At 34.2% G+C, this 71,416-nt stretch overlaps 6 protein-coding genes and 1 long non-coding RNA gene across 8 annotated transcripts; 4 read left to right on the top strand and 3 right to left on the bottom strand.

Moving 5' to 3' along the window:
* The first annotated feature begins 7,736 nt into the window (after nt 1–7,736).
* LOC142613772 (protein SPIRAL1-like 5) lies at nt 7,737–8,597 on the top strand. Its single transcript, XM_075786263.1, has 2 exons — nt 7,737–8,091; nt 8,217–8,597. The coding sequence occupies exons 1-2, from the start codon at nt 7,852–7,854 to the stop codon at nt 8,289–8,291; spliced, it is 315 nt and encodes a 104-aa protein (XP_075642378.1). The 5' UTR covers nt 7,737–7,851; the 3' UTR covers nt 8,292–8,597.
* A 16,214-nt stretch (nt 8,598–24,811) lies between these two features.
* Nucleotides 24,812–29,616, top strand: LOC142613799 (putative polygalacturonase). The gene is made up of 6 exons (XM_075786305.1): nt 24,812–24,916; nt 25,162–25,494; nt 27,112–27,232; nt 27,684–27,858; nt 28,036–28,106; nt 28,628–29,616. The coding sequence occupies exons 1-6, from the start codon at nt 24,827–24,829 to the stop codon at nt 29,335–29,337; spliced, it is 1,500 nt and encodes a 499-aa protein (XP_075642420.1). The 5' UTR covers nt 24,812–24,826; the 3' UTR covers nt 29,338–29,616.
* Nucleotides 29,617–29,860: 244 nt separating this feature from the next.
* On the bottom strand, nt 29,861–33,930 carry LOC142613800 (mitogen-activated protein kinase homolog MMK2-like). The gene is made up of 6 exons (XM_075786306.1): nt 33,552–33,930; nt 32,626–32,755; nt 32,108–32,245; nt 31,654–31,986; nt 30,568–30,751; nt 29,861–30,461 (listed from the first exon to the last, which is right to left on the bottom strand). Exons 1-6 carry the CDS (start codon nt 33,731–33,733, stop codon nt 30,289–30,291), a joined length of 1,140 nt encoding a protein of 379 aa, XP_075642421.1. The 5' UTR covers nt 33,734–33,930; the 3' UTR covers nt 29,861–30,288.
* Nucleotides 33,931–46,830: 12,900 nt separating this feature from the next.
* LOC142611607 (CAAX prenyl protease 1 homolog) lies at nt 46,831–52,587 on the bottom strand. The gene is made up of 14 exons (XM_075783694.1): nt 52,557–52,587; nt 52,096–52,243; nt 51,893–51,977; nt 51,716–51,811; nt 49,946–50,011; nt 49,729–49,827; nt 49,527–49,640; nt 49,259–49,369; nt 48,670–48,729; nt 48,109–48,201; nt 47,866–47,979; nt 47,567–47,638; nt 47,358–47,423; nt 46,831–47,179 (listed from the first exon to the last, which is right to left on the bottom strand). The coding sequence occupies exons 1-14, from the start codon at nt 52,585–52,587 to the stop codon at nt 47,063–47,065; spliced, it is 1,272 nt and encodes a 423-aa protein (XP_075639809.1). The 3' UTR covers nt 46,831–47,062.
* Nucleotides 52,588–55,360: 2,773 nt separating this feature from the next.
* LOC142613081 (heat shock protein 83-like) lies at nt 55,361–58,872 on the top strand. The gene is made up of 4 exons (XM_075785272.1): nt 55,361–55,760; nt 56,025–56,166; nt 56,284–56,564; nt 57,083–58,872. The coding sequence occupies exons 1-4, from the start codon at nt 55,617–55,619 to the stop codon at nt 58,631–58,633; spliced, it is 2,118 nt and encodes a 705-aa protein (XP_075641387.1). The 5' UTR covers nt 55,361–55,616; the 3' UTR covers nt 58,634–58,872.
* A 758-nt stretch (nt 58,873–59,630) lies between these two features.
* On the bottom strand, nt 59,631–62,034 carry LOC142613083 (small ribosomal subunit protein eS10z). The gene is made up of 5 exons (XM_075785274.1): nt 61,899–62,034; nt 61,566–61,614; nt 61,206–61,482; nt 60,701–60,830; nt 59,631–59,950 (listed from the first exon to the last, which is right to left on the bottom strand). Exons 1-5 carry the CDS (start codon nt 61,899–61,901, stop codon nt 59,873–59,875), a joined length of 537 nt encoding a protein of 178 aa, XP_075641389.1. The 5' UTR covers nt 61,902–62,034; the 3' UTR covers nt 59,631–59,872.
* A 565-nt stretch (nt 62,035–62,599) lies between these two features.
* LOC142613084 (uncharacterized) lies at nt 62,600–66,235 on the top strand. 2 transcript variants are annotated; one of them, XR_012840231.1, is made up of 2 exons: nt 62,600–62,999; nt 65,308–66,235. It is a non-coding gene; the product is annotated as an uncharacterized LOC142613084 (long non-coding RNA). The 2 variants fall into 2 exon arrangements; XR_012840232.1 differs by lacking the exon at nt 62,600–62,999 and adding an exon at nt 63,006–63,220.
* The last annotated feature ends 5,181 nt before the right edge of the window (nt 66,236–71,416 follow it).

The following is a 71,416-nucleotide window of genomic DNA, read 5'->3' as shown; positions in this document are numbered from 1 at the left end:
AAACCATAAGTAGACAATTTAAATTTCGGTCAAATTTTAGGTAAATAAAGTGTCAAACTTTAAACCACGGGTAGACAACTTAAATTTCAGCTAAATCATAAGTGGATAAATTGTAATTTGCCCAATAAAAAAATTAAAACATAAAGGACAAATATGAAAACAAATAAAAAATCAAGAACCAAAATGAAAATTTTTAAAACATAAATAGCTAACAGTGTTTAGGTTGTAGGACCAAATTTTAAGGACAAAAAGTATTCTTCAGTCTGAGAATAATTTTGCTTCATTGAAAATGAGTTGAGTTGGGTTCGAATAGAATTCTATTCGGAGCCTAAAATATGTGTGATTTCGGCTTATACATGCCCTCGTTCGATATGGGCCGCTACCTTGTATTTCTAGCCCGTGAAAATCCAAAAACAAGCTAGAAGTCAAATCAAATGAGGCGCTAGAAGAAGCACAAACTTTTCTGATGTTTATATTCGTTAACTCAATTGCTTATAGAAGTTAGAACAAGAACTTGGCTTCATCCCCAACTCCAAGCTAAATCCTATGTTTTGGGCTTTTTCTTATGCATTGCAGTGAAAATATGGCTCAGAATTCTAGATAGTGTGGTTAAAAAATCCCAAATCATGGCCTTAATGATTGTGAAATTATTCAATTAGTGACCTGTAATCTTCATGGTTATTACTAACTCTTTCTATCGTTTTGGCCTATCCGATATATGTAGTTTTGCACACCTTATTAAACCCATTTACCTTGATGGCTGCTCATAGAAAAACAAAAGTAGAAAAAAACAGAAGTGGGTTTCATCTTTCTTATAGCAATTTAGAAACGCCCAGACGATGCTCATGATTGAATGATTTTACTTTTTACCCTCCATCTATGACCATTGCCTGTAAAGTAACTGTATAGAGAGATAAGATGAGGAAAAATTATTTACCACATGTAGTCATGTTAAAAACTCCATCTAGTATTGGTCTGGGCCCAATAGTCTACTTTTATGGGTCATGTTCGCTAAAGGGGGCGCATATAAATGTCACACAAAGCTGTTTCTTGCCTAGTACGATTCTTGTCATCATGTCTAATTTTTAGTTCTATCTTGCCTAGGTCAATGAGTATTTCAATCAAATTTCATTTCGCTATTTTTATCAATGAGGTGCCAATATTTTGTCTTTGGGTTATTATAGGAGCTTTAGGGCAACATTATATTCAATACAAACTCCATGGCTTCGAATTAAAATTGCACTCAGAACTTAAGTCAGTACCCTTTCTTTCTTTCCTTCTCTTTATTTATTTATTTATTTATTTTGTTAAGAAAAAGGTAAGTCCCCTTTGTAATTTGATGGGACTTTTTTTCTAATAAATTTTATGGGACTTAGATATTTGGAAATGTGGTACTTCATATGCCAAGCTAGGTGTCACAAGCAGAGACGGAACCACGTACAGGTTGAGGGGAGCTCCCCCCCAAAAAAATTTAAAATATTAAATAGTAGGTATATATTAAGATTTTAAAAAATAAGTTCAAGAAAAATTATATCTGCCACCCTCAAGAAAATTATATTTGCCCCTATTGACTTTGAATCCTAGTTCCTTCCCTACTCACAAGTTGCTTCATGCATATGGTCTAAAATTTATATATATATATCTCTTGTGGGGGGTAAAAGTACTTGAATATGCGTTTAGGTTTTGGGTCTGATTAGTTGGTACAAATCTGTTCAATCAGAGTCTCTAGGCCCACAGGTCAATCCGCACTATAGTGATCCAAGGAGTTGTCCGAGGAGGAGTATCTCCTCGGACGGGCCTAGCAAAGGCCCTAGGACTTGCTAAACGGTTTAAAGGCAAAATTCTGGAAGATCTATTGGGTAAATGTGTGATCCAAGCACCCTTTAAAAGCAGAAACATGTGAGAAATATCTGAGGAAAAAGCTGCTATCACCGCATTAAGGCCTTGCATCTACCTCCCTGACCGCATTAATGGAGAAATGACCTCTGAACAGTAAAATTCAGCATTCCAACGATTATTTGAAGACTTTAAGAAAGTGGTGGATGGGACAAGTATCTGAGAGGAAGATTTGTGTTACACATGGATGAAACAAGAAAGAAGAAGAAGTATATAAGAAGACGAGAGAGGAAAGAAGAGGAGGATCTTCTTCTTGGTTGAAGAACTAAAAATTGTAATCTTTTGCTTAGAAAAAGAAATACTATACAAATTGTCCCCGGCTTACGTCCGAGATGGGTTTTTTGTTACGTCCATCTATTACTTGCATAGACAACGACATTCTAGCTTGTTGATCAACTTTCCAACATCCCAAACCTAGGTTTCAAACCCATACTCTACAAATTTCATTGTATAAGGGTCTTTGGGCCTGATCCCATCACTTGTTTTTGGATTCGGGTACAAATTGTGCACTTACATATCTAAAAGCTGAAGCATGGAGTTTAATGTTGCCGCATTCCTGTTGAGCCACATCATCAACCTATTTTCAATATTCTCTCTTTTTAAATTATTTCTCTCTTTATTAATTTGCCACTTTACAATTACACATTCTCCAACATTACTTACTTTTACCTTTTTATCTTTTCACTACTCTATACCTTAACCTAATTACAATTTCTCTATTCTCTCATCTTTCTTTTATTTTGACTCTTCTTCTCCCCAATTTTTTTATTATAAAAATTTGTTATTTTTTATTCCATTCAATCCATATTTTGCTCACACAAAAATGTGAATACTCTCTCTCTCTCTCTCTCTCTATACACACACACACACACACACACACACACACACACATATATATATATATTCTTCTTTTTCTTTTTTTGAGAGAGTTTCAACCTATGACGTCTACTCTCGATAATAGCTCTTTATTATCAGACCAAGACACCAATCAGTTTTTGGTGTAGGCGGAGATTGAATCTCAGATCTCTTATACAACCATCAGAAACTTTACCAGCTGAGCTAACTGGAAGCCACATATATATTCTTTCTTTTGGTGGATGTTTAATTCTTTAGATTGATGAATTTTTATGTTTAACTCTACTTTAGGTTGATATGATTTGGTTATTTTATTATATAGCATGACTTGGATAATTTGGTGTTTGCAACTATACATTTTCTTTTGAATATTCTTCTACTAATCTTCTTTGTTATTTGTCTCACATTCAATTCCAAAAAATGTGATTGTTCTCTCTCTCTCTCTCTCTCTCTCTCTCTCTCTCTCTCTATTATTAATTCTTTCTTGCAACTCTATTTTAGATTGATGATTTTTTTTTTTTGGTCTCTACTTTTGGATGATACACTTTGGTGGTGTGTTTTTTGAGTTATTTATCACATGTACTCTCTATCCCTCTTATAGTTTTGGTTTGAGTTAATTTTTAGATATTTAGAAGTGGCATGATTATGTATTTGAATATCTCTATAAGTTATTTGAGTAATATCAATTGTAAATTTGTGATGAGGTTTGGTTATCATGAAAATCTTCTTAAGAGAATGAGAAATGCAAATAATTAATTTTGGAACTCAAAAAATTTTAGTTGTAGAAAAAAAAAAACCATAACACACTATACATAAGTTTGAATAATATAGATCACTTGAAAAAAAAAATACTATTTCTATCTTTTATTTCAAAAAAATAATGGAATAATATCAATCAAATGCACCAAAGGTTTTTTTTTTTTTTTTAACTCAAAATAATAGAATGATATATTTGTAGAGATGAAAATAATATCACCAGTACGTTTTATAGAATAAATCGTACATTATACCACATTACAAAATAGTTGTATATTTTCACGCATTGCGTGGGTCTTGCGACTAGTTATTAGTAAAAAGTTTACCTCAAAACCATGTGTCACCAAGTTGCTTTTATGCATATGGCCTAAAATTATTAGGAAAAAGTTTACCTCTAAACCGATTTGAAGGAAAATTCTTTCAACCCATTATATGACGATTAATAAAATCATTTATGTTTATTTTTAGTCATATAACTTATTTAATGAATTATATGACTTATTTAAACTAACATGTCAAAGATGTTATCCTAATGAGTTCGAAAAAACCTTATGGAGTAAAACATAGTTTGCTGATGAAAAATGAAACGAAAGGAAGAGGAAGAAGCATTTTAATATGGTAGTTAAGCGGCTAGGACTACATGTTGCAGAGAATATTTGCCATTATTTGAATGGTCACACACCTACATCATGCTTTAATTAGTTGTGGAATATCATTTTCAACTAACAACATATGATAGTGCTGGACCCAAAGTAAGGCCAGGACTCGTGGTACTGAATCTTCAAGTTATCTTGTTGTCCAGTAAAGCTAATGTCATGCCGCACTTGCTAAATCAAGTATGTGATCTGATCCTCTATGATCTTTTTCTGGGCATTGGTTTCTTGCGTCTTTATATATACGTTCAGTCTCTTTCTAGCTCATCAATGCTACTCAAAATAACGTTTGGATATGGAAGCTCAGGCTTTCCTCTAATAATTGTAAGGCGTGCATTTGAGGTTATAATCAATGGGTTGTGTTTACGGCACCGTAAGGTGCCTTTAACAACATATTTTGGATAATTTTTTATGTAATTTTTTTAACTTTTGACATTTTTTCAATTTTTGGCAAAATTTTTTTATTTCTTATGACAATTTTTTTAACAACTTTTTTTCTTCTTTTTAAATAAAACACAAAAAAAAAAATATTAACTAGCACCACACGGTGCTTGCTAACATTTCCCATAATCAATAAGAGAGAATTGTTTGCTTTTCTTGTTTCCCTGATAAAGTTATGACTCGAAAGCAAGTGTCAGGGGGGTTTTGTTTGGTCAGAAATGTAAATACCAATTTAAAGAGCATGACATATGACAAAATCTCTAGCTGGCACTTCTAAGGGGATTATTGGGTTCTGAAAAAGGCTGGGAGAGCTTTGATTCCTTATTTCTGATCACATCCAACTTGAGTTGAGAGTACTGATCATGAATTCCCCTTAGGACAGACTTGCCCCACTGATGATCTTTTCAGTATCCTCAGTAAACATTGGTTGGCACTTCTATGTCATTTGAGCTATTGCCATCATGCTTGCTTCATCACCTACTGCAAAAAGATTCAGACTCTGTGCACTAAATTCCTCATTAGCCCTCGACATTTTCATGACTAGTTCAATCTCTGCCAACTTTTTGGGACCATGAGTTAAAAATCTTCTGCATATTTAACTCATTAATATATGTATCTTTTCTCTCTTACTGTGCGATCTCGTAACTATGTAATGCACACATGTGGTGAGAAGATGATGCATATAAAAGAGTCTGGTTAATGTGTGACCTAAAGGTCACACATTAAACCATCTAGTTTTGAAAATATTTTATGAAAAATTAAAAAAGTTGTAAAATTTTTTCAATTCTCGATAAATTTTTCTTTTAAAAATAATATACTATTGTATGACCTTGGAGCACATGTTAGTAAAATCCTACCTAAAATACCTTTTAATTATAACATAATTTGTTAGAACATAACTGCTTTTTAAAGCATGTCTACCAACCACCAGTACTGTACTAAGAACATGTTTTGAGGGCTTGCAACTATTTCTTATCTATAAGTGGACAGATGCTATAGGAGCAAAGTAGTTTGAAGGATTACTTTGTCCTACAGACCGACCTATATATATGTCTATCTGTATATTAACCTAGTTGTTTACTACTTTTTCTGAGGAATAGTCATGAATGGGGGTCCATTTGCAACACACTAGTCCAACCAAGCTATAATTTTTCGCTTTTTGGTATTTCCTGTTAAAGTCACCCATTAACTTGATATAACCCTCCATTTCAACATTGCTTTAGGTCTCAAAATAATGTCGTTGAGGGCCAAAGCCACCAGTCCCTGTCGTGAATTGTGATTGATTACAGTTATATATAAACTTAATATAGTTTACAGTAAAAATCCCAGGGGAATATGTTTCTAGTACTTTTTACGGTGATGTATCATCACATTTGTACGATCACTTCTAAATGGATCGTACGTTGCATGATTGCCAAGTTACACGCACTTGCCATCCCAAGGGGCCCTACATGTAAGCGCTCGTCTCGGAGAACTTATTTTTGTTCATTTCTTGGGTTTAAACCATAAGTAAGTTGGGCAAAAGTACAGTTGTATTTAAATCGGGCAAAAGTAAAGTTGTATTTTAAAGAAGTACAGACGAGTTTTAAACATATTGAATAATTTAAAAACAAAATAAATTACAACAAAAAGTGAGTAAAGTAGCTGAGTTTTGTAAAGTATTGAATTTTTGAGGTCAAACCAAATTTACAAATAATGTTAGAGCTTGAATTTTTTAGAAAGTCAAAAAAATTGAACTTGACACGGATCGTTTGATTTGATTCATTAGTAAAACTGAATGCAAGCTCAATATTAAAGCTCATAATTGAACTCAAAATCAAGTTTTTATGCTTGAGATTCAACACAAGTCTATTATCAAGCTCATATCCAACTTATTATCAAGCATATTTGTTTTGGACTAGTGTTCTCAACTTCATGTTAATTAAAATCTTAATAAGATATAAGTTTATATGTCAAGTTTCATATCAAGCTTATTACCGAGCTCATACATGAGCCTTGACTTAGCTATTGTTTTGTATCAAGTCCTAATGAACAATCTTTTTTGCTTAAACTCACTCATTTATAAAACAAGTAGGCTTAAATTTGACTTGTTTATAAACAAACAAATATAAACGAGATTTTTATACAACCAAGCCCGGTTTATACAGATTGGTTCATTTAAAACCCTAGTACTGCTAACAATTGGGCATTAGGTAGTAATCTTTTATACCAATATGTTATTTTAAGAAAAAAAAAAGAAAGAAAGAAAAAAGAGAAAGCATAATGATCAGTCGGCTAGGAAAACTTCCTTAAACAAGATTAATAGCGCTGACTGTGCTTATCAACATTATGAAATCAAACACCACTACTAATCCAAAATTATGGTTAATTGCTGAGTTAGCCCACCTGATTTTGACATTCAACCAACTTATTACTCTGTCTACTACGCAAAGCTAACTATTGTTGCAGAGTCATTCACAAATAAATACATCTGATATGCCACAACTATGTTAGGTAGTACCATAGTAGGTTGATAATTAAGTATAGTGTATAGACATTAAAAACAACTATTTACTTGATTCTTTCTTTCAAATATTCCATGGTATGCATTGTAGAGATTCATGAAGTACTACTAGATATATAATAAATCCTAAATAGTTTGATAAAGTGAAGTGAATTAGTCTGACTTTTTGTTCTGAGGAACTACAGCCAAAGCTTCCATAGATCAGTCACAGCTTAATTCGGAGGGTGAGTTCCAAAAGGTAACTTAATTGAAGAGTGAAACTTTTATAAAGTAATAATTATATCAAAGGAGGTGATAAACTAATGTAATTTCATGGTTTGTTACACAACTATTTGTGATTAATGACTTTGATTTTCGTCCGCATGATGAAAGCATATTCACGAGATATTAACCATCGGTACGTATCATGACTATAACATCATTGTCTGCAATGATAAATTAGTCCAAGACAATGGCATACATACACTTAAGCATGCATCAAGTTAATTAATCCATTGGATTACCAATGTAGCACTGGAACTACAGTGCAACATCATGCTCAAAGTTGGTCTCACTGTTTAAATATGAACATAATTAGGACCACTTGGGAAAAGTGCCTATCATCATCAGCAACACATCAACATTAAAGCATATATACATACATACATACACAAAACGAAAGGAGAACACAATATATATTAGGGTTCTCCTGGCCTTGTTCCCCTTGTTAATTTGTAATTACTTGATTAACAGATCTTAGAGTCAAGCATGAGTAGAGGCGGAAGCTATGGCGGTGGGCAGAGTTCCTTGGGCTACCTCTTTGGCTCCGATGAGCAACCAAGTACCACTTCTCCTCCACCACGGCCAGTTAACCCTCCTCCATATGGTATTGATAGTACTACTACTACCACAGAGAAGCCTCCTGATAGTCGTTCTCCTACAGAGAAACAAAAAGTTTCAAACAACTATCACCGTGCTCAAGGCCAAAATTCAGGAAACTTCATAACTGTAAGTTGTTTTTTGTTTTGTTTTTTTTGTTTTTTTTTTAATTTATGAATGATCTATCCATAAGCATTTGCACCTTATCTTAAATACTTTTTTTTTTTAATTTTATTTTCTGCATAACACTTCAGGATCGTCCATCAACAAAAGTGAAATCAGTTCCTGGAGGAGATTCATCTCTCGGTTACTTGTTTGGAGATAAGTAATATATATCTTTTTCTCCAAAAACTCTAGCTCTAATATGGGATGATTTGGTGCAGCTGTTTTGTGGGTTTTGATTGCTATGTAAAATAAGGGACTCAGTTCCCATCAGTGTTGGAGTTGAGAATTAATATGGTGTTTGAATTTCTAATAATATGTGTGTGGATTGTCTAATGATGCAGATAGGTCAGTCTGTATATGCAAGTAGTGAGTTCATGTCCTACTGTCCATAGTAAGGAAAAAAGTTCTTGTCAGTGTGTGAATTTTCAGATACTTTAATTATAGTAATACTATGATGAACTTTGGTGATCGCTTTTATGGCCATATTTGGAAACAACAAGTGATCGAAAACTTTCCATTTTAGCTTCCTGTTGATACCTCTTTACAGATGTGGACATATTATTTATTTAAAGAGTTTTTTTTTTTTTTAATCCTTTCTGTATTGTTTAGTCAATAAAGATTTGAGGGTTTAAATAATCTCCAAGAGATTTGTCTATGGATTTGTCTAATCATATATGATGCCAATCAGTTAAAGCATGGGCTAGCTAGCTGTTTGTGTGTGAATTAAACACATACATTCAATGAATCGTTTGTTTATGTTACATGGCCATAGAACCATTTAATTGTTTTTTAAATGGAATAGAACCAATTAATTAACACTTCAATTTGAGTCTCACCACTTTTACTCTTTGACTTATAGTAAGAACCTTTCTTTTTTGGGAAAAGAAAATAGTAAGAACTTATTTTAGAACTGAGCTTGGAGGTTTTATATATTTTCTCTTCCTTTACCATTTCTTTATTGTTATTAAAGAAACTGAAGACTTGTGACATGAAATAGTTGCATATGATTCAAAAAAAGAGAGGAAAGAAGTTGATGTTGATGCATTTAGTTGCATACTAGGCTTGCCAATTAGAAATTTAATAGGTGAAGTGAAGTTCATGCATTTACTTGCATATATAGGTTTGCCAATCAGAAATTTAATAGGTGAAGTGAAGTTGATGCATTCACTAAAATAGTTGAGCTGCTTCTTTTGAATTAGTTTGTACTATATATTTTCTACTGCCATTGTTTTAGAGTTCAATTTCGGTCTACACTAAAAGTAATTAGTGTCTTAATCTATTGATAACAAGTAATTATCAAATCGGACGTCGTAAGTTAAAACTGTTTCTAAAAAAAAAAAGTTATCATCAAAATCAATATGATATTTAACTTAACATAATTATGTTATAAATTTCCTATAATATTCCACATAAGTGTAGTACTTCATCGTGGCCAATGAGATATGTCAATAAAATGACATTTGATGCATTCTATATTTGATCATAAACATTAGGAACTAATTTAATTAGTCCATTATCATACGGATGAATAAAATCATCAAAACCCATATATAAAATATGCAAATAATCAGATGAACATGACCAATCAGGAAAAAGTGCTAAAATTTTTCAATAAATTCATAAATAAAAAATGTTTATATTCTATATGTTTGTTAGGATAATAGTTTTAAATTATTAAATTCATCGTTTTTTATCAGTTTAAGCCTTATGGACTAATAGTAATTTATCAGAACTCACAATCAACTTATGATTAAGAATTGAATGTATATGTTATTATTCAACTGGCTGCAATAAGGATTGTGGTCAAGAAAAAGAAAATTTTGATGTTCTGGTCTAATAACCTTCATAGAACTATCAAATTGGATTTGTTTGCACACAAAATCACTGCTTTTTTTTTTTGGAGTTCAGAAGTAAAATAGATGTTAACAAATTCTTTTGAAAAGAAAAGAAGAAAACGATACACTGCAGCCAACAAGAGCTATCCCAATTCCCATGCATTAGATGAGCTATATATCCCAATTCCCAACTGTTATGGTTAACACCATGGAGGTTTGAAATCATGATATGAGGTCTCATTATGTGCTTGCTACCACTATGCCAACAGTCATTTGCTGTTAGCTTTTGTTTCCCACACAATCAACCGATTGTTCCACAAGTTAGTTGTATTACTGATAAGTTAAAAAGTTTACAATAATGAAGTAAGAGCTGTCAAGAATAAAGCCTCATATCCGAGCATATTAGCTTAAGTTCATCTATATACATAAGCTTGCAGACTTCTTTAATGCTGATACCTGATCAAAGATTCAATAGGGACAAGTACTACAATAAATACACTGATGTAGCTGCGTAACCAGGGCTTTAGCAGTAATTATTTTCGTCTATAACGGCAATAGAGCTGTTTGATATGAAAACGACCTGATGCCTCTTAAAATATGGACCTATTCTACTATGGTTAGAGCTTTAATGTTTTAAATGTGTATAGTTCCAAGAAGACATACTCATTTTAGCAATTTTAAAGGAAATTTTATAGAAAACTATAAGACTAGTTATAGGTATGATATAAGATTGTTAAGAAGTGGAACGTAGCTGAAATTAGAATATTACTAATAGTGATTAGTGAGAAGACAAAAAAATAAGATTAAAGATTGAAATCATCTACTTGTAGTTCGGTTTGGGGTAACTTCTATTGAGGAAAAGATATCATAGAAATGCGTAAAATAGTTTGATAATAAAGACTGATTGGTACTAGAAATTATCTCAAATTCCTTAGTGCAGAAGAAAGTGAATTTTCCTTCATATAAAAAGAAAATTTTAAAGAAGAAATAGTTGAATATATATCTTATCTATCAAGAATAAATTAAGCCTTATAAATAGGCGTTGCAAAGTGTTTAGTGGCTTTAGCCTAATGGTCCTCCCATATGGAGAGAGGAGAAAACTCCTAAAAGAATATTAAGTGAGTTTCTTTGAAGAGTAATTTGAGTGTCTATCTATTTTTGTATGAGAGTTGGGCGTATTAGGATTTTGGGATGGTGAGTTTGTGCATATGAAGTTTATGAATTCGTTTATATTTGTGAGGGGTTTTATTTATTTTTTAGAGGATTATGAGTGTTATGTGTGGGTATGGAGTTTGGTTAATATGTCAGGTTTGGTTGAGTGTGGATGCAATCTATATTATTGATAATAGATTTTGGTTGACATTGCACGTTGATATAGATTTTGAGTTGACTAAATCACATTAAATATTGTTGTCTTATATGAACATATTTGTATGAAAATATTCTTCGTAGTCTCAAATTATAACAATTAATAGTTCAGTAAAAGTAAGTGATTTAATTAAAATGAAGGAATAAAAAGAGGTAGAGAGAGGCTAGCTTAAAATAGTTAAGGGCAGAAGTATTGAGGAAAGATATGTTAATTAAAGAAGTATGTATATAGATCAGATGTAATGAGGATAAATGGTATATATTCCGATTACTTTATGTGAATCACTGACCCGAATTTGATTGGGATTAAGGTTGAGTTGAGATGCTATTTGACTCAAAAGAGCAACTGTCGACCTTTCTTGAAATCTCTTTCATAATCATCCTTCAGAATAATACTTACTGTACGTATACTCTGCATGCTGTCGATGGGTTAAAGCACCATAATAATTAAACTGAAAATTTTTGTTAAACACAAATGTTTCGTATCCTTCTCAGGAACGAAAAGGATATGGCTCTGGATACTGCATGTGGTTCAGGATAACAATCTTCTTAGTAATCAGAATAAGCTCTTTTTTTTTCCTTTTCTTTTTAAAGTGACATGAATATGTGCTTAGATACAACAAATGCTTCACAGTATAAGTAGAGGAAAGGCTCATTCCTTGCCAGTGTCAAATTCACAAGTGTGCAATGTTCTTAATTAAGCTACTTCTGTTGTTAACGACTGCATTTATGTGTTCATGGGAGGCTGCTTCCATTGCTTTAGTGATGTTAAGCATGAGTTAAATTAGGTTAAGGACACGAGGTCTCTGTGGTTAACATGCTTAGCTGTTGATAGGGCAGTAGTCTGGGGCTCTCGTGGAGTCTCGTCCGCCACTGAAAAGTTTAATCGTGCCAGACCAAGTAATCAAATGGTATAGATCAAATGGTAGATTGACAAGAAAAATGAAACCTGCAACACCAAGAGAAAGTGTCATGGTGTCTCTCTTGGCTTTGAACGTTTATAAATCCTTCTTGTTTATATCTTAACTGGTGCTTTAGCACCTGATTGACGATGCATAACACAATTAAAGTAGTGTTTAGAACCTCTATTCAGAATGCATTACGCGAGTAGTCATTCAAAACGCATATTGATTGGCAGTATTGCTGACCAAGTAATCATATGCAGTTGATTACAGTGAATATTCAATATTCAAGAGAAAAATGAAATGGGCACCCCCAAGAGCAATCGTCATATCGTGGCTCTCTGGTCTCTGATACCTTAATCAATGAATAGATTCTATTACCAGTTGAAAACTTCCAATGGCATTGAAGCCTACATATATGGCTGCATTTGACATAGAATCTTATCTAGAATCTCGTGCTTGTCATTGGAAGATTCTTATATTTTATGTTTGTAATTTTCGGGATTTTAAAAAATATGATATGAGTCCCTTGTTTGGGAGTGCTTTTAGAAAGTATGTTCAGTCAAAATTGAGTAAATTGTACATAGTATGTACGATGCAGTAATTAAAATTGTTTAAAAAAATGTTTTTCCTTGTGAAGCAGGCGTTATGGGGCCTTGATATTGACTTTCAAGAAGTAAAACAGAAAATAAATCCTATCTATCATCAATCAAAGGTGTCATTAGAGTTAGTTAAGAAGTGAAATAGTTAATAGGAAAGAAAATGGTAAGATAAATTTTCTATTCACTATGTAGCATGCATGTATCAGTTTCTATTCACTGCATATTATACATGTACAAAGATACAAGGGGATAAATGCAAATATATATATAATTATAATTATAACTAACCTAGTTCCTAAATATAAATATATAAGCAGTTGATTATGTACATCTAATTCAAATTAATTACTATGAATTTTAAATCAATTTTCCTTTAAACATGAAATTGATCTGGAAATCTAATTTATTTTATTTTAAATTTCAACACAATTTATATTTATATTTTATAATACACTTACAATATTTATTTGTGTAGGTATCCTTTTTTTTGTTTCCTGGTACTTTAATTACTTAATAAAAGCGGTTAAGAGTTCTGTACAAAAACAAGGGGGCATAATCTACTACTGCCTGTTCCCCTTATATTACTTTCAAAAGCCTGCCTAGCAAACATTGGATAGTGCTAGTATTCCTTCACTCGTTCCTCCTGCATTTTGGAGAATTAATACATATTCATTTATCACATATAGTACTCAATATGGGTTAGTGAATATTAAAATTAAGGTTGGTTATTTTCATGGCTTATCTTTCATAGACTTAGGACATGTCGAGTGAGACGTTCAAATCTGCGGGTTTGACACACATTGACTCAGCATTTTGAGAAAGAAACAATGAGTAGGTGAGAAGATAGGACAAGTTGAGTCGTGCACTTTGTGGGTTTTTTTTATGGTAGTTTGTAAGCTTAAGAGCTTTTGAGTTTGTGGAAGATGGGATGTGGAAAATTTGTGGAGGGATGGTCGAACTTCAAAGTCCAGTTTTGTGAGTCCCAGTCGTGATGCCTTGATAGATTTTGTGACCACTGTGACTTTTCTGTGGTAGCCACTCTTGCTTTGTTTCGTGTACTGAAACCTCATCCTGGCTATGTTTAGGCTCGAGCCTTTTTTTTTTTCCTCATGGACCCCTTGTCCCTTGATTTGGGCTTTACCAATTTGACGTGGCCTAATTGGAAAAAATCATTTCGGAACGCTTACCAACCCTTGTAATTGTTCAACTACATTCTTGCGATACAAACAAATTGCTCCCACGAACCAAATCTTCAAGTTACTCTCAACTAATTTGTGCAGCAAATAGTCTTTTTTTTTTTTTTTTTGCGGAAATATGAAGATATTACTTACAACTAAATACATAAATAAATCTAAAGACCCCATTTTATAATTGGGAAAAAAAAATCAATTTCTAGTATTAAGGCTAAAATTGTCATTTCACAAAACCAAAGAAAAAAAAAGGTCATTTCATGCCACTAATTATTAATTAAAAGAAATCAAGAGTTTGACCTAAGAGACAACCCAAATTTCTAAGGGCAAAATGGTCGCTTCACACACAAAAACTGGGGTCTCAATTTGGAAAAAAAAAAGGTCCACAAGCACCAAAACTCTTTAAGAGACTTTGGCGGGCTTAAAATCATCACCAAGAAAACTCACTTCACTCTTTGAAGGAAGTCACCCCTACAACCCTTAGACTCCACCAGGCTACGTTTGAACTAAATGAGAGTCAGAGCAATTGCATCAGTTGGTGTATAAGTGTGTATAATAAAAGAAATGCTCAAATTTACACATTTTTTTATCAAAAACAGCCCACATCAGTTAGTGCATAAGTGTGGATATTTTACATTTTCGTTCAAATTGCTACAGTACCATGTAAATATACATGGTTACTGTAGCTATGTAAAATCTTATTTTATATTTTTTTCTCTCACCTCTCTTCTTTCTCCATCTGACTTCTAATGCGAATCTCAATCGACACGCTTTGAGACCCAACAAAAATATTGGAATATTTAACCCAGGAAAGCTAAAAATCAGATTTCTGATGCGAACTTTAATCGACACGCTTTGAGACCCAACAAAAATATTGGAATATTTAACCCAAGAAAGCTAAAAATCAGATTTATGATAGAAACCCTGACCCAACGTTTATAATTGAAACGCGAACCAAAGGTATAAGTTGACCTTGACCCAATGATTATAAAGAATCATGAACCAAAGGTATAAAGTTTGAACGCCACAAGGAAGAATCATTGATAAGTTCACAGTTCTTGAAGAACCAAAAGAGAGCAAAGCCTCACCTTTTCTGAATTTTATTCAATAATATTCTAAAAAACGTTTACAGACTTCAGGGCTTATTTAAGGACTCCACAAAACTTGACAGACAAGAAAATATATTCACCCCTAATTGATACCTTACCATATCAGGAATCAAGTTTGACCTAAAAAGCATTAAATGCACCTAAAAACAAGGAAAATACCTAAAAAACGTACTAAATAATAAAACCCTATATAAAAATTGATTTGGTCTGAAATTAGCAGATCCAAAATAGGAAAAAATCTGCCTTAACTGATACAGAGCTGGAAAGTCAATCAGCCATTAATTCATGCCATAAATCACTCCCAATTAAGTCAGATCAGCCCTAAATAGCTTAAATTAAATTTACTACACTTTCATCTTCCTTTGGGCCAAGCTTGGAATATCCTGCGTTAGAATCAGCCCAAATCTCTTGAATTAGCCCATTAAGTGCTTCTTGGATCTTCTTGGATCTTGCTCTTGTAATAGGCCCAACTGGAACATGCAATGGATCCTTGAATGCTTGTTGATTCTCATCAACTTCTCTCTCTCTGCCTCTCTCTCTCTCTCCCTCTCCCTCTTCTTCTGAACGGGACAAAACCCATCAACCACCAAGCATCGACCATTGTTCAACCACCACCACAACAACACCACCCACCACCGCAACAGCACTACCCACCTCCGCAACCTAGCAACACCCACTATCACCACCAAATTCAAAAATAGAAACCCAAAATAAACAAAAACATAAACCAAATTCAAGGATCAGATCGAAGCTCGGTCAGATTGAGAAACAAAGGACGGAACTGGGATCGGATCGGAGCTGGATCGGATCAAGAAACAGAGGACGGAGCTGGGATCGGATCGGAGCTAGATCGGATCGAGAAACAGAGGCGGAGGGTTGATCTGAAATGGGTAGATATATATATATATATATATATATATATATATATATATATATATATATATAGAGAGAGAGAGAGAGAGAGAGAGAGAGAGAGAGAGAGAGAGAGAGAGATGAATAAAAAATGAACAGAATGAGAGAGAGATGAATTAGAAATGAACAGAAGAGAGAGAGTGCGCGCGTCAGGCAGTTGAGATAAATAATAAAAAATGGTGAGAAAATTGATTATTTAATTAATAGAGGTAGTATAATAGATGAACTGATGTGGGTGTTTTATAAAAATGAATGTGTAAAATCTTAAAAGTAGATTTTTTGTGTAAAATAGACGGAATCTTTTAAACGAGCTGATGTGGTTGCTCTTAGACTTTCTCCTAAAGAGAACAAACTCAAACTGACTACTAAGAGTAAGAGAGGGAAGGACTCTCGCCTAGCCAACGGAGTTCACGAGAAATCAACTTCAAATAGTGAAGCAAGGCCTCAAACCTCAAACTATATCTTATTTGAATAATCTTACTGAAATTCCTTCCCAATGATATTGAGGGGGATGTCTTATCATTTTTCATCTGTTAGAATTTGAGTTTGTAGTATTGACAAACCATGATAAGAAATAAGTATTATTAAGTTAGAATTGTGTACTTTCAAGTCCAAGACAAAAAACTCAAGATTTGAGTTTGGGGAAGAGGCTGGCACGCACATGAGACAAGGAGGGAGATATGGAAAAAAATTGGCTTTTGTTTTAATTGATTTTGAAAAAGAGTGTTTCAGTCTTTTAAGTTTGTTCTATCTAAACAAAATGCATGTACTTATCATGTCCAATAAGATTTCCGCTAAATATAACAGCAAAAATAATATTAGGGTGCAAAGTGTAATAGTTTAGGATGCAAACAAGGGCACAGGGAGGGGAGGTGCCCCTGAACTTTCAAAAATTTTACTAATAATGACAGCATATTGAATTGAAATGTCTTATTTGCCCCTCCTACACAAAAAGAAAGAAAAAAAAAACTTTTCTATTTATTGGGAACAACCTGCTGCTACATGGTTTAGAACTCAGCAGCCTTAACTAATAGGGGTGTTTGGTACATGCACTTCAAAACTAAAAACATGTGTTGGAAAACATGTGTGTAAATACATGTGGATAAAAAAATATGTGAAAATACATGTAATGTTATTTAAAAACTGAAAACATATGTTTGAGTGGGTGTATCAAACGGGGCCTAGAACTCTGAAACTACTATAACTTTAATATAAAACCATGGGTCCCACCTAGTAATGAATAAAAAACAAATAAAAAATAAATAAATAAAAAACCTACTACTAATGCTATACGTCTATACAGAATAGGAATCACAGCAGCCTAATACTAATAGAACTTTGAAAAAAAAAAGTGTATATATAATACAGTATAAAGCACACCTCCCATAAATGAATAAATAAATAAATTCTTTTGATTCTTCTCTTTCAATTTGTCCCTTAAAGTTTCTGTTGAGTTTTTAAAAGCATTCAAGCCATTGAGTCACGTTTAAATATTCACAGGTATATTGTATGCTCTTAATATTCATGTTTAAATTTTTTAAAATTAATTTTTTACTTTCAATCTTGTCTTTTAATCTTATCCCTCCTGGCCTAAATTCTTGGCTCCGCCACTGGATGCAAAGTGTGCGTTTGAATAGTTTAGGGTATAAAGTGTAATCTGATGCACAGTTTAGGGTGGTAAAGTGTAATTTTTTCTAATTCTTGGATATCTTTTTAGCAAGATATGGCAATGGAGGAGGGTTCTGCAATTTAACCACACATTGTATAGCATCTTGCCACATTAGAAATAGTTCAAGGCAAGAAATTTGGGAACGACATAATGAACCTAAAAACTGTCATGTTATGTGTGATTAAGATGATAAGCTACTTGTTTGGAAGCATCACAAGTGGCGACATACCTAGGTGGGGCCCAAGGGCACCCAAGCCCCCCTGGGTCCAATTTTTTTTTTTTTTTACAAATTATATACATCATTTTTGTAGTTGCCCCAGTCCGAAACCTTAGACCCCTCTCCAACTAGCAACTATCCAACCAAAAAACTTAACAAAAACAATAAAACATTCATAATGTTGATTGTATTTTAGCCACACAAAAAAAAAAAAAAAAAAAAAAACTATTTTATCACCAAAGAACCAAAAAACCATGCGTTATTGGAGAAACTAAAGCTAAATTTTTTACAATTACAGTAAACTAATATAAATATCAATTAACTGTAGCAAGTTGTTAAATATAAAATACAATATTTATTAAGATTATCTCTCTACCTTCAATTAAAAATTTCAAATTCTCTCTCTTGCTTTATTATTTTAATGAGTTGTTTATATTATTTTAAATGAAGTGGTAAAAAAAATAGACCATTTGATGTTGGCTATATTCTAAATTGAGATGGTAAAATAGATAAATTAGTTTTTTGAGGTGCTAAAAACTAAATTTTTTAGCACCACTACTGTAAGCGCACACTGTACCTGATCCCAAGAACAGTTATGGACTCAGGCCCAATGAGCCTTAAACAATATGAATTTGTAGAGTGTGGGCTTGAAACCCAGGTTAGAAGCGTATGAGGATTAAATGACAAACTAAAGATTGCAAATGCTTGGAAACAACAAGGAGTATAGTCAATCAGCCTCCTCGGACATAAGCCACGAGTTGTTCTTATATTATCTCTCTCTTTGTTTCTTTTCTTTTTAGGTTACAAAAAGTCCGTCCCCCCTTTCTGTCTTAAATTGCTCTTTATATATTACTCTTTTGAATGTTTTGTACACGTGTTGCCTCACCTCCCCCTTAGACTAGATATTTCTTTTCTCAGTGCCTTTGAATAGTAACCAGAAGTTTCTCTTCCACTGTTCAGGTGTCACTTCCCTATAAATGCGGCCAGGGTGGTAGGTGCAGGGTTTTTAATGTGGAGGTAGCAGCCTTTATCTTTGACATTTCTTCAACACCAGTGCTTCTGGGGCGTTCTAGGGTTCACCCCTTTTAACCATTGGCCTTAACTGTGTCATCCCCTAACCTTTACTATGAAATCCCGAGTTCTTCGGTGCTCATCCGAGGGTAAGTTCACCCTCGGCTGGATCCTCGGATCCTCGGCGTATGGGCCGACCCATAGTACTAACAACTTCTAAACCCAGGGTCAGGTCGGCTTTCCTTAACACGGCCCAAAAGGCCCACGTTTCCATCAGGATCTTTTTACTCCCCACAACTACTATGAATGCTCTAACTTAAAAATAAATAAAAATCCTAGCTAGCCTAGTATTTAAATTTTTTTTTTTTTGGTAGATAATTGCATTTTAATGTATTAAGAAATAATGATTTTGTGTATTTATAATTTGTTAATAAGATATGGATGCCTATTTAGATTTTTTTTTTAATACTCTCACCTCCTCTAACTTAAAATCCTAGATCTATCTCGGATCACAAGCAAAAGGTTTAAGAGCATCTAGTGTTAGAATCCATGGGATACTGTGGTACAAAAATAAACAAGACAACAAATAAAATATTTAAAAATTAAAAAAAAAAAAGGTTTTGTGTAGGATTAAGAATCACTTGCAAGTTTCTATATCTTCTATTCAAAAGAATCACTTGCAAGCAAAGTGTATGGGTAATTATCAGTGAGTGAAGTGCACGCATCCTGACTTCAACTTTGAGAAATGGAATTTGAAAAATGAGGTCTGTTTGTTACGTGTAACGTGTATTTAAACAACAGTTTTCATTTTTTTGAAAATACATGTGTATGAAAAAATGTGTAAAAAAATGTGTAATATTGTTTAAAAACTGAAAATATATGTTTAAATACAGGGACGAAACTAGAATTCGAAGTTGGAGGGGGCCAAAGTATAAATCCAAAAAAGTTTATAAAAATCAAAACTAACATCTACTCAAACTTTGTTGAATTTCATCACATTCATTAACATTATGATCTCATATTTTCACAAGTTGGACAGAATACTAATTTAATCGGTGGTAATTTTTTGGAATTTTGTTTGAAAATTTTCATGAATTGGGACATCAACACTAGAGGCAATGTTGCATTATCAGTTTCAAATTATTTGTAATTTTTACTCTTTAAACAAATCAAATATTATAGATAATTTTCCCATCATCAACAATTCAAGTAAAAGTTTCGTTATTTCCATATTATATAGCTCTATCATTTCAAAATTTAGTCCAAAAAATAAACTAAACAAACATACCCCACAAGCTACAACAACATTAATGTTAATAGAATATTTTCTAAAAATAGTTACTAATTTATAAAAATAAACCTACAAACAAGCATTAGAATTCACTGCACACATTTGATCATAGTTCCCAGGGGCTTCATATTTTTGGATCAATATGCAATGGGCAAAAAGATGTTGCAATTTTCTTTTTAGTTTTCATGGGTTAAAATGTAAAGATTTTGAAGGGGGCCAAAAATATATTTTTTAGGGGAAATTTTTGTATATAGTGCTTCTTCTTTTTTTCAAAATTGGAGGGGGAGGGGGGGCCATGGCCCCCCGCTATCCTAACATGGGTCCATCCCTGTTTAAATACATGTACCAAACATGCCCAAAGCAATGAAATTCCAAAATTTTACCAAAGCTCTTTCCCAGAAAAGGACCGAGAGGTACATATTCCCATGCCTGAATATCTCTAGCTGTCAAAGCCAACTTCTTATTAATATAACATAAAAAAAAAATTAAAAAATAAAAACTTTCAAAACAACATGAAAGAATAAAAGAAAGACAAAATAAAAATTAAAAAATGGAATAAAGAAATCAAAAATGATTGTTTTGGTTGAATGCTTTTAATTTTTACAAAACCTAATTTTTAAATTTTCTTATCCTTTGATTTTTTAGTTTTTTATGTTTTGAAAGTAGAGAGACATAAAAGAATAACAAAAATATAAAGTTACCCATGTTTTTAACAAAGTAGATAATGTCAATTTTTAAACCACAAATAAGTAAAGTATTTTTCAGGCAAACCACGGGTGGGCAAAGTGTAGTTTCTCCTAAAAAATTCCATGGGCACAAACTTAGACAAATGCATAATATGACTATGAGATTCAACTCAAACGTTTTATGAGGTCTATGAGGCACTAAGTTCGAAATTCTTAACTAACATAATAAGGCTATCTAAGAGATAATTTATTGTAATTATTTGGTGTCCGTAGAAAGAAAAACTATAACATCTTTGAGATTCAAGATCTATAGATAGGTCTAGAAGTCTCGATATCATAGAAATTAAAATTTGGACGACTCCTTGTCACATGATACGAACCATTTACAAATTACCCTGAAGGAAATCTAAAAAAGTTGCTATGGAATGTACTTTAGAGACAATATTCGAGTCCAACAATTAAACGTCACTAGGAAACAAAAAAGGGGATATGATCATCATATAGTAGTCGGTTTACCTTATATTTTACTCGTGGTTCTTGTCTTCCGAGTTAATTTGTGCCAATTATCTGAAATTAGGCATTGGATAGACCTATTTTTATTTTTTTATACCTATGTTTTTAAGTCTCTCTCTCTTACGAGGATTTTGAACCAGGCACGTGAACTCCCATCCAATGTGTATTCAGCGACATAGACTAGTTGATGCGTGTAGGATATGCATCTTGTGATAGAACTCTGTCTGGGCTTTCCATCCACAACCAAGGTTTGCCCGTGAGTGTGAGTGTGAGTGGAAGTGTGAGATAAGAATTTGTTCACGGGATGCCAATGGAATGCAAGTTCTGACGACGTTCCGTGACCACATGGAAACCCACCATTTTTGTTCCTACATCATTCTCTGTCAAATTTAGCTATGGCCATCATATGATATATTATGGAAGTAATTTTTTATTTCGTATTTTTTTTTATATATATATAATAGTATTTTATTTATAGAGTTTACTTCATCATATTTGCTCTTTACTGTTAAGTCAAGATACCAATTGACAAAAATATATATATATATATATACTAAATTGCAAACTATACCTCTAAAATTTAGAAGTGTCTAGATTTTACACTTTGAACTTTTAGAATTTGAATTTTACCCTTTAAAGTTTAGAGGTGTTTGGATTTTACCCTCTAAAATTTGAGAGTATTTGGATTTTACATCCTTAAGTTTCAAATTTTGGATTTTACCTCCTAAATTTCTATTCTATTTGTATCAACAGCCCCTCTATCTATATTTTCCTTTAAATACCACATAAACTTGTCTCGCATGTTTAGTTTATCCAATAAAATGATGGCACGTCATCTTTGTAACCTTAAAAAAATTAAATAATTAAAAATTGCATAGCATAATAAAAATGATGTGGCATCATTTTATTGGATAAATTAAACATGCATGATAAGTGGGTAACCTTGTCAAAGAGGGGTTGCTAAAGCAAACAGAATAAAATTTCAGAAGATAAAATCCAAATTTTGAAATTTAAAAGAGTAAAATTTAAATTCTGAAACATGAGGGTGTAAAATCCAAATACCCCAAATTTCACAGGTAAAATCCAAATTTCAAAACTTTAGAGTGTAAAATCCAAACACCCCTAAACTTTAGGAGTATAATTTGTAATTTAGTTAAAAGTATAAATACTTCTATGATGTGAAAAAGGATAAGGAGTAAGGTCAAAATTTCAAGAATAAACTTCACATGTAAATTCACCTAGATATAGTTCGAATAAATTAACGATTAAAGACCACAAAACAACTAATTAATATTTATCTGACAAGTCTGCTATTTGTATGAAAAGTATGTGCAAAAGCCTCGTACATTCATATTGGATTCCAATTCATTCATCCATACTAGCACTCATGTGTATGCACCGGCCATATTCATTAAAAAGAAAAAGAAAAGAAAAAAGTATGCTCCGGCCTTTGTGTGTAAGTGGAATTTCTGAAACTATACCGAACGATTTTTGTGATGGGCCCGAAAAGTAGAGAAAGAATGAAGAAAGCATGAAAAATGGTGAGGCCACTCCCAGTGGTAGGTAAAAAATAGGTATGAGCCATGTGTTCTTCGCACATGAAATTTCGTGTGGTGTTTGAATTCTTAAAATTTTGCATGCCTAAAAAAGGAGTTGGGTAATGTTAGAAACACATAAAATTGGTTAATTTTGTACTACAACTCATTATGCGATGAGTTGTGAGTAATAGAAATATGTCTCACATAGACCTATCACACCTCCACTATTTGCAATTCATTATGTAGAGAGTCCTAACACAAAATTGTGTTATTTTATGTGTCTCGAGTATTATTTATTAATATAAAAGAGAATGGTTTAGAGAGACACAAAAGTATCGGATGGGGAAACTGAAAGTAGTGGGTTTGTTGGGGATGCTTTCTATAGTGGGTCTATATTTCTATTGGCTGTACCATCTTCAAATTAGTTCATCATATCATATCCATAGCTCCTCCATTTGGGAAAATCATCTTTAGTGCGTTACTACTACTCACACTAGTCAACTCGGACTAATTAAGTAGTCTAGAGTAAATTGAGATCAAGTGACCATCGTTTACTCTTAGTGTGATGGTCATTTCACAAATATAAATACTTGTGGGGTGTAGGGGATAAGGACCGGGTTTAAGTCTCTAGGAGGGAGTTTCGCACACATATACACTTAAATTATGCTAAAGTAGAAATTCTATCTTGTATAAAAAAAAAAAATTGAGACCAAGTGCAATAGTAATTATAAATAATTAAGATATAAAGTTGAAAAAAATAACTTTAAATCTCAACCATTGAATAAAAAAAGTTAAAAAAATTATTTTTTTTTTTTTTGACAAGAGAGAGGAGTTAATTACACCAGATCTTGGTGCAAAGTATATTATCAATCAAATTTTTAAAGTACAGTCAAATTTAAGTCTTTTTGTAAATTGTAATGCAAGAAATAAATATCATACAAGATATGGTTAATAGTTACATAGAGATTTAAATCTTGAATGTTGTGATTTATTCTTTTAAATATAAAATACATATACTTTGCAAATATTTTTATTTTTTTTCAATAAATAAGCGGGTTTTTTTAATTAAAAAAATTTGAATATAAGTGTAACATACGGAATAGTATGTGCATCTAATTAATTAAGCTTGGGGCGAAATGTTTTTTTTTTTTTTTTACAACTTAGTGAAAAGAAAAAAAAAATATATATATATAAGTTGGACTGCTGCCAAGGGCTTTTACAATGTACAATTTAGATGCAAAATAATCATTAAATCTTTTCAGCCCAGAGGCCTTGTTTGTTTTATACATGGCTCATAACATTAAATAAGAAAAAGAAATGACAATCATACTTTATCACAATCAATAAGATTGAAATTAGCTTACAAATTACAACATTTTTTTCTATAATGGTCATTGTTTTCAAACATCTTCTCTATAATTTTCAAGACACAAGTCAATTACATGATTAAATGTATTGACTTTTTTTATCACATAAAAGAAATAAAAAAAAATGAAATCTTTTTATTAAATTGTAACTTTCCTTTCTATTTATAGTTACACCCTTGTTAAGAAGAAATTATTAAATCCATCGAGAGAATTATTAAAATGATCTTTCCAACTAATGAAATAATGTTACCTATACAAGTGTGTGAGTCAACTTCCTAATTCATATAATAAAATATAATAAACTACCAAATGACATCATACTTGCATAAATAACAATATTCTATTGGTTAAGAAGACTAAGAAGGATCATTTTAGTAGTCCTCCGATGCACCTAATAATTTCCCCTTAATCAAACAATGGCAAAACTGGTAAAAAATATATATTAATTAATTTATTCACTTAGACATAGCGCACAAACACTGTCTATATATGGTTATATACTCACTGTCTCTGCTACAAACCAAAAGCCTCACTGCCTCTTGTACAATGGAGTTCTGGACAATTCCGAGAACAACTCAGGTTCCAATTATATCTTTCCTATCTACACCATAAACTCTTGAAAATGTCATCATTATAAGCATCTTTTTGGTTGTATGCCAAACATGCATTAGGCAACAACTGATTAGCACTTCAATGCATTCTAAACCCAAAAAAAAAAAAAAATGAACTTTTATCTTCTCTTACTCTCATCTACACACTATTGGTTCTCTTTTGTGTCACATAAAAAGTAACCCATTAAAAAGCTCACTTTGGTATTCTTACAGGTAACTGAGGTTGTAGCAGTGCTGACTATCCTAGTTTTACTTAGCACAAATGGTGTTGAAAGCCGAAAAGCTCTGGCTAATGACTACTTTGAGTACTCAGCTATAAGTTGTAGAACTCATAGTGCTTCATTGACAGACTTTGGAGGAGTTGGTGATGGAACTACATCAAACACCAAGGCCTTTCAGGCAGCTATCAATCAGCTAAGCCAGTATGCATCAGATGGTGGGTCACAACTCTTTGTTCCAGCAGGAAAATGGTTGACTGGGAGCTTCAATCTCACTAGCCATTTCACACTCTTTCTCCATAAAGATGCAGTTCTTCTTGCTTCTCAGGTTAGCAAAACTCCCAAGAGTTAAAGTAGCTATAGTTCTCAACTATTAATAAAGCTGTCTTGTTCTTTTTACCTTTGCTTTATTTTGCATTTAAGGGAAGAAAAAATTGTCTTTACTGTAAAATTTATTAAGTTAAGAGCTATTTGGCATTAAAGAAACATGATACCTCCTAAGTCCTAAAGCGTTATTGCTTTGATGATTTCTATATATTTTTATAATAATATTGGTCTAGAAGTTTCAGTATTTTCTAGACCGAAAAAAAAGTTCATAGGATGGATGTAGCATCATTCATTCCCTAAATTCAATGGTGCTTATGAAAAATTGAGCTAACTTTCGGCCAAAATTCAATTTTATATAACCACTCAAATTGATGTGGACGGTTGCTAATAGTAACTTTCACAAATGAAAGGAATCAGTAAATTAGGGAAGCAAAGAAATGTTTCACACTTTCACTAAGCTAGTCTTCAATTCCACAGAAAATGCAACCCCATATTTGATATAGATGACCCCGCTAATTTAGGCCATCCCCATCCAAGTCACTTCAGGCATGAAGCTTGTGGACCTAGCTTGAAAAGCGCATCTTCAAGTTTTGGCCTAACCCAGAAAACGACTCGATTCACGAGAATAACACTTCCACCACCCGATCCTAACGGGGCCCACCACCAAAAAAAAAAAAAAAGTACTTTACCAAAGAGAAAATGAGAGACTAGGATTAAAGATGAAGATGCTAAAGTAATATACGGAAAATTAAAATTTGCTGCTATACCTATACCTATGAGCTTAAAGGGATTGGATTTTTCCAAAATTAAGTGGTCTTTTTTACTAAGAGAATTAAGGTTTTAATCTTCCTTCAATCCATAAAGACTATATGTCTATGTCTATATAATATTCACGTCAGTGTAGTATTTTGGTTTATTTTAATTCATTCAATTTAGCATTTACTTAAAAATGAGAAAAGACAAGTTTGGATTGAGAGTGCTTATTCTAAACTTGAATTTATTAAAAAATAAAGATCTTAAACTCATTCCAAATTCAATTAAATTTTTTGCAATTTAATTCCAAATTTGTTTAACATATATTTAATGAAAATAAGCAAAGATTATTCTTAAGCGTGTAGGATTTGAATTTGATTATATTTTGTCTCTTTTTTCTTAATAATTTAATAGTTATAATAGGAAAGAGATAATTTAAATCTTAGATGTTTCCATTAAACACACCCAAAATAATGTCAATTGAATTACAAGATACTTAGCCATTAGTATATATAGTTCAAGAAATTTCAATTGAGTTATAAGACACTTAACATATGTAATCCAATTTTTTTAAGTCTCATATGTCGTAGTTTTTTTTTTTTTTTTGGGAGGAAGTAGTATTATTTATATTGCTTACTAGCCAATGTTCTCAAGGTCGACCTTCATGTTCACTCATTTTCATTTTCTTAAAAAAAAAAACATACAAACAAACCGAAGGACCCACTGGCGTAGTGATTGTCATGAAGGGGGAATATTTATATATTATACACTGATGCAAAAATGTAAAATATCAAGATTTGTAATTTGTTTATTTCAAAAGGGCAGGGTTTTTATTAATAATCCTAAATTTTGACAATTGGATTAGGAGGAGAGTGAATGGGCTGTAATTGATCCACTGCCATCCTATGGTCGAGGAAGGGATGCAAATGGTGGAAGGTTCATCAGTCTTATTTTTGGAACCAACCTCACTGATGTTGTAATAACAGGTATATCAAGCATACTTTTTTTTTATTTTTTTTGCAACTGAATAATCAACTGCTAGGAAAAAGTTTATAGACTAAATTATTCATTCTTTGGTCCCTTGAAATTTAAAATTTGTTTTCATTTTAGTTCCTTAAATTTGAGAATTTTCATTTTGATTCTGTTAAAAAAAAATGGTCTTTCCATCAAGGTCCCCCCGGGGGGGGGGGGGGGGGGGGGGGGGGGGGGGGGGAAGGGAAGACATCATTTTGTTGGCACTTACTAACAAGACGAAAAGACCACTTTGAATATGGAGTCAAACTTGATTGATCAAAATGAAAATTCTCAAACTTAAAATATCGAAATGAAAACAATCCAAAATTGCGTAATTTAGTCAAAATTATAATACCTTCTTGATTGTGAGCGAACGTGGTCTCTTTTTCTTATTGTTAAAAATAAATAAATAAATAAATTCAGGGGACAATGGCACTATTGATGGTCAAGGTGCTCTCTGGTGGGAAAAATTCCACAAAGGAAAGCTGAAGTACACCCGTCCTTACCTGATTGAATTAATGTACACTGAAAAAGTTCAAATATCCAATCTCACTTTGCTCAATTCTCCATCATGGAACGTCCATCCTGTTTACAGCAGGTGAGATTCTCAACAATTTTGCATTTGCTTGGTTTTGTTTTGCATTTCTTACTTCTTGGAATAAAAATATAAAAAGTTTTAGCAAATAGTTCCACATTTAGCATGTCATTGTGGTAGACAAAATTTCATCATCCTTGTTTGAAGATTGTTGATCTGATAAAAGCTAATGAAATGCAGCAATGTCCTTGTTCAAGGCATTACAATTCTTGCACCAGTGACTTCTCCAAATACTGATGGGATCAACCCAGGTAGGCATGTGGATAAATAGCAAAGGCTAAATATATTGAAGGAGAATAATGCATAAGACCCATTTAAACATAATCCGGAGCATGTGCATATACAAATTGCTCAAAGAAAGCATGAACGAATTATGTTGGGTAAAACTTAGATACAATTTCTCACAAGTTGTACCTTATGTTTCTCAATTAACTTCAACCATATGGTTACATTAGCTAATAAACCAGATGGTTGAATGTAATTGTCTTTGGAGGAAGATAACGCAGTTTGTGTGGGATTGATCAGTATAGGCATGTGGTTGAATTTAATTGGGAACCTAAGGTATAACACCTAAGAAACTATACTAGTTCTACATGATAATTTTTGTATACTTAGGTTCATGTAGATAGCGAACTTGTAAGTCTATCCAAATGATGCTAAAAGAGAGTTTTCACTAACTGATATGAGGAATAGACAAACTAAAGTACTACTGCATTATATCAATATACAATCATCATGATAACAACTTGATTTGGCTTTTTGCCTTGTACAGACTCTTGCACAAATACCAGAATTGAGGACTGTTACATTGTGTCTGGGGATGATTGTGTAGCTGTTAAGAGTGGTTGGGATGAGTATGGTATTTCTTATGGAATGCCTACCAAGCAGCTGGTAATCAGACGGCTTACATGCATTTCTCCAACCAGTGCAGTGATTGCCTTGGGCAGTGAAATGTCTGGTGGGATCCAAGATGTAAGGGCTGAAGACATTGTAGCCATCAATTCAGAATCAGGAGTGAGGATCAAAACAGCAGTAGGAAGAGGAGGTTTTGTAAAAGACATATATGTCAGAGGGATGACCATGAACACCATGAAATGGGCCTTTTGGATGACAGGGAATTATGGCTCTCATGCGGATAACAACTATGATCCTAATGCACTTCCTGTAATCCAGAATATTAATTATCGTGATGTGATTGCCGAGAATGTAACAATGGCAGCAAGATTGGAGGGAATTTCCGGTGATCCATTTACGGGAATTTGCATATCTAATGTCACAATTAAACTGGCTAAGAAGGCAAAGAAAGTTCTATGGAACTGTACTGATGTTGCTGGGATTTCAAGTGCTGTGGTTCCTCAGCCATGTGGTTTGTTGCCAGACCAAGGAGTAGAGAAGATAACATCATGTAATTTCCCAGAAGAGAGCCTGCCAATCGATAATGTTCAAGTTCAGATGTGTAGTTACCAGAGGAAGTATTTGTGAGCCTTTAACACTGAACTAAAGCTTCTATATATTGGAACTTAGTTTATGTATGTAATGATTGTTGTACTGGTAAAACACATAATATTTGGAAGGGTAAAACCTGTTGCACACATTTTTTGAATTGAACTTGTGAGTTGAAGACACAATTTTAATTTTGAAATCATGTCTTCGACTCACGATTTTAGTTCAAAGAGTAGGTGTGTAACAGTATGCGTATGACAAGTTGTGTAACAAACACTACCCTTTTTTGGAAATGCTCATAACATTTATAAATTAAAATAATAGCATCATGGATTATGTCACAACCCAAGAAAAATGTCAGTCATATTTGTGTTATACCTAAATAAAACTAGTTGCTTTCACTTATAAAGTCCAGTTTGAACTAGTACACATTTGGGTGGAACTCAGTACACGCCCAGGTAATACACAATCATACAATAATGTAATACAATACACAATCCAGGGTATCGCAGATTAAGTAGTTCTTCTAAAATTTCTGAGATTTAAACAGCAGACAGAGATCTTCATATTAATATAGCATTCATTTTTATTCAGTAGGTAAAATATCTTCAGATCCATGCAATACAACATCCATAATCTTTCTTGCAATCTTTACTCCTAGTTATCATGAGAAGATCTACACCATCATTTTGTTTTTACCAAACTCGCTTCAACTTGGCTTTGGAGTCCATCAGCTCATATAGGAACTAGAGTGACTGTCCTCTTGGGGCTTTTGCTGAAATCTGTGGGACCTCTGAGGGACCTAAAATCCCTTACAAGTATATGAGAAGAGGTGTTTCAGCTCCACACAAGTTAGTTGACTTCAAGTAACAAGTAAATGAACTCTGATGCCATTCTATCTACTCTAGAAGATGTGATGAAATTATACATGTATTCAGGGGAACAAAGTTTTTCCCATTACATCTCTGCTGCATACGCAAACCATTTCTCCTAATAGGTTGGGTCCGGATTAAACTTCACTGACTCCCTCCAGATGAGCTCTTTGATTTGTTCTTCAGTACATGTTGGTTGCTCAAAATCAAAACTGAACGGCCTGGCAGAGACAGGCTCATCATTCGTATCATGGAGAGATGACAGGTATGGGTGACAAAGTGCCTCTTCAACTGCAAGTGACTCAAAGGTATAAATACAAAAGAGAGAGGGGAGCAAAAGATTTGAAACAATAGCCAGTTAGAGTTTCACATAAAAATTTGAACTCTTTTCTTGTACCTGTAATCCGTTTGGTGGGATCAAAGACAAGCATTTTCTCTAGAAGATCTAAAGCCCCAGGAGACATACTAGGGAATCTAGCGGAAAGTTGTTGCTTCCGGCATTGTGGAAGCTGTCTAACATATCTTCGAGCATTATCACTTCGGAGAAATCCAAGGCTGGCATCATCAGGTGAACCTAGTAACTTTGGGAGAAAAAAGAAAAAGTTCAGCACATGTACAAGTCACATCTTACAAGAATGAATATAAAGAGAAATTTGCTTTCTAGGATGAGTTGTCCTTCATTCTCATTATAAGATTCACATAATTAAAGCATATTGTACAACCTTTTCTTTTGGCTGAAGGGATATTTAAAGGCCTTTTATTAAAGAGGAAGAATGAGAATTAAGAGAATCCCACACAGTATGCAAGATGATACGTATACACAACCCTCAAAACCAAAGTTGGGTCCAATAAGATGCTAAAGATCTATAGCAGTGGTGCCAAAAGTTGGACCCTTGATATTATAACATTAACCCGCGCATGCCACGATTTAATTATTTATGTATGTCAAAATTTAAAATTATTTATGTATGTCAAAATTTAAAACATCATGACATTTTGAGCACCAAGGTATATTCTGTCTGCCTAGGAAATAATGAGAGATATGTAGTTGCTTTATTGTTCTAGTATATAATGGTATCTGTGAGCACCCATAATATTAGATATATGGAAATCAAATCTGACTGGGCACCTCCACAGCTCCACTTCACCAGGGTGGTTACCCCATCCCGCAAAATCAAGTTGACTTAGTGTTTTTAAGGGTGAAAGGAAAGATATGTGCGTGATTACAACCTTGCTTAAGCTATAATCAGAGTGAAAATTTCCATGCACAAACACACAGACAGACCAAAAGCAGGATAACTCAAAGAAAAGGGAAGAGGGGAGGGGTTTAGACAAAATATGTACCACATCGGCCTAGACTCTCTCTGTATTAATTTATCAATAATGATAGGCAATATTATAATAAATCAGTTAAAAAAGTAGAAAACAACTAATGATGCTTTAGCAGATATTAACTACTACAAAATCCCAAAAAAACCCATACCTCCGTGATAAGCCTCAGCTGATGAACATAATCTTTCCCAGGGAACAGAGGTTCTCTAGTCATAATTTCACCAAGTATGCAACCAACGGACCATACATCAATTGCAGCAGTGTACTCTGAACAATTAAGAAGCAACTCTGGTGCTCGGTACCAACGAGTGACAACATATTCAGTCATAAAATCTGTCTCAGAAGTTGTCCTTGCCAATCCAAAGTCTCCAATTTTAAGGTCACAATTAGCATTCAGAAGCAAATTACTGGGCTTCAGATCACGGTGCAGAACATTGGCTGAGTGTACATATTTCAGTCCTCGTAACAGCTGATACAAGAAGTACTGCAAAATTTTCATGATATATCAATTCCATGCACAATTTTTCAATATTAAGCGATGTACTGAGATCAAAGAGTTGAACTGTATAATTAAAATGACAAAGTATAAAGCCTTGGTACCGAACCTGACAGTGATCATCTGTCAGTGGCTGGTCAGAACGAATAATATGATGAAGATCAGTGTCCATCAGTTCATAAACAATGTACACATCATTGAAGGTCTCCTTCTTTGGTGGTCGTATGAGATCCTTCATGGAAATAACCTGCAGAAAAGGAAAAAGCTGAAAAATAATTCCAAGTACTCCCTAGTAAAATGAGAGATTATGTAGAGCCACTACCAAACAAGCACATCAACCTACAAACTAATCCAACGGAAAGTAAACTGATAAAATCATATGAATTAATTGGTCCTCACAAAATAATATAGTAATCCACCCATGAACAAAACAAACACAATAAAAATATACTAAGGGAAATAGGAAAGACAGGGAAAAATGCTAAATCAGATTAGAGATATTATGTATTGAAACATTCAACGAATTTTCACTGTGCAAATCCAGGGGAAAAAAGCATCATGCAAATTTGAGAAAACCAGAAACATAAAAATTAAAATTTTAGGATTTATAGAGGTGACCATACTTACGTTTTCATGGTCCATGTGGCAGAGAAGCTTGATTTCTCTCAACGTCCTTTTGGCATCTATTATGTTGTCAAATGCATTACCAATCTTCTTTATGGCTACCTCCTCATGTGTTTCTGAATTCACAGCAGCACTGGAAAGGGAAAAAAATTGTTATCAACCACTCCCTCAATATATCAAACTTATTAAGTAAATGAACAATAAAAACCCCTTTTTTGGAGTTTCTAAAGCATCCCCTTAGACCTATACTATAGAGCACATGAAGGGTGTGGGCAGGGCATGGTAGCCACACTTAAACGAAGTTCCAACTTCCAAGACACAAGTAACACAAAAGAGAATATATCAAAATAGGATTTACTAAGTATAGAATGCAAGAAGATTGACCAGTAAGTATTAATTAAACTAGCAACTATGACGGGCTAAAATGGTACCAACAAAATTCGAAAATATATCAAGGAATCGTCGCTTACTAAGCCCAAACGTATGCCTTCAACCTTGAGTAACACGCAAATATCGACAATATCACAAGTGACAACTATAAGAGACAGAGAGAACTAGACAGATTCATACATATTTTCTTTATAACAACACAAATTGGGCATAACATGCACTTGTCTTTGCTACTTTACAACAGGCAAAGTTCCTCTCTATCATTGTTCAACTTCTACACCAGATTAACATGCTCCCTTGACCATGTATTCACTCATTAGTCAACAAAACAAGAAATTTCATAAATTCCACCACACAGTGCCATAAACCTCCAAAACCCACAAAATATCAAAGCATAAGTATTCCACAGAAACCTCAAATCAAGCCAGCCTTGACCCTTATCAATCAAAAACACAAACTTTACAACACCAAAATATTTAAAACCGAAAAAAAAGAGTAACCCAGATTAAAAAATGGAATCAAAGTTCAATCTTTCTTACCAGACAATACCATAAGCACCTCTACCAATTGGGCGAATGGGAGGCACGTACTTTGAAGAGACCTCAAACAAGTTTCCGTACACATTGTACTGCACATATCTACCACCATGAGTGAGCACTCTTTTGATTTTATTGTCCCCTGAAGAAGCAGCACCAGAGCTTGAGTCCTTGTGGGTAGCCATGATCAAAGTGTCAAATGAAGCTACACCTCTATAACTTTCTTGTTTTTCTCCAAAAACCCACTACTGGGTTTTGGTATAGGAGGCCTTTCGGTATAGTTGGTGGCTAAAATTTGGCAAAGTGTGAATGCAATGCATAAATGCAAAGTTTTTCTTTACTCAAGCTTTCCATCTGAAAATGGTCTGAAAATCCGTGAAGTGAAAAGGAGACATTTTCAAATTTAATATATATTAGTTATTTATATATATTCAAATAATAATAAATTTAAGGTATCATCTACCGAGCTAATATCCGTGAAAAAATTGTCACGCACAACCAATAAGAGCATGCATTTTCTAAACCGCGTTTTTCGATAACTTGTTGAATCTTCTCTCATTTTTTCTGATAGCTCTTGGTCAGGTCAGCTATGGCACGTTGTCATGGCTTGAGTTGAATTTGAATATATCAACTAGTCAACTAAGCTTTCTAAAGGGTCCACCAGCGGTCAAATAGGAGTTTGAATGTGCATAATAAAAATAGTGGTAGGGACCAAAAAAAAAAAATCATACAACTTTTACCATAACTCATTACATGATGGACATTAATAATAGCCGTCAGATTTATTGTGTTAGACATTTTCCGCATAATAAATACATTTAAACTATAGGGAAATGGGTTGGAAAAAAGAAAAAGACTATAGTGAAATGGGATTGCGTAGATTTTAATTTCAAACAATCATTGTGGAATAAAAAATAAAAAAAAGCATATGTAAAACCACAAGTCACTCTGAATTGGGATCTTTGAGTTTAGAGTAACTCCTAAATCTTATACATCTATTTAAAAAGGAGTAGATTGGATTTTGTTATGTCCTCAATGTTTATATTATTATTTTTATCTATTTTTTTTTTAGGAAAGAGATAATTTTGGGGTAGATTAAAAAAAAACTAGGGTTCGTCTTAAGCTTTGACTTATTTTTAATTTTACTATTTTAAAGCCTGAACCTTTTTTTTTTTTTCTTCTTTTTTGAGAAGGCAAACTTTATAATCTATGACAATATAAATTCTAAAAAATCACTGACGAAGCAATTTAATTGGTGGAAGAAAAATATTGTCTTGACATCCACTACACATAGAAATAACATTTTTTTGTTGTACACTAGGTTAGAGTTAGTTCAAGTTATCAATGAAGTCTTATCTTTTAGATAAGAAATTTGGAGTTTAATTTCACTTACACAAAAAACTAATTGAATTTGTAAAATAATATTGTGGTTGGCCTTTTTATTTATTTATTGCTAAATAGTGGTTGGCCTTTCTAAAATACTATTTAATGAAATATTCAGTTGATTACTTAATTTGAAGAAGACGAAGTTGTGGCATCTGTTTCGAATTTATATTTCCATTGACTATCGCACACTTTCAGACGGAACTTAAGTTAGAATAACCTTTCTTTAATCAAATTTCGCAGCCATCAGTGCCACAATTTTTTATATATACCAATTTTTTTTATAAAAAAAAAAAATCTTATAAGAAGAATCAGTTAAATATGAAGAAGAGGAAGGTGGTTATGGAACAATTCTTGGCTATTATATACATCCAAACACAGATTTATGGATTTTCTCATTCCCTTTAGATTATAATACATTCATACAGCTTTTGGAACAACCTTTTACAGTCTTGAATGACATAATCTATAATATGTTACCAGTCTCTCTCAAACTTTATCATATTTTCCAAGCCCATGAACCACCCATGATATATTGATATTTTAATAGAAGCAAGTAGCTAACTATGACAAATTCTCTGCTCCAAGCTCCTTGTCACCACTTTATTTCTCATGAATACAGAAGTTTGTGCGACATGCCTCAGTGTTTTCTTTGATCTCTGCTTTTTATAAGTGTGCCATTCTTCATTGTTGAAAATGAGTGAGTTTGAACTAACCAAGACTGTATAGATTATTCCACAATTTTTCAAAAGAAACAGTACTATATGATGTACTCCATTTATCAACTTGATGCTTTTTGTTTACCTTTTTTTCTTTTAGGCAGAGACTCAATCTAATACATTTCATGTAATTGCTTGGCCAGCTTCATAGATAGATACAACTCATAATAAAGAGGATATTCCTAACATCACTATACAATGCTCTAGAAGTAAACGAGCTTTATCCATGGCTCACCCCTTTTTGGAGTTGGTGGTTGCCCTTACGAGACTTTTTGTTTCACTTTATCTCATGTGTTTTGAGTCAAGCTAATTCAATGCCAGGCTTCTTTTTTGATGGGCAGGTGGTATTATTTTAGTGGTTTGTATTGCTGGATGGTAACACATACTGTAGGATGGGCTTGAACGTTCCTGATAAGCTTAATATTTTAAAACCATTTCAACTTTTAGAAAACATAGGGTACATCATACCAATAGTTACTGGTTACACATAGATGCATGTGTGCTGAGCACAACAATTCTTGTGACACTCATTCGATGATTATTATCTCCCTAGTCCCTATAGTTGTTGGTGCTTTAGGTGGAATTGAGGTCAGTCTATGGCTCAAATCACTTTAACATTGATTTCTCAGTAAGTAAAGGAGTTGTTAGACTGGTCTTTTAACTCTTTATCATTCCAAGGAAAAAGAAAAAAGACACATGGTTTGATTATGAACCAAAAATTTACTAGGTATAAAAGACAGTCATTTTCATATCTGTATTAAGAGCCAAAAGTATTTTGGCATGGCCATAAATTTTTTAAGGTGTCTGAGTATTTATGATGTTAATAATGTCTAAACTATTAAGATAGTCCAATGATAATGACATCTTTTATGGTACCTCAGGCCCTTATGTATTTCATACTTCACCTTTCTTTACACCACAATTTGTGGTGGATAGATATAATTTTTGTAACACATTGCTTGAAGAACATTACGGAAAAACTCTATTAAGCCGGGTTTTAATTTGTAAAGACAGACTTTTGTCGTCCTAATACTTCTCAAAAACAATTTTAAAGGTCATGAGTTTGAAAAGCCTTCATTTTACGTCTGTTTTTTAAGAGATAATTTCAACATCTTATAAGGCAACCCAGATTGCTAAGGGCCCGTTTGGTACACAAGTTTAAACACATGTTTTCAGTTTTTAAACAACACTAGCCGCGAACCCGTGCATTGCGCGTTATAATTATTTTTATGGTGGTTTTATTAATTTTTAAAAAAAAATTAAACTAATGTAATAAAGAGTAATGTATTTCGTAATCATATTTTTATTTATTATAGGAACACTCATAAATATAATATAGGAACAATCATAAATCATAAATATAAATTTTGTTATGCCAAAATGAAAACAATACAATTTTCTCAGGAATTCAAAAGGAAAGTTAATAGAAATATTCATTTTTTTAATAAAAGTTATTTATAACATTTATGAATCATTAAAAGGAATATAAAATTTGGAAATTATTCTTTTATTTTTAAACAAACTTTTTCAAACCTTTTTTTTTTTTGTCTACAATCCAAAATACCGAAAAACGTAACTAAAAAAATTAATAAAACTTAACAATGATTAATTGGACCAATTAGGAAAACGATTTGCTATTGATAATCTATTAAAGTTATTTTCTTTGCAGAAATTGTAATTTCGTCCACCTAAAACATATTATCAGATAAACAATTATTAGCAAAATCTAAGAATTAAAATTTCTATATATGCATTGTTATAAAATAATAATAATAATAATAATAATTAAAATAAAATTGCAAAAGCTAAAATTTGTCACCCATCCGATTATGTTTGATTGGCTACCTTTTGCTTTTCTCTAAATAAATAGAATTATAGAGTACTTCTAATACAACTATTAAGAATAGTTTGTCCACCACAAAGGATTAAAAAATAAACAAAAATTAGTAAAGTCTCATAGTTTAACATCTAAATTAAGGCCTATAAAAAATCATGCTATGTAATAGAATAAAGACCAAATTATCCAAATCATGCTATGTAATAGAATAATATTATATTTTTATATGCTATATTTAATTCTTTATAACACAATAAGATAACATTTAACAATCAAAGAGAACCAAAAAAAAAAAAAAAACTAAACTAAACTAAATCGCACTAACCCAAAGTAGAGTTTTAAAGAATATAAAAATTTATCAACTTAAAGCAGAGATGCAAGAAAAATAAAAAATCCAACAAAAAAGAGAGAGAGAGAGAGAGAGAGAGAGAGAACCTTTTTATTGTGAGGTAAAACTATGCATAAAATGAAAGAGATAGTGACAAATTTATAGTCGAGGGTGTGAATAAGAAGAGACAAAAATAGAAGAAGATAAAGGGAAAGAGGAAGAATGATATTAATGTAGAGGGTAGCGAGGAGATGAAAAGGTAAGGGAGGGAGAAAGGTTGGAGAAGTAGTGGAGAGATGAAATGGTAAGGAATGGAGAAATGTTGAAAAAGTGTAAATATTTAAAAAAAAAATGTTAAAAACAATTATAGGAAAATTGGAAAGAAAAAAAAAATAATGCTATGGACGCTAACGTGGCTTAACTGGAGCATGGTAACAATAAATGCTATGCTTTAACTTTTAGATATATATATATATATATTATGCTATATATAATTCTTTATAATGCAATTAGGATAACATTTAACATTAAAATAAAATAAAAACAACAACAACAACAATTTAAAAAACTAAACTAAATTGCATTAACCCAAAGTAGAGTTTTAAATAATATAAAAAAAAATTATCAAACTAAAGCAGAGATGCAAGAAAAATAAAAAGTTTGTGTGGGCATTTTTTGCAAATGTTGGGTTGGGCCGCCTACCGCTACACTAGGCCCAAAGATTTCTGGATCAGGGAGTTGGGATTAGTCCAAAAGCAACCCTCTTTGGTCCAGCTTGTGCGCAAACGATGAGTCCGAGCCCAAGGGAAGACGCTGCAAAGTGGGCGTATTCCTTATTTCTACCGCAGAAGGAACTTTTCCCCAGTTTCTACTGCGGGTCTAACTTTTTTGCTATGCAGTAAAACTGTCTGCCGTGCAGTAAAACTGTTTGCTGCAGAGGCTGTCTGCTGTGCATTAAAGCTGTCTGTTGTAAGGCCTTCTGCTGTGCAACAAAGTCGTCTGCTGTGAAGTTAAGCTTTCTGTCGTGCTAATAAAGTTGTCTACTGTGCATTTAAGCCTTCTGTCGTGCAGTAAAGCCTTATGAAATATGAATGACTACTCTTCATTTTTGCTGCAGAAAAGCTTTTCTACTTGCTACACATAAACAAATTTAAAACCCAAGGAAAATACCAATCGAGCAAACGTTAGGTTACATGGGTTAGCATATTATATTCATAAATATACTTATACAAGTGCACAAAACGTGAGAAACAAAGTATATGTATATATATACTTATGGCAGGATAATGGGTCAAAAGTTAAACACGTAACAACAAAAATAAAGAAGAAAGCTTTGGCAGAAAAGGTCTAGCTAGAATAGTAGATAACACGGTAAATATAATAAAAAGGTGCTACAGCAGAATAACTAGTACAGCAAGTAAAAATTCTACAGCAGACAACTAATGCGGCAAACGTAATAAAAAAACGTTCTACAGCAAGATGACTAAATATGGCAGATATAAGTTATAATGAGAGAAATCAAATATATTTGCAATCAAAATCAAATATTAAATCTTCCCATAGAATAAGTAAACCAAGAAGGAACTCAAACCCTAACTTGAACAACCTTGTCATAGGCTCTTGCCATCAAAGTCGTGCATTTTAGAGAATAGGCCTAAACGGCTACTAGCTATTACTTTTTGGAGACTTTAAAGAGTAGGTTTGCTAAGAGGGAGGGAAAAGATAGTATATTGATGCATGCCCTTATTCCTGCCGTGTTTTCTCTCTTCTTTTTACCCCTTTCTTTCTTTCTCTCCGTTCTTTTTGACTCTTAGTTTGCTTACTACTCTCTTGCTGTAAGTTGTTTTTCTCACTTGGGTCTTTTTCTTTAGGTGCTTCCTCTCTTGGGTCCCCTTCTCATTGGGTCTCCCGTACTAACTGCCCCCCTTTCTCATCCATGGCTACCTCCTTTTATAATGAGCTAATTCAATGAGATTTCTCCCTTCTCATTAGGTGCTTCACCAATTGTTTTTGGTTCATTGTGGGTATCCATTCAAGACTACCCCCTAACCCATTGGTTGCCCCGATCACTGTGTTTACTGCATCATTACTCATTTCACGACAAAATTCATTTTTGTTTGTTCTTGTTGTATACTTCTACTCTAGGTTCAAACGGATAGGGATTGGGTTAGCTTTTGACCTAGCTCTATGGCATGCATTAGATGGTCCCAACCATTTATTACTTCTTTTGTGTAAGATACCGTCCCAGCAAGGTATACTCCCAAAAGAAGTTATGGCAGGAAACCAAATATAGACCCCCATTTTCCCCCCACCACCAAATCACACCCTCTGAATCTCCTTGACCATGGGCCCACCTCCCTTGTATTGGCTGGGTACAGGTTGGTGGTGCTCCAGCCCTTTTGTCTTTGTCTTCTTTCGTTCCCACGCCATTTCTACCGTAGCAGATTAGTTCTGTTTCGTCCTATTGCGTGTTTCTTGTCTTATGCGTTTGTCTTTTCCTTAGGTTTGACTTTTCTTTCCTTCACGTGATTCCTGCTGCTGACACTTCCTGCCGTTCCTTATTTCTTTTCATCATGCTTCTTCATTAGCTTTCACGCCTATTTTCTTTTATACAAAAGGATGTGGGCCAAATAATGATGAATGGATCAAAAAGGTTTTGGGTCCAATTTATCTTCATCTGCCAAAGCCATTTTGCTAGAAAACTGTATTCTGCGGCAGATTCGTATTCTGCGGCAAATTTGTATTGCTGCAACTCACTTTCCTATGCATTTCTTTCTTTGGACCTCTCTTGCTCTTTGGTCTTCTTGGTGGGCCATTTGGGCCTTGCTTTTCATTGGGCTTTCCTCCTCATGGATTTGTAAAAATGGGCATTAACAAAGTTCCCAAAAAAAACTGAGAGAGAGAGAGAACATTTTTATTGTGAGGGAAAACTATGCATAAAATGGAAGAGATAGTGACAAATTTATAGTAGAGGGTGTGAATAAGAAGACAAAAATAGAGGTATATGAAGGAAAATAGGAAGAATGATATTAATGTAGAGGGTAGTAGAGAGATGAAAAGGTAAAGGAAGGAGAAAGGTTGGAGAAGTAGTGGGGAGATGAAAAAGTAAGAAAGGGAGAAAGGTTGGAAAAGTGTAAATGTTAAAAACAATAATAGAAAAAGTGGAAAGAAAAAAGATAATGACATGGATGCTGATATGACTCAACTGAAGCGTAGCAACAATAAATGCTACGCTTTAGCTTTTAGATATATATATATATATATATATTACACGTATTCCTTTACACTTTTTCACCCACACATATTTTCAAAAAAACTGAAAACTGTTGTTTAAACACGGGTATGAAAAGGCCCTAAATAGCCCAAAAAATTTGTTCTATCACAGAGTTTTCAGTTTTACAATCCTAATTATTAAAAACCTTATGTACGTGGGCTTTTTCGAGTTTGAAGTAAGCGTACATGTCTTACATAATTTGTTACCACTTACCACCCAAGAATACGTAACCCATCACGCCTAGAGAGCATACCACACAAGAAGGTTGTATTATTTATGACAATCATGAATCTGACATTGTGATTCACATATTTAGAAGTTAGAACTTCTATTAAGTGACCTGATTAATTTGCATTAACATATGCTATGCCAAGTAAACAATACGTATGTAACGCACAGTATGAAATAAAATAATAAAGAAACAAATTAACAAAGTAATGTTATGGCCAATAAGCAGAGTCAATTGCAGAAAAGTAATTCAATTGACTAAGCCAGAACTGATAATTTGAGGTTTATACTCTTAAGAGAAACTTACCGTACGATGCATAGATAATTTTGAGATATTTTATATAAGACGGTTTTGGAAAATGTTGTATATATACATTTTGAGATATTAAAATTTAGTTTAGTAATTGATCATTGGACATTTGTAGCATAAAAATAAACTAATTTGTATTGTGTTCACATATTGCATACCATAAAATGAAAGTATGATCAACTCTCTCAGACTCTCACCGTCTTTAAGTCATTGATAGTGCAACATTTAGACATGGTGCGGGGAAGTGCCTATGCATGTGTCTTATAAATAATTTAAAACTATTGTAGAAATGTAGAATAAGGTTTTACATTACACACCAAATATTCTTTCTACTTATATACCTAAAACAAAAACAATCCAACCAAATTACCCAAACCTAAATCATATGTAAGCCCCTAATTTAAATAATAATAAAAAATTACTTGTAGGGGTTTTGGCGGCTTGATGGTGGGGGGAGGCTAATTTGATGGAAATGGAGGCCCCTTAGATCTCTTTCTTACAAATGTTTTGCCAATTTCAGGTATTTTATTTTGGTAATAGTGAAACGGTGTGTTTCATTTAACAATCCACAACATTTTTGTGTTGTCGAGGGTTCTTTTTACATTTCTTGTACCTTAGACGTGCGTCTTGATGTTATTGGACAACGCTTAGTCTAGGCTTTTTCTAAAAAGGAAGTTGGGTCTAGCGCTCTGCGGATGGGCTCTAAAGTACCATTCTGTCGCTGCCAGTTTGTGCACAAACTTTGAGTCCAAGCCCAAGGGAAGACGCTGCAAAGTGGGCATATCCTCTATTTCATCCGCAGAAAGAAATTTTCTCCAGTTTCTGCCACAGGTCTTACTTTTCTGCTATGCAGTAAAACTGTCTGTCGTGCAGTAAAACTGTCTACTGTGCAGTAAAATTGTTTGCTGTAAGTCTTCTGCTATGTAATAAAGCTATATGTTGTGCATTAAAGCTGTCTGTTGTAAAGCCTTCTGCTATGTAATAAAGCTATCTGCTGTGCATTAAAGTCGTCTACTGTAAAGCCTTTTGCTATGCAATAAAGCTGTCTACTGTGAATGACTACTCTTTATTTTCTACAGAAATGCTTTTCTACTTCCTGCATATAAACAAATCTAAAACTCAAAGAAAATATCAATCAAGCAAGTGTTAGCTTACATGAGCTAGCATATTCTCAAATATATACATACATATATTCATAAATATACTTATACGTATACACATATACATCTATAAAATATATTCTGCTGAACATGAGAAACAAGTTATATGTATATATATACTTATGGCAGGATAATAGGTCAAAAGTAAAACACGTAATAACAAATAAAGAAGAAAGTTTCGGCGGGAAAGGTTTAGATATTATAATAGCTAACACGGTAAATATAATAAAAAGTTACTACAACAGAATAATTAGTACAACAAGTAAAGATACCACAGCAAGACAACTGATGTGGCAAACATGATAAAAACATGCTACAACAGGATGACTAAATACGGCAGATATAAGTTATAATGAGAGAAATCAAATATATCTGCAACCGAAATCAAGTATTGAATCTTCCCATTGAATAAGTAAACCAAGAAGGAATTCAAACCCCAACTTGAACAACCTTGTCATAGGCTCCTGCCATCAAAGTTGTGCATTTTAGAGAATAAACCTAAATGGCTACTAGCTATTACTTTTTGGAGATTTCAAAGAGTGGATTTGCTAAGAGGGAGGGAAAAGATGGTCTATTGATGCATGCTCCTATTCCTACCATGTTTTCTCTTTTCTTTTTACCACTTTCTTTCTTTCTCTCTGTTCTATTTTTTCTACTCTTAGTTTTCTTACTACTCTCTTGCCGTGGGTTATTTTTCTCACTTGGGTCTTTTCCCTTAGGTGCTTCCTCTATTGGGTCCCCATTCCCCATCGAGTCTCCTCTCTCCGGTCCCCCCTTTCATCCATGACTACCTCTTCCTTTTATAGTAAGCAAATTCAATGGGATTTCTCCCTTTTACCCCTAGGACTTCACCAATTGTTTTGGTTCGTTGTAGACATCCATTTAAGACTACCCATTGACCCATTGGTTTCCCCGACCACTGCTATTGCTCAGTTTGTTTGCTGCACAATTACTAATTTCACGACAAAATTTCCTTTTGTTTGTTCTTACTGTATACCTCTATCTCTAAGTTCAAATGGGTAAGGATTGAGCTACCTCACTACCTAGCTCTATGGCATGCACCAAATGATCCCAACCATCTACTTTTTCTTTTGGGTAAGATACTATCCCAGTAAGGTATACTCCCAAAAGAAGTTATGGCAGGAAACCAAATATAGACCCCATTTTCCTTCCACCAGCAAACCACAGTATCTGAATCCCTTTAACCGTGGGTCCACCTCCCTTGTATTGGATGGGTATAGGTTGGTGGTGCTTCGACCCTTCTGTGCTTGCTCCACTGTCCTTTGTTTTTGTCTTCTTTCGTTCCCACGCTGTTTCTGCCGTAGCAGATTAGTTCTATTTTTCTGCTGCGTGTTTTTTGTCTTATTTCTTCATGCGTTTCCTGCTGCATTTGTCATTTCCTTTGGTTTGACTTTTTTTTCCTTCACATGATTCCTGCTGCTGACACTTCCTGCTGTTCCTTATTTCTTTTCATCTTGCTTCTTCATATTAGCTTTCATGCCTATCTTCTTTATCCAAAAGGATTTGGGTCTTTGTAGGCCAAATAATGTTGATTGGATCAAAAGGGTCTTGGGCCCAATCTGCCGAAGCCATTCTGCCAGAGAACTATATTCTGCGGCAAAGCTGTATTCTGCGGCAGATTGCTTTCTCTTACATTTCTTCCTTTGGACCTCTCTTGCTCTTTGGTCTTCTTGATGGGCCTTTGGGCCTTACTTTTCATTGGGCTTTTCTTCGTATGGGCTTTTGTGTCTTGCAACTTATTGGGCTTTCTTCCTCATAGGTTTTTGGGTATGAATTTGCAAAAATGGGCATCAACCCTCTTTGGTCTTCTTGGTGGGCCTTTGGGCCTTGCTTTTCATTGGACTTTCCTTCGTATGGGCTTTTCTCTGTATGGGCTTTTGGGTACAGATCAAAAAATGGGCATTAACATGTGTTCCTCTATCTCTCTCTAAGGCCTTATCTGATTAGTTTTTTTTTTTTTTTGGTTTCAAATTAGTTATTACTATTATTCCTTAATAATAATAATAATAATTATTATTATTATTATTATTATTATTATTATTATTATTATTTCTTTTGTTTTTAATACCAAAACAATGGTTATGCTAAAAGACGTAAAGAACTAAGAAATGTGTGGTGTAAGTTTAAGCGATTAATGAGATAAAAGTAAACATAAGTTAATGTAAACTTTGGGTAATAGTAAAACAAACTTAATGAAAAGAGGTTTTTTTTTATTAAATAAAAAAAAAACTAAAACTAAATGTAAAATTAGAGCGCCACATAGCAGGACCTCACACTCTCTCGCATGAGTAATCTGATTTTATATATAAACAAGAATGTCAAACCATACTAATTAATATTGTATCTCATGTACGAAAAAACTAATTATGTAGAGCTATGCGTTCATTGAAGCTTTATGCTTATTCCAAAATATGAAAATTCGCGCCTCTTGGCATTACCTTTTAATCTTTTATTGATAATGTTGCTTTAGTTTGTAATGGTATGGCTTCTAGCAATTCAGTTCTTATGGCATTATAGATGTGCTACCTTCACTATTACGCAGGCTTTGCTGTGCCCATTACATTGTGGCCCATGGAAATGCAATATCCCAGGGTGGCCCATACGACTTTTTGAGCAAATTTTCTCATTATTCACGAGTTGGTTTATTTAATTGGTTACTATGATTTCCATTTTTAGTCCAAACTTCAAAGTAGTGCTGCATATACTATGGTGACTAATATGATATCCAGATTGTCTAGATTGGTATTAGACTAATTAACCGAAGTGGACCAAATAAGATCGAATAGACTGGATAGGACCAAAGTGAACATAATAGACCGAATAAAACCAAATGGGACTGATGTGGACAGAATGGACCAAGTAGGACCAAAGTGGACCAGATAGAACCAAATTGGACCGAATAGGACTAAATTGGACCAAATATGACCAAAGCGGAGCGAATAGGACCAAATTAGACTTAATATGACCAAAGTGGACCAAAAGGAACAAAGTGGACAAAATGAACCGAATAAGGCCAAATGGACCGGATGGAACCAATATGGACAGTATAGGACTGAAGTGGACTAAATAGGACCGAAAGTGGACCAAATAGAATCGAAGTGGACTGAATAGGACTTATGTGGACCGAATAGGACCAAAGTGGACATGATGGACAAAATAGGACTAAATAGAACCAAAGTGGACTGAAGTACACAACAAAAATAAAAGAGAAACACATTTGCAGTGGTAAAATTTGGTTTAAAAATCAAATAAATAAAATAATGATGTTGTGAAGCCTTCAAAGTGAGGTAGCAAATTAATATAGATATAGAATATATATGATATTAAGTTTTATTTATTAATTATTATTTAATCATGAAATTCATGCATCATAAATTAATATAGCACTCTCATTGTTTGGCATATTATAGTCAATCCGGGTTTCAATGTATTTGGAATCATAAAAAAGGGTGCTCATAATTGTTATTGTAATTGAATTTATGGATTGATTGCATTGGCTCTACTCATATTTGGCATGTGAAGATTGGATGATCTTATTGTACTTGGTCATGGTGTGTTTCTTCTTCTACATGTCTCGCTAATGTTTCCAGCAAGGGTTTCCCATTGCTTGAAAGTTGAAATTTGTCAAATTACAACTACAATGTTGTTTAATTTTTCTACGAGAGCTTGCTTCTTATATAGACGTATGGGTCAAGCTTAGCCTAATTCTTTTAATCATATATTATTTTTAGGAGAGTAAGTTGGCTACATATCCTTTACTGTGAAGGAATTTGCGTTGCATGCAAACATGCCTTGGAAGCAAGTCAAAGACTTGCATGCCACTCTAAGAAAAACAATTCCTAAGGGGAATCTACATACAAGTTACGTATTGGATATTAAAAGGAGTGGTTAACATTTGATTAGTTTTTGTTAAATAAATAAGGAATTAAAAAAAAATAAAAATCATGTGAAAAATTGTGAGGCGACCAAAGCTTATGTGACATAATTTGGAAGGCTCCAAAAAAAGTCAAACGTCTTCTGCATTAATATATTGATATAGATATTGATGTGTCATACAATATGACTGGAAAAAGATTTAACTGTGTTGTACAACATTGGCTAATGCTTTTGATGTGGTGTATGATTAACAAAATTTAAAACTGTGGAGGAAGCATTCATGGGCAAGTAATTGATTCTGGGCCATGATGAAATAAAATTCTTATTCATTATAATAGAAATTGATGCTGGGAGAATTGAACTTGTTGCAGGTCACTCTCAATTTGACTTATTCATTGATTCGTCAAGTGCATTCAATCTTTCAACAAGCGGAGGATGAGAATAACGATAAGCTGAGTACCATGGATCTGTGTCCACAACTGACAGGTTACAGTCCTGAAAGCATAGTTGCAAAAACTTTCAATTGGTAGGAAGCAACTCAATAAGAATGATCACACATTCACTAAGCTAATGAAGATCAAGTGCTTTGTGTTATTGTTGGTCATATGATACCAATCTATGATCATTGAGCCATCCTTTGGGCCATTATGTGCATTATAAAAGTTTAACCCACCTGAAGTTTTATAAGACCTGCTCGAAGTGCTCTTCCGTAACCTAAGTTCTTGGCAAAAGCATCAGCCTGAATCCACAAGAAACCAAATAGATGGTACAAGTTAGCACCAAACTAGATATGAGAAAAAGAAAAAGATTCATGTATCAGAAATAATTGAGATATGTAGGATGACAGAAAGGCAGAAACTCTGCAATAAAACTGTTATTTACCTTAAATTCAGATGATCTGCTTAAAAGATTCATGCAGAATTCAAGAAGGCGCTGAACAGGTATCACAATGTGCTATAAACAAGAAACAATTACATAAGATAATTAGTTCCTCAAATGACTTGACAATAGTTCAATAATGCAATATATATTGTAACTAACTAAAACACCATGGCCTATATTCTGCATATGTCTATGAACTTTCAACAGACTAACTTTCCCATGTATTTTTCCCCACCATTATATCCTATCCAAATCAAGACGAACAAAATATTTACATCACTGCATTTCTTTATTCGAACCTGATAGATGTAGAACCCGATAACTACAGGCTGTGTATCAAATCCAAATATTTGAAACAAAGCAATTGACTGCCTCACGAAGAAAAATAATCCTAATTGCAGGAGTACAGGCACCTGAATGCATGTATATGAAAAACAAAATCAGATCAACCATTATATCTCCCAGCTTCATTAGTTAAAGCATCTCAATAAAATTAAGGAGACAAGAACTAATACAAGTAGAGAGAAATTCCATGAGCAAACCTGCATTGCCACAAATGCATAAACTGTATGATTGAGTTTCCAGTGTCCCATTTCGTGGGCAATTATTGCAGAAATTTCATCTGTGTCCCTGCACTGCAAAAATTTTGTTTGCTTAGCCACGTGAACCATACCTTTAAGTTCCATTATAACCATCACACACTCAATTTTCCTGAAGCTTCTAAAACAGGTATCACAATGACTTCCCTTGAGTCAAAGAATGACTTTAGAAATTGTTTTGACATGTGACTAGTATTAATCAACAGCATGGAGCTCTTGAGGATAATTTAAAAGTTCCCAAATTACTACTTTGAGTCTTATCTACTTCAAGCCATAGAACTCTTTTCACAGATGTCTTGCAATTGCAGTATGAAAAGCACGGAGAAGCACATTCTGTATCCTTAAACCCATTGTACCATATCCATAGAGAATTAAAGATATAACATTCAACACTGGGAGAAACATGATAAAATTGGAAAACAATTTAACACAAAAGGGATTTTTTCTTACTAGAGGAAAACAAGAAGAGGATTTTATTTTTTCTAGTAGGCTATGCTCACAAACCTGCTTAAATAATGTGTCATTGAGGACGATGCTCTTCTTTTGAACTCCAAACATATATGCCTGCACACATTGATTAAAAAAAAAGACTAATATCACGTCTGCAGCTTATAAATAAATGAAAGTGCAAAATGAAGGCATTCATGGCCCAAGACTATGGAATACATGTTTATGAGCTTATATGTAAGGATGAATTTTCTGTTGTTGTAGTGCCCTCGAGCCATATGGAGTTATTATACTCAAAATGACTAGTCAATTTATAATTAGGCTTCTCATAATCAGTTATATAACCCGGCTCAACCTAGTAAACATCTGATGTGACATACTTTTCCAATCCAATACACATAATCCAGGGTATGACATTATGAGTTGCCATTCCAAAGTACTTCATGTAAACAACTGTCAACATTTTTTATGGACTAGGTAACCAAATTAAATAATAATAATCACCGTGTTCAACCAGATATACCATATTATTTGGACAATTATACCATATAAAAAAACACATGATATTGTGATGTGTTGTCAGTCATGTTTGGAATATAAGCTACAGAAGAAAGTAAGAGGAAAAAGTATGGAGTTAAATTCTCACATGGCTGTGTGTCGCCCTCCCAGATCCATCCTCAACAAATATCTTTTCCAATGGAAAATTTAGAGAGGCTGCCAGATTCACAATTTTCCTTCTGAGCTCCCCATTTGGAAGCTGTTTGGGGAAAATGGTTATGAAATTTGTAAAAGGGAAACGCTAAGCAACAATTTAGATGGAACGCTTATATTGCAATGATACATTGCAGATGTTAATGAATGTTAGTAAGAGTTTTTTTTTTTTTTCCTCACAATAGGCAGTTACAGATACTCACTGGGGTGAACTTGTTGAAAAGAGGAGCTATAAAACGAGGATACAGAGTTGTTGTTGCAACAGAACCAAGGAGTGAAAATAACCAAAAGTAGATAACCAAGTAGGAACCTCCATTCTGCAGCATGCCAAAAAAATGTGAGTAAATGCTGTATTAGAAAAATGTATTTAGTACTTAGGAGTTGCATTTATTTGAAGGACAGTACCTGTACTATTCCTATAGCTGCAGCAACAATTGGTGCTCCAAGTAGCAAACTAATGCATTGTCCTAGTAACCACTCCTTTAAGAATTGCCCTATTGTTTTCTGATATTTTCAGGAAAATAACTTAGGACCTTGCCCAATAAATTTGGGAAAATAATAATAATGTATGTGAAGCTTGACAATGTAATTTGAGGCTGAAACAAAAGAGAATTATGCTTACTTCATTGGAAGCATGGTGGGCTTCAATTACAAAGGTGGAGTATAGAGAAAATGGAAATTCAAAAATCTGCACGAGAAATTACAATAAATCACCATCATCAATTTCATAAAACAAAGGTTAGAGCTAATTGAATATGCTTATATTCTATTCTATAATCCTATACCTAAAAAGAATCTGCGATTTAATTACTTAAAGCACCCTCAAAGAGAAAGTAAACAAAACATGGGCTAATTTGAAGTGTTCTTAAATTTTGTTATCATAAATAATATGTCTACAACATTTTCACAACATTTTTACAACAAATCTTAAGTGGCAAGTTGTTAGTGATTGATATTGTTGGGGCAAAAAAGTAATCTTAGTGTTAAATTCAAATTTGGATCAATAACAACTAACCACCTGTAATTTGTTGTGGAAATGTTGTAAAAATATTGTAAACGTAGCATCTCTCGTTTGTTATAGGCTTATAGCATTATATTTCTATCAAATGTGCCACATGTATTTTCTCGCCTAGCAAAAATGGTGATTTGTTGTGACTTCTCTCAAGTATTTTATGGCATTTGGTAAGGCAAAAAACGACAGCCCGAAATCATAATGGTGGCAAGGGACTTGGATCCTCTTCATTTTCAAGTGAATTGGAAAGTGTTCATTTAATGGCTATGATTTAAAGTGGAATAAATGTAGGGTATAGATTGTGCCAACTCATTTAAAATTTAACTGGGGTTCTATTTTAAGATTTACTCCATTTTAAGATCCTTATTCATGAGTTAGGGACTTAGAATTGTGCAACAAGCCCGCCTCGCTCATCCGCTACTCCGGCCCATATCAACCCACGCAAGTTTATTATGTGTGATGATGCAGGTTGGCAGTCTTGACATCAAAATATCAAGTCAATTTGATTTATAAGTTGAGATTTTTCTAAACCATGAGAACCGACCCCCTACCTCTATGCATAAAATAAATATTGGCAATATTAGAAAAGATGAGGTATCTTTGGTGTGGTAAGCTCATAGTTACATATTGTTATGGTTAAAGAATGTTGACCAAAGCGAATCAAGATTGACTTCCCTGTGTGGGTTGTTATATTGAACAAGCTCTCAATCATAATGTACTGGTTGCTTTTCAATCTTAATAAAAGTTGTTGCAGTTTCCCATCAAAAAAAAAAAAAAAAACGAAGCAAGATCTATTCATGTTAAGGAATGTTAAAAATATACATCATATGCCAACTTCAGTCCACACAACCCTTCTAGTTGAAACTGCATAGATTTTCAATCAACTAGCCAGTTGTAAAGGTTGGTTGTAGAATTAAATTTTTCCAACTCTCGAATCGTGGTTTGGTTTAAAATATTAGCTTTTAACCCACCTAACTCAACCTGTGCACAATCCTAAATTGATGACAAAAATACCCAAGTGTGTGTATATATATATATATATATATATAATTTAATTTTTATTCATAGTTTGTTATAGTCCCAAAACATTAATATCTTTCATTATTCTCACTGTCACCCCTTCCTTGCATCTCTCGTCTCTATATCATCAATATTCGAGTCACTATATTAGAGATGGCAAAATGCCTATATCCTGTCCCACACCTTGAATTGTACTGTTTTTGCCTAGATTTCTCATGCCCCAAAGCGGGTAGGGGTAAGGACGAGACACCCATGATTTGAAGTCCGGTTCATCCATTACTATCCCTAGACCATAATACCATATTTGGCAGTTTGTAAAGGAATGGAATTTTACAAGCAGTAAGCGAATTTGTATCAGACCTGAGACAACAAGGTCATGGCTGCTAAGAATGACAGGGAGTGAAGGATTTCATTTTCTGCATTAAGACCAATGCACAACACCAAACTTCCTGACCTCTGCAACAACAAAAAAACGACAATTAAACTGTTTTTCCCCATTTTCACTATAGCAGTATAGCACCCACTAATATCTTATACCTTCCACAGCCAAGGCAGTATATTATGCAGCAATATCATGCAGTCCACCATTGTGGTTGCAAATTCATGAACAAAGTAGAGACGGCTGTGTAAAGTGTAAACCAGGACAAACGTGTTAAAAAAACAACATTATTCCACATGTAATTATTGACAAAGGCTAAAACCATACTAAGAAGAAGATGAAAGCAGAGTTGATATGCAACCTTTTATCAATACTATGAGCTCTGAATTTCCTGAACCTTTCCGGGCTTATCGCGCCTTGGGAATTCAATGGAAGCGTTGGCAGTTTTAGTACTGCGTATTGCCTCAGGTCTAGATATGTTTCAAATAGGTACAGCAAGATCATAACGCCTATGAAAACAGGTTGTGTTAGTGAATTTGTTAGTTAAAATAATCAAATATGACTCTAAATGGTTAAAAAGTTCAGAGAGAAAGAAACAGGTTTTAAAGATAAAAAAGAAACATATATATATATATATATATATATATTGAAAAAAGAGACAGAAAATGCACAAAAAAAAAATGGTGTTAAACACATGCTTTTAACTTTTAACTTTAAATCAGCTATGAGGATTCATAAAACGAAATACAACATATAGAATAAAGGACATGCAGACGAAATTTGAGTGTGACTTAGAAACAAGATGAAATAAAAGGACTTTACCCACTACAGCTTCGATAACCAAGAATTCCATTGCATGCAAGTTCAGAGATGAACAATACAATGAAGGAAGGAAATGAGATTTTCAAGCACAGGCTAAAGCAAATACTGTGAATCTTTTTATAGAGAAAAATGGTGTACAACGAAGGTTTGTGAATTTGAAAATACTGTAGGAGGGAAAAGTTAGATTTGCTATATTAAGTAAGTAAGGTTGGATATAATTTGATTAATTGTATTTCGAAAAATAAATAAACAAAAATAGTTATAAAATACAGTCCGCAGGGCTTTTTTTTTTTTTTTTTTGGGTGGTTGTTGCTGAATTCAGGCCATTTATGTAAAATGACTTGACTTGGGTAAAATTGATTCAGTTTTACCCACAAGGGCCTAGCCCAACTTAATATGCTCCATTTCAACCTGTGATTGGCCCAATTCTCTTCTCTAAAACACTTTTGTAAACTCTAAAATAAATTTAGCTCTTGCTTACTTACCAAAAAGAATTTAACATTTACCAATCATTTCATTTTTAAGGAAAAAAGAAAAAGAAAAAGAAATTATCATTGAAAATAAATGACATTGTTTAAAAATCAAGCCGTTTGAAAGAATGTTTTCAATCTAATATGGCAAATTATGAATTGAGATATTTTGACGTAACTCATGCGCTACAAAACGTTAATCTTAAGTTTAAGCCTACCAAAATATTAGATAAACTCAATCAACTTGATTAATTAGGTAATGTTTGTGAAGAATAATGCATAATCTGGTGAAAATCTATTTTTTTGAGTTCATGAGATAGAATCCATCGACATTTATTTTTTGGGTAAGTAAGTTGGAAATATAAATTTTAACCAAATTTCACTAACCCGCACTCGTGGACTATTTACCGCTTTCTTCATTTAAAATTTGATAATTGATTTTTAAGAAAATTGAAAATATTCATTTCAATCAAATTTCACACCCATGAATTTTTTAGATCTCTCTTCGTTTAGAATATGATAATTGCTTTTTTAGTAATTTTAGAAATATTTATTTCAACCAAATTTCACTAATCTGCACCCATTCCACTTTTCGTTTAAAATTTGATAATTGCTTTTTTAAGTAAGTTGAAAATATTTATTTCAACCAAATTTCACTAACCTGCGCCCATGAATTTTTACCACTTTCTTCATTCAAAATTTGATAATTCTTTTTAGTAAGTTTAAAATGTTTATTCCAACTAAATTTCACTAACCAGCGCCCATGATTTATAATTTATTTTACCGCTTACTCATTTAAAATTTGATAATTGTTTTTTAGTAAGTTTGAAATGTTTATTTCAACTAAATTTTACTAACTAGCACCCATGATTTATAATTATTTTACCGCTTACTTCATTTAAAATTTGATAATTGCTTTTACATTATATAATTTAAATTTATTTCTCTAACTTATTTTTGCATTAAGTAAATACTAGAAATGTATTGAGTTGGCCCATGTGTGGGGTAGGTTAGAAGTGGTACATAAGGGGTGAGCCATTTTGAGGAAAACACTCTGTGAAAGCCTAGGTATTGAAAAAAAAATGTTTTAACGGCTTATTTTTGGGATATAATTGGAGTTTGGTAATTTTAGGATTATACTCGTTGTGGTTCATAAAAATCGGGCTTTAGGCTTAAAAATCTCATGTGTTAGTGAAATATTGGTAAACAAATTTGCTAAAACTACAATAAGTCATGAAAAAATCCTTTAAACCTATTATATCACTATGATGCACAGACGCGACGCCAGAGGTGCCGCACCCGCGTCCGACGTGGCGATGCGCAAGGGACGCCGCTGCTCGCGCGTCGGTGCCGCGTCGGGCCACATCTGCCACGTGTTTTCTTCTTCTTCTTTTTTCAGTCAACTCGTGCCAATGCAGCTTGAATCGCGTCGACTCGGCGCCGATTCGGGCCGATCCAGCCAGAATCGAGTCATATCGGTCATATCGGGTCATATCGGCTAACGATCAAAAAAGGTCAAAATCGGCCTTCAATCATGTCGAAACAGCCGAAATCGACTTTGAATGAGACCCAAAAACCCTAAATCTGTCCTTCCTCAATTTTATTTTGAATATTTGTTGCTTCTTTTGTGTTTTCTTTTTGGTTTTGTGTTTTGTTTTGTGTTTCTTGCTTTCTTCTTTCTTTGTTTTGTGAATAAAGACATAGTAATATGTTTTTTAAAAATATTTTAATAGTAAAAATATATAAAAAATATATAAATAAAAATATTTTTAATAATTTTTTAATTGCCGAGTCTCGCCGCACCCACACCCACCTTTTTCAAAAATTGTTGAGTCCCGCACCCGCACCTGCACCCGTACCCGCACCCATGCTTCATAGTTATATCATCCTTTAAAAAATCCCTTGATTTGGTAGGGTGGTATGCTCTGCTCTTTTGCAACCCCTACTCTAATCAAAACACTAAAGACCCCTACCAAAGATTGGCATTGTAGTTCAATGATATTATTCAGTCTCTTTTATGAGAAAATTCAGAATTCAAAATTCCATTTTCCACTTATTATAAGGAATTGAATAAATAAATCCTTATAGGCCTAATCGTGGGTACATGAAAATCACAATGAATCAAATTGGAGCCTTTCGGCCCAAAATCAATAGCCCCAAACAAAAATTTGAGGCCTTGCTGGCCCAAACAAAGAGCACACCGATGTGGCTCCAAGAAAATTCATGATCATCATCCCGCGCAAAACGATGCGGTTTAACTCAACGAGGGCAAAAAGAGTGAATAAATTCCTTCATAGTTCCAAACCAATACAACATTCTCAAGAAAAAAGAAGCCTCTGGACTACGCAACATTATTATACAGTAGATTCCAATTGTCTTTACACAATTCCAACACACTCTCGAATTAATACTTTGCAGGCAAACTCAGAAGCCCCCAGAACCTCCTCTCTCACTCTCTCACACTTACACGTACAAATATACATTACTACTCGTTGGCGTTCTATTTCCACGAGAAAGACAGAACCGCCGAAACAAAATTCCTCGCTCGGTTTTGTGAATTTGATTACTGGCTGGTCGCTTTGATTAAGCAATGGCTGACGTTCAAATGGGAGACAGAGACACAGAGACCTTCGCGTTTCAGGCAGAGATTAACCAGCTTTTGAGTCTCATCATCAACACCTTCTATAGCAACAAGGAGATCTTCCTTCGTGAGCTCATCAGCAATGCTTCTGATGTACGTAAAATCACACACACAAAACCTTTCTTAATTTTCTCTTGTATTATCATATAAATTTTCCTAGAATGTTGTTATTTATGGTTTCTTTTGGTTGAAGTCGAAGTTAACAGGAACCCCAGAAAAGAGAGTAGGAAACTTTGATTTATACAATATAAAAAAATAAATAAATAAATTACAAGCTTTACAACTTTTACTTGAGATGGTTTCTGTTTCAGGATTGAGACTGCAATTTTTTTTTTTTTTTTGGTTTTTCTCTTGTAGGCGTTGGATAAGATCAGATATGAGAGCTTGAGAGACAAGAGCAAGCTTGAGAGTCAACCCGAGCTCTTCATTAGGATTGTACCAGACAAAGTCAACAAGGCCCTCTCAATCATAGACAGCGGTATAGGCATGACTAAAGCAGGTACGTAATTATAAGCATCCCAATTTTCTTACTCTTCTCTGTTTTCTTTTCTTTTATTAGTTTTTGGTTTTTGGGTTCTGATTGGATAAGTCTAAAATGGGTTCTTCTTCTTGTTAGATTTGGTGAACAACTTGGGAACAATAGCAAGGTCAGGAACCAAGGAGTTCATGGAGGCGTTGCAGGCTGGGGGTGATGTGAGCATGATTGGGCAGTTTGGTGTTGGGTTCTACTCGGCTTACCTTGTTGCTGACAAGGTTATTGTGACTAGTAAGCACAATGATGACGAGCAGTACATCTGGGAGTCTCAGGCTGGTGGCTCTTTCACTATCACCAGGGATGTCAATGGCGAGCCCTTGGGTAGAGGAACAAAGGTCACTCTTTTCCTCAAGGAAGACCAGGTAAGAACTAAGAATAAACCCATTTAAAGATGACTGTTTTTGTTGTTGCTGTTGTTGTCCTTTTTAAATTATGCTATGGGGGGACTGATGCTAGTATGCAGGCTATCAATGTAGCTTTCGTGGTTTCAATCTAACAACGCCAAACTATATTGTCCGATAATTTAGGTTTAATTTTGTAGTTATCCCTCACCTCAAGTATTAATTGTGTCTATTTCATCCCTCAATTCAATTATTTTTAACAATAAAATTGACTTAATTTTAAAAGTTGAGGAACAAAATTTGCATAATTAATAGTTGAAGGACCTTGTTAATGAAAGAGTCAAAAAGTATTCTTAATGGTAGTTTTTGGATAGTTTTGGATACTAGGAGAAAATGAACCAAAGTTTTTGGATAGTTTTGTCAATGGCCTTATCCCAAATCCAAGTATGAGATATGTCCTATGCTTTTTTGTGCATGATCGTGAATTTTGATTAATTGCCTTGGTATTGAAATGAATGTACTTTTAATTGATTTTGTAGTTGGAGTACTTGGAGGAGAGGAAATTAAAGGACCTTGTGAAGAAGCACTCTGAGTTCATCAGCTACCCCATATACCTCTGGACGGAGAAGACCGCTGAGAAAGAGGTCAGTGATGATGAAGATGATGAAACCAAGAAGGAAGAGGAGGGTGATGTAGAGGATGTTGATGAGGAAAAGGAAAAGAAGTCCAAGAAGAAAAAGGTTAAGGAGGTGAGCCACGAGTGGCAGCTCGTCAACAAGCAGAAACCAATTTGGCTGCGAAAGCCAGAGGAGATCACCAAGGAAGAGTATGCCTCCTTCTACAAGAGCCTCACCAATGACTGGGAGGATCACCTTGCTGTGAAGCACTTCTCTGTTGAAGGGCAACTTGAGTTCAAAGCTATCCTTTTCGTTCCTAAGAGAGCCCCATTTGATCTATTTGACACAAGGAAAAAGTTGAATAACATTAAGCTCTATGTTAGGCGGGTGTTTATCATGGACAATTGTGAAGAACTTATTCCTGAGTATCTCAGCTTTGTGAAGGGTGTGGTGGATTCTGACGATCTTCCACTCAATATTTCCCGTGAAACGCTACAGCAAAACAAGATTCTCAAGGTGATTAGGAAGAACCTGGTGAAGAAGTGCATTGAGATGTTCAATGAGATTGCAGAGAACAAGGAGGACTATGCCAAATTCTATGAAGCTTTCTCTAAGAATATTAAGTTGGGAATCCACGAAGATAGCCAGAACAGGACTAAGCTGGCTGACCTGCTGAGGTACTACTCAACTAAAAGTGGTGATGAAATGACCAGCTTGAAGGACTATGTAACAAGAATGAAGGAGGGTCAGAAAGATATCTATTACATAACTGGTGAGAGCAAAAAGGCTGTTGAGAACTCACCTTTCCTTGAGAAGCTGAAGAAGAAGGGCTATGAAGTCCTCTTCATGACTGATGCCATTGATGAGTATGTTGTTGGGCAGTTGAAGGAATATGATGGGAAGAAGCTTGTTGCTGCCACAAAGGAAGGCCTTAAGCTAGAGGATGACTCTGAGGAAGAGAAAAGGAAAAGGGAGGAAAAGAAGAAATCATTTGAGAACCTGTGCAAGACAATTAAAGACATTCTTGGGGACACGGTGGAGAAAGTGGTGGTGTCTGATAGGATTGTAGATTCACCTTGCTGCTTGGTCACTGGGGAATATGGATGGACAGCTAACATGGAAAGGATCATGAAAGCACAGGCTCTAAGGGGCAACAGCATGAGTTCTTACATGTCAAGCAAGAAGACAATGGAAATTAACCCAGATAATGGCATTATGGAAGAGTTAAGGAAAAGGGCGGAGGTTGACAAGAATGACAAGTCTGTGAAGGACCTAGTGTTGCTGCTCTATGAGACTGCCCTCTTGACTTCTGGGTTCAGCCTCGACGAACCCAACACATTCGCCTCAAGAATTCACAGGATGCTGAAGCTGGGTCTGAGCATTGAGGAGGATGAGAGTACTGGTGAGGATGCTGAAATGCCTCCATTGGAGGAGGATGGCAATGAGGAGAGCAAGATGGAGGAAGTCGACTGAAAGAGATGAAGTGGTGTCTTTTAGTGAAGTAACATGAAGTCTGCTAAGAAAGGACTCAAAATCATTAGTGGGTTTCTGTTATTTGTTGTTGTGGAGTGATGAAGTGGTTTCTAGCTTTTGCTTAGGGTAGCAGTGGATGGTTGTAATCGTCCCGTTATCTACTATGTTGCTCTTAGTGACGTGTAGTCTTTGTAATATGTTTCGAGATATATATATAATTCTACCGTGTTTACTCTTAAGTTCCATAGTAACCAATCATCCAAAAGAAAAAACTAGTGCCATAATAACACTTACTTAAAGATGAGAAGGTAGACGAGAGAGAAAGGCAATTCCAAGCTGCAGCATAAACTACGGTAACTTGTCATGCTCGAGAGTGACCTAGTTGTAATCATCCTCTTGTTATGCTGAGCAGAAAAGAGGGGGAAACTCTGCTACTGAGAATTATACCATCGATGCGAAAATTCCGCCCACAGCTCCAAAGAATATTACATAGGAGCGGCGGACTTTTACTTCCGGAAGTTCATCAAGTCGAGAATGACTAACCTCAAAACATATACCAAAATCTTCTAAAATTACCATAAACCGTAGAGGATCTTAATCCTTCAAATTTAAACATTCATCAAAATCTTTTTTGTATTGCAAGTTTTGAGAATGTCCACTTAAGAAGATTTGCAACTCTAAATACAACGTTCAATGGAATTAATTAAAACGATTTTAGTTTTTAATTTAAATAAAGTAACAAACAGTGAAAATATCAACTATCTACCAATTAAATTGATAGGTTTTAGTCATATTATTTGTGGATTATATATTACTTAATTTCAAAACACATGGTTTTATTGGAGCAAAATCCAATTCAAGAATTTATACCAAACAATTTGTGACAAAAAATTACTTTAAAAAATATGCTCTAAGATTTTCAAAAAGGTTAATTAATCTATTTAAAGTCACTTTCTGAGTCGCCTTTAAGCAAATAAAGCATGGATACCTAAAGCAATGAAAACACAACAACCAAAAACTGAATATAATATGATAACGAATTGAGAAAATGTAGTTATTAAAAGAACAGGAAAATTAAATAGTAACTATTTCAAAACCATCAGCTAATATTCTCAAACACTAGAGCAATGAAAACAAACTGCTACTTAACTCCCATGTGCAGCCAGTCAAATTCACTCTTTACTCAGCTAGAAAACTTTTTAATGTCAAAACCATTCAAAATAGTAAGAACAATCACACTCAAGGAAGAGTCGAGCTAGCTGCACCCCCACCAAAACCACCAGCACCACGACCAAAGCCTGGCCTTCCACCAGGACCCTGCAAGTCAGTAGCAAAAAAGAGTGAATCGCTGTATAAAAGAAACCCAAACTATAATCCTACATGTTCTTGATACAAAATCACATTAAAATACAAAAAGTGGGCTAGCTTAATAGGCAAGCAAATCACCCCCAACTGTCTGAAAGCATAGAACACCAGTAATGCAACCCTTAGAGAAATAAAAATATTGCATTCGTTGATCTATAGTATTATGTTCATCTCATATAAATCGCTCATTTCTATTTAGAATAATTCTAGATAAGTATTTACATATCGCACCATCAGTTTTTAACTCTAATAAATCTTTAGCAAATAACCATAATTGTTTAAAACATCAATATCCAAATCCCTCCTTTCCCACTAGACAAGTCCAGAAGCTTCCCATTGTAATGGAAGGAGTTATTACTCAGCTCTACTCATGAAAAGCAACAAAAACTTGTCAAAACCATGTAAATAGCCGTGAAGGTCAAAAGCATCCCCACTAATTAAAAGAACACTTACTCGTATCCCTCCCAGCAGACCGACCAACCTCATCCAACCTAAGCTATATAAAGCATATAAAAAGAAAAGGAACAACGCTAGAAACAATTTAGAAGAAACATTTTCTATCAAATAGATTTGTATGTTTCCCCACAGCTGTCTGACCATTACCATAAAAAATAAGGAATGATATAAAAACAGGAACAAAATCATTTAAACATAACATAATATACTGAAAGAAAGTACTAAAAGAAGATAAAGTAATATTACCCCAAAGCTAGGTTTGTAGTCAGCAGGAGCTCCACCTTTGTCACCAAAGTCACCACCAGGTGCACGGGGACCGGCACGGTACCCATCTCGGTCACCAAATCTCCGCTCTCCATCAAAACGAGGTGGGCCACTAATTCAAAGCCATCAACAATAAAACCCAATCAAAAACAATCCCAACAATAAAAATGCAACAACAATCTCATATCACATTACAATCTATAGAGAAGCCACAATATAACACCACCAACCCAATAACCTAAATTAACAGAAACAACCCCATTCACATTGCATTCAATTGAAGAACCACAATATACCAAGTACCAACAACCCAATGACATAAATTAAATTTTTAAAAAATGGTAATAGAATCAACAACCAATCAATAATTGCAAATTCTACAACAAACCCATATCAAATTACAATCTATTAAAAACCCACAACATATCAACAACCCAATAGCATAAAAAACAACAGCAAAAAATGCAAGCAAATCAATGAGAATTACCGGGAGCGATCGCCAGATGGGCCGAAGGGGCGGCCAGCAGGCTTGGCCTGTTTCTTCAAAGTGGCGGGGACGATTTCAGATGGGAGGTTGAGGTAAGTTCTGAGGAACTCAATGCCATCGTTTGTGAGGTACCAGTAGTAGTGCATCCAAGCAAAGGTCTCACGCACATAAGCCTTTGACTTGAAGCTCTGCATTAGCTTAATCACCTGCAAGTTCGGCACATCGATCTCTGGGTGCTTTGCCAGATTATAGTCCTTCTTGGCATAGCAAACTCCCTCTGAAACCCCAGAGAATTCAAAATCCAAATCCAACAAATAAAGCATCTAAATACATATATATACATTATGTGTGTGAATGTACCTTGGAAGAGGTACTTGGAGATTTCACGACGGTTCTTCTCGGAAATGATCTGAATAGGGAATTAAATAGACGAGTCAGAAATTAAATGAAAAAAAAAACTGCTTGGACGCCGAGAAAATGTGGGGAAGGAAAAGACAAAGCAAATTAATATCTTCCAGCTGTGTAGATCCATTAGAAGCCTAAAATCCTAGTTAACAGCTGTAACTGATACAACATCTAGATTATAAAACATGCCTAAGAGTTTCAGTTTCTATTATTTTCCTATGGTTTCTCAGCAACCAAACAGAGCAAAAGAAAGAAAATTAAATATGACAGATAGAGAGAGAATGGTACCATGGTTGCGAGAGAGGTCGAGGAAGCGACGGCGAGAGGGGGCGGCAACAAGCTGATTGTTCTTGTAAGAGTTCTCTCTCTCTCTCTCTCTCTAATCGCTTGCAGCAGTAAACCCTAGCTTCATGTAGCCTGGGTTTTATAGCCCATTCTTGTTGCGGGGTTAGCGTACTTTCATTTGGGCTTCATTTTGGGCCTCTGTGCTTTACTCTATACGGCCTAATTGATTACAATGATCCGGAGTATAATGGGCCTTTAATGAAATAATAATAATTATTATATCAAACCTTTCAAATGCTAACACAGTGTTTGGTAGACCATCTTTGTTCTCAGTGTTTGGAAAATCATTGTTCAAAAACCCATGTTTAAAATGCCTGTTTTGAAATCACCTTCGGCCTCTTTTTAAACAACAAATACTAGTGTTCAGTGGTAATTGAGTAAATTATTTGAACACAGCACTCGGCCCACCTAGTCAACTTTTTTTCCCATCTTGTCTCATCTCTTCTGAAGATTCATGCCGAATCCATCTACAAGATCTTCATCTCACCCACATCTGCAAAGCAACCCAGTTCTCACCCACCTCCATAACTCCTCACCCACACAGTCAGAGCAACCCGCGGCATTAAATCCTCACCGACCTAGGTCAATGGACTTTTTAGTTCTTTCTTTCTTCTCCATCACCAAAACTAGAGGTAATACAAATACTCTATTAAAATAAAAGTTTGGGCTTCGAAAGAATACTCTGTTCACTTGAGATTTTTGTTTTTATTTCATTTCAAAGTTTGGGCTTTGAAAGAATACTCTGTTCTCTCTAGTTGGTACTCAAAGAATACTCTGTTCACTTGAGGTTTTTGTTTTTATTTCATTTAAAATCTTGTACAATAAATCCTCACCGACCCATCAATCCTCACCAACCCATTAAACGTCTTCTACACACTCTCAGCTTACACCGCATCACCAACCTCAGTCAATCACAATAACCCCTTGCTCAAAATCATAATTTCATGCCCAACTGCCCCTAATCCTCGTAGAGATCCCACCCTCACCTACAAAGCTTTGGTGCTAACCAAAAGTTAAAGTCACACAATGCGAAAGAGAGGTCAGGTAAATATTTGTTGTTTTTCTTAATTTCTTGTTGCAGCTTTCTTTCACATCCCAATGTAAATTGGATCAGTTGACATTAATCCAGCTTAGGGCTTATTTAATCCCACATCTTCTGCCCCAGATGGAAGCCTCATCCTCATCTTCCTCCACCTCTCTCATGCTATACAGAGCATCAGTGCCCTCCTCTGCTTCCCCCTCTCACCATGTTCCCTTACTGTTAGGTCTGCCTAAATGTAAACACTGTGTTTTGATTTTGTAGGTAGTGAATCATTTGTTTGCTTGTTCTATTATAATTTTGTACCTAAGTCATGCATTTTGTCTTCATTTTGTGGCCTCTATGTTGTTGCCTTTAAATCTTTGAGATCAGTAGGTGTAAGTGTAACTGTAAACCATAAACATGTACATTTTGCTTTCAAAAGAATGAAGGACATAAAGTTAGGTACTCAGGCCATTCTCTCTTACCCACTGCTTCAAAGGAATAATCCATCTCTCTTACAATACCTCTAAATAAGTAATTGATGCACTATATAAGTAAACATGATCTACTTAATAATCCCTTACATTTGACAAAATTTGAAGGTATGATGGAATACAATATTTTAAAAACTAATTGTACTTATATCATATGTATTTATTAAGCAAAATAAACAAAAGAAAATGAAATAATCCCAATTAAGCTCCATAATGTATTCAGTATTGCTTGTTTCCATGCCCAAATAGGAATGTCCACATGCAACTGATTACTGCTCTTTGGCTCTCCTGCTGTATAATAATCTAATTATATCATTTTTCCCCTTGTTACCTCCCCCCTCCCCTTTCTTTTTTCCAGAAAAATTAAACAGTAATGCTAGCCATTATCCCAACAAAAAGTAAGTAGATGTATAGATAAAGATGCTCTAAATACCAGTTTATTTTTTTCCCAACAAGTTTTTTCCTTCTAAATTGCATCATTGGGCCGTTTATTTTCAAAACTAAAAACTTCCTTTTATGTAGTCAGAAGAGGTTCTCCTTTTATTACACTAATAATATACTACCTATCTGTAAGTTGAAACTGTGGACTTGAAACATGAGTCCTGCCAAGGAATTATAATAACGATTGTTGTTGATATGAGTTACTGAGAACTGATTGTTGTTGATATGTAATTTCTGTCTGTACTACTCCATTAAAATTACTAGACTTTTTATATGTTCGTCAAATGTGTAAATTCTTGTTTATCCACTTTGTTAGCAACCTTGCATCCACTTAAATTTTTGAGTTCTCACAACAGATATGATCATTTCTGGTCCTTGGCCTTGCTTATATTAAAATTCATAAAATCTATCTTAAAATTTCCAGATTTAGACCTTAGTTTCTCTTATATGCCTGCTGCTTGGTACTTTTAGTGAGTAGGAAGTTCATGTTTTTTAATCCGTATCATACAATTTCAAATGACAAGTCTATGTAAGTATACCAAAATTTATTTAGATGGAAGAGAGAAGAGCTGATGCCGAGGATTGGAAGTTGTGGCATTCTGCAGTCGAGAAAAATTTCATTGATGTATTATTAGAAGAGGACGCTAAAGGGAATATGCCCCAAGGCCAGTTCAAGACAAGAACTTGAACAGCCGTTATGAATGAGTTTAACAAACGAGCGAATAAAAATTACAACAAGACACAACTTACACAAAAATATCAACGAATGAAAGGTCGACACTGCACATTCTCCCAACTTATAGGACGTACGGGAATGGGATGGGACCCCATTTCAAATACGGTGGCGGCCAGTGAGGAAGCATGGGCTGCTGCATTTGCGCTAAGCCCTTTAACATACTCCAAACTAAATTTATTACAATTAGCTATATGCATGGTTTATGGTTGTAATTAAAATGATGCTAAAATCTACCTTGTGTTCATAATAGCATGGCCTATCTTTTAAACACTGAATGTATTCACAACTAAAAAAGAGAAGAAAATCAAAAACAAAAATGTTTATATGGATCAGCACTATGTTGTAAATGTATACACGAATCTGAAAAGCAGTTTGCTAGATCATTGTTTACCTTTCCCTGCATATGAAGAATAGGGGGTTTATTAAACAGTTGCTGTGTAAAATCTGATGCTTTTAGAAATGGAATAAAATCTGAACTAAGGGGTTTATTACTATAGAATATATGTGTGATTTTGGTATAAAGTTAAATTCTGATGAAATGTTGTTACTCTTTCTATGTTTGGTATCTAAGAGTGGATGGTTATTATGGGTATATTATAATTACCCATCTGATTTGTATTGGGTTTTATATGAATAAGTCATCTAACCCAATATATATAGTTGTTAATAGGTGAATCATAAATTCAAGGAGTTCAAAAAAAAAGGGCTGCAACACTACGAGCTGTTGGGTAAGCTTTTCAATTCAAACACAGCCACGGGTTTCCTCCAAATATCATCTTCCCAACCAACTCCCGACAGTGACGAAGAGAGAGAGCTGGATGCGGCCTTCTTATCATCGAGGGTACATGTCAATGTCAACACCGATAGTGTGGACGACATCGAGGAGCTGCCCACACCAAGTGAAGCCCAAAGTCGAAAGCAAGCTGAAAAGCGGCCAGCTGAATCATCTAATTCAAGTAGAAAAAGGAAGAAAGGGCACTCCTTTGAAACCATGAATGAGGCAATTTGGGGGTTTACTGACATGAGGAACCGGAGGGGGAAAAAGTCCACCAACACCGGAGAGTCAGGTGTGGGGGGTCAGACTGAGTCAGTTACGCAAGCTATAACATTGTTCAACCAACACATAGATGTGGATCATGTCACATATTGCAAGGTTGTGCAGGAGCTTCATAACACCAAGAGTAGAGTCGTTTTTTTGCTATGACGGTCGATAGAAGAAAGGCTTGGATTGAGTTTATTGAGGGTGGACTGCAGTAGTGGTGGGGGTGGTTGATAGTGTGCGTCGTTTAGATAGCCTAGGAAGTTAATTAGTACTCTAATTTTGTTTTAAAGTTAATAGAAATAGTATGTATTATGTTAATGTTTTGGACAATGTTTGCATGCTGCCTTCCTTTATTATGTTCAATGCTTTAAACATCTATGCTACTTATGTAAGAAATATGTTTTGTGGTTGTTGTCTCTTCTATGAATTGCTTTATTTGGTGACATGTATATATTTTACAAAATCTGATGTGTTCTTTATGAAATTTCCGTGGTACAAACAGTAACATCTATATATATAATCTATTGATTTTGTATCTCTCTTAAATTTAGACTTACTTATATATACATGCAGAATTAGATATACTCACTTATGCAGAATTATATATTTCCTCACTTATGCAGAAATATATATACTCAGTTATGCATAATTATATACTCAATTATGCAGAAATATATATAGTATGACTTATGTATGCATACAACAATATATACTCACTTATATATATACTCACTTATACAGAAATATATATACTCACGTATATATACATACAACCGTATATACTCATTTATATATATACTAACTTATATATATATACATACAGCAATGTGTGTGTGTGTGTGTGTGTGTGTGTGTACATATATATAGTGGTTGATGTTCACTTCTTAGCTGCCCACAGGTGTGATTCAGTTATGGCCGACACCAATTCAGATCGTGATTCAGAGATATTTGACCCCCATTCAGATGAGTACGATAGTGAGGTAGAGCTTGAGATTGCCACAACATACGTTCAGCTATGTATAGAGTACGTGCAAAAGTACTACATGAAGCGACCTATGTGCACTAGTATCCTAAGTAGGAGGTCATATGTGATTGAAGTACTAGAAGGAAATCCCCAAGTGTTATGACATATTCCGCATGGACAAGACCATTTTTAGGCACTTGTGTAATGAGTTGAAATGGCTGCACCTATTAGAGGAGGACACTGGTATTGTTTCAATTGAGGAGGCCGTTGGGACAGTGCTATTTATCGTCGGACACAACGCTGACTACTGACTAACTGCCAACCGCTTCCAACATTCTTTCGAGAACATTCAAAAGCGGTTCCGGCGTGCCTTGCATGCTATCCATGCTTTGGGATGTCTCATCATCCGGCCCGACGTTGATACAGCTGAGCTTCCTCATTCACTTCGAGGAAGAGAGTATTTTACACTGAGTCAATTCCTTTAACAAAAACAATAGAGCAAAAGAATCACATCTATCTTTGTACCATGAAATAAGTTATTATAAGGAATGAAACAAATTTTGAAAATTCCAAGTAAATCAACATATATTCCAAACTTAAACACTTCTAAAAGAAACTATCTTCAAAATGCATAATATCTGCAAATCAAGCACAACCACCAATAAAACTACATCATACCAATAAAACTACATCATACTAACCACTTTTAATCTGATCCAAAAGAACATTTATTTGGGGAAAAAAAAAAACTCTTTTACTGTATTATTAGTGCATCCATCTTCACTTAAGCATTTTATCAAACAGTACAAGTTTCCTGTCTACATATCAATGTATGTGTCAATTTAAGGAAAAAAAACAAACAAAACACATGTAAACAAAAAAATTCAGAAGTGTAGTTGAAAGCGAAAAAGAAGAAAACTTTCTTACAAAGTCAAGTGTTAGAAGCAACGAGAAAATTTCTGGCATCGGTGGTTGGAAACAACGAGAATGAGAAACCTTAGGAAAAACCACAACAAATTATTTTAATTTGGAGTTCATTGGATTGGTTAGACTTTTTTTATTTATTTTTTATTTTAATCTTCTAACGCTTTCTCGGCAACCAAACAGAGTGTTAAGAAAAATGAAAAATTGAATGGGTTATAAATCAAATATTGTTTCAACAACAAAAGATTTCGAGAAAACCCCTTTTGATTTCGAGAATGTAGGGCGTGTGTGTTTGGATTGTGAATCAAATATTGTTTCAATAGCAAACAAAGAACAGAAAAAATGGGTTTTCCCGATTGGTGAGAAAAAAAAAGTGAGAAATCTGTGAGTGACGAAGGAAGTGTTCAATCTTTAGACAATAACCCATTGATAAGCAAGGTGAAAGTGAGATTCTTTACCTGGATCTTGGAGTGATGGGTCGGTGGCGACAAAAGGTGTGCGTCGTTGCTGGGTCTTGGAGTGTTGACAGTGGAGATGAGATTCGAGGAACGTGAAGCCTAGCTGTGGATCTTCTGAGGCGTCGATGGAGAGGAGGACTGTGCGTGGGTTTGGTGTTCTACTCTCAGGGAAGAGAAGGGATAGAGAAGGAAAGAGAGGGGCAACGGGTTCTATGATGTATACTCTCCTGATTAATTTTTTTTTTTAAATAGTGGTCAACTTTTTTTACAAAATTAAACACACATACCAAACACATATTTATGTTTTTTGAACAATGAAATATGTTATTTAAACCATAATACCAAACACTTTTTTCAACAATACTTTTTAAACCACAATTTTCACATCTTTTTAAACAACAAATTTTGAACTCTATGACCAAATAGGCTCTAAAATTCTTATTTTTTTAGCATTTTTAACTCAAAAGCTTGCTCCATCAAACTTCTCAAATTGTATAATTTTTGCAATTGATGAATAGTGTCATTTCATAATTGAGACCACACCGTTCACCAATGGTAAAACTTTAATTATTTTTTTATTCAGTGGGGTCCACTATCTTTTCTTCTTTGTCTTCACCATTTCTTCTCATTTTGTTTCTTCCTGTTTCACCATTTCTCTGCTCTCTCTCTTCTCTGATCTCTCTTCTCTCTCCATGGTTCATGGTCTGTCATGCTCGTCGCCGATTTTTGCTTGTCGCCGATCTCTGCACGTCGCTGATCTCTGCACGTTACCGATCTCTACTCGTCACTGATCTCTACTCTTTAGCCGCAATGTCGCCAGGTCACCGATCTCTGCTCAAAGTCACTCGATCTCTACTCTTTGGCCGCAACGTCACCAGGTCGCCACTGCCTCCGATTCGTCCTCTCACTTGCCCTCACCGGTTCAAATCTATGATTATCTCTCTCTCATGTTCCAATTTGCAGGTTGTGGGTTCCGATTGACCCTTACCGGTGGAAGGTTTTTTTTTTTTCTGCTGTGGTTGGTGGTTGTGGGTGGTGGGTTTTGTGGTGACTATTGGTAGTGTGGCGCCGGCGGTGTTGTGAGAAAGAGAGAGACAGAGGAGAGAGAAATAATAATAAAGAAACAATATTTAAATGAAATGGTAAAAAAAATAAAAGTTTTGATATAGGTTGTATTGTAAAGTGGTGTGTTATATGTTATAAAATTGGGATTTGAGATCGTAAATGCTAAATTTTTTAGAATGCTTGATAAGAGTGCTCTAAGGCCTTTTTTTTTTTTAATAGTGTCATGAGGTTAGTTTCAAAAAATGAACAAATGTTACACGTTTATTTTTTAGCCAAACAAAAAAAAACTGTTATTTTTTTTTATATAATTTTTATTTTGAAAATCTAATTTATAAGTGGATAAAGTAATTTGAAAAAAAAAATTTACCCTATTTTTTATGCAATGTTTTAATGAGAATTAGAGTTGTACTTTACCAAATTGTCATTTAATTTTGTCTTTACTTAAACATAAGGGAGTAGAGACATTTTTTAACCTAAAAAATGAGGATCCTAAACAAAAGAAGCATTTTAAATAGTAATATAGATAATTTTTTTTATTAATAAAGGCCTAAAGACTAACATTCACCATTTGGCATCCCATAGTTTCAAATTTTTTTTTTATAATAATTAGTTAAGTTAACTAGAACCTACAATATCTTGTAGACTTGCTAAATATGAGACCAAAAATATAGTTTTTACTTTTTAGTAGCTTTAATGCTAAATATGTGATAAAAAGATAACAACTAACTTTAAAAATAACACTACAAAAAAATGGGGCTATCCCAGCGTTTTCAAAACCGCTGGGATAGCCCCAAAAAGCGCTGGGATAGGGTCAAAATTCCTATCCCGGCGTTTTCCGAGCGCTTCAAACGGCAAGCGCGGTGATAGTCGGTATAGGGTCACTAGACCTATACCGGCGTTTTTCAAAAGCGCCGGGAAAGGCATACGCCCTATCCGGCGCTTTTGAAAACGGCTGGTATAGGCCTTTTAAATTATATGCATTCAAGACCTATACCGGCGCTTTTAGGAGCGGCGGAATAGGTACTACCTATGCAGCGCTTTCAAAAGCGCGGTATAGGTCATGAATGAATATAATTTAAAAGACCTATACAGCGCTTTTGAAAGGCAAGGATAGAGCATGCCTATTCCAGCGTTCCGAAAAGCGCTGGGATAGGTCTTGAATGACCAAAATTTAGGACCTATGCCAGCACTTTCAAAAGCGCTGGTATAGGTCATTTTTTTAAAAAAAAAAATTTCGCACCTGTAGTGTACTTAAAATACATATTTTCCAATACCTATTTTATAGCAACTATAATGAGCCACAATTCATATTTTCCAATAGAAAATGCCATACCACATTAAACCAAGAAACTAAATATATTTAATTACACCATATCAATAATTACATCCCAAATGTCTAGAATATTATACATAAAATAATACATCCCAAATGTCTAGAATGTTATGAGGCGCACCTACACTACGATTTCACCATTGCACATTGAGTTTCAAAAATGTAAGTCACAAAACAAACAATACTCCTAATAGAAAATACTCCACCTTTTCTCTCCATGCAAGCCACCCGCTTGCTCCAAAACAACAACCCACCACGACAGTAATGTAGACACATTACTTTACAATTTAAGGGAATTAAGAAGCAGATCTTACTCACCCTTTAGCAATCCTAGTGTTTGACCACGGAAAGAATAAGGTAAACTTCAAATAAGCTACCACTCTTGCAAAAAGCCGCTGACCATTACTCACTACTATGATAGGTGACCATTACATAAAAATGAAATCTTTGGTGATTAAACATCAACAATGGTAGGTGTAGTTTATTATATATCAAAGGATCAAAAGTGATGAATCAGACTAGGTGATGATCCAAACTAAGAAACATATAAGAGATAATTATACTTTGTCCACTTGTAATGTGAGACAATTACACATTACTTATCTATGGTATGAAAACTAGTGCCTTGGATACATGTGGTTCAATCCTCTAAGCCATTACACATCACCCTTAAAAAAAGGGTAAAAGCAACTAAAAGTTACAACTTGAGCTAAAAGCAACAAAAAGTCAAGAATCAATACACGAAACAAAATCAAATGGTAATGAAGAGAGGTGCAACGTGAGATTGAGAGAGAGACCCTTTTGTTCTGAAAGAAAACAACAAAATATAAAAACCCCATGAAGCAAAACCCTAAAAACAAAATCCAATTGAACCCAAAATCAAAACCCTAAACCAAAAATCAAAACAAAAAATTTTAAAAACTTCTGTTAGGAGGCCTAGGCTTCATCGGCGGTGTTAATTTGTTGTTAATTTGATACTCATT

This window comes from Castanea sativa, chromosome 10 (genome assembly GCF_040712315.1).
Source record: "Castanea sativa cultivar Marrone di Chiusa Pesio chromosome 10, ASM4071231v1".
Classification (NCBI taxonomy): domain Eukaryota; kingdom Viridiplantae; phylum Streptophyta; class Magnoliopsida; order Fagales; family Fagaceae; genus Castanea; species Castanea sativa.
The sequence above is the reverse complement of the archived record's forward strand: the minus strand, read 5'-3'. Positions and strand labels throughout refer to the sequence as shown.

Bases quoted from the DNA above. Each gene is read 5' to 3' on its own strand.
- LOC142611607 (XM_075783694.1), bottom strand. From the start codon at position 52,587: ATGGAATTCTTGGTTATCGAAGCTGTAGTGG. The intron at 49,641-49,728 runs GTACTGTCCTTC...GGCATGCTGCAG, and splicing joins CAGCTATAGGAATAGTACAG to AATGGAGGTTCCTACTTGGT. The intron at 49,370-49,526 runs GTGAGTATCTGT...TTCCCCAAACAG, and splicing joins TTTTCAACAAGTTCACCCCA to CTTCCAAATGGGGAGCTCAG.
- LOC142613081 (XM_075785272.1), top strand. From the start codon at position 55,617: ATGGCTGACGTTCAAATGGGAGACAGAGACACAGAGACCTTCGCGTTT. The intron at 55,761-56,024 runs GTACGTAAAATC...TTTCTCTTGTAG, and splicing joins TCATCAGCAATGCTTCTGAT to GCGTTGGATAAGATCAGATA. The intron at 56,565-57,082 runs GTAAGAACTAAG...TTGATTTTGTAG, and splicing joins TTTTCCTCAAGGAAGACCAG to TTGGAGTACTTGGAGGAGAG.
- LOC142613799 (XM_075786305.1), top strand. From the start codon at position 24,827: ATGGTTATATACTCACTGTCTCTGCTACAAACCAAAAGCCTCACTGCC. The intron at 25,495-27,111 runs GTTAGCAAAACT...CAATTGGATTAG, and splicing joins CAGTTCTTCTTGCTTCTCAG to GAGGAGAGTGAATGGGCTGT. The intron at 27,233-27,683 runs GTATATCAAGCA...AAATAAATTCAG, and splicing joins CACTGATGTTGTAATAACAG to GGGACAATGGCACTATTGAT.
- LOC142613800 (XM_075786306.1), bottom strand. From the start codon at position 33,733: ATGGCTACCCACAAGGACTCAAGCTCTGGTGCTGCTTCTTCAGGGGAC. The intron at 31,987-32,107 runs GTTCGGTACCAA...AAAATTTTGCAG, and splicing joins TGACAGATGATCACTGTCAG to TACTTCTTGTATCAGCTGTT. The intron at 30,752-31,653 runs GTATGGGTTTTT...TTTCTCCCAAAG, and splicing joins AGCTGAGGCTTATCACGGAG to TTACTAGGTTCACCTGATGA.
- LOC142613772 (XM_075786263.1), top strand. From the start codon at position 7,852: ATGAGTAGAGGCGGAAGCTATGGCGGTGGGCAGAGTTCCTTGGGCTAC. The intron at 8,092-8,216 runs GTAAGTTGTTTT...ATAACACTTCAG, and splicing joins ATTCAGGAAACTTCATAACT to GATCGTCCATCAACAAAAGT.
- LOC142613083 (XM_075785274.1), bottom strand. The intron at 61,483-61,565 runs GTACATTCACAC...CTGGGGTTTCAG, and splicing joins CTCCAAGTACCTCTTCCAAG to AGGGAGTTTGCTATGCCAAG. The intron at 60,831-61,205 runs GTAATTCTCATT...GCTTTGAATTAG, and splicing joins CCATCTGGCGATCGCTCCCG to TGGCCCACCTCGTTTTGATG.